The sequence below is a fragment of the Liolophura sinensis genome, chromosome 10 (genome assembly GCF_032854445.1).
Source record: "Liolophura sinensis isolate JHLJ2023 chromosome 10, CUHK_Ljap_v2, whole genome shotgun sequence".
In the NCBI taxonomy this organism is placed as follows: Eukaryota; Metazoa; Mollusca; class Polyplacophora; order Chitonida; family Chitonidae; genus Liolophura; species Liolophura sinensis.
The window spans coordinates 29,036,145-29,108,233 of record NC_088304.1 but is presented as its reverse complement, the minus strand read 5'-3'; the positions used below and the strand labels follow the sequence as shown (position 1 = coordinate 29,108,233).

General features: G+C 39.9%; 5 protein-coding genes across 5 annotated transcripts in view; 2 read left to right on the top strand and 3 right to left on the bottom strand.

Moving 5' to 3' along the window:
• LOC135477079 (transmembrane protease serine 3-like) overlaps positions 1–599 on the bottom strand; it is a 3,811-nt gene extending 3,212 nt beyond the window's left edge. The window contains exon 1 of the mRNA XM_064757233.1: positions 554–599. Within this exon, the coding sequence (XP_064613303.1) occupies positions 554–599 (46 nt within the window). The remainder of the gene's footprint in view (positions 1–553) is intronic.
• Positions 600–28,644: 28,045 nt separating this feature from the next.
• On the top strand, positions 28,645–33,992 carry LOC135476381 (uncharacterized). The gene is made up of 5 exons (XM_064756385.1): positions 28,645–28,846; positions 29,467–29,642; positions 29,983–30,098; positions 31,325–31,541; positions 33,196–33,992. Exons 1-5 carry the CDS (start codon positions 28,693–28,695, stop codon positions 33,535–33,537), a joined length of 1,005 nt encoding a protein of 334 aa, XP_064612455.1. The 5' UTR covers positions 28,645–28,692; the 3' UTR covers positions 33,538–33,992.
• A 145-nt stretch (positions 33,993–34,137) lies between these two features.
• On the bottom strand, positions 34,138–47,170 carry LOC135476382 (peptidyl-tRNA hydrolase 2, mitochondrial-like). The gene is made up of 6 exons (XM_064756386.1): positions 47,113–47,170; positions 44,539–44,711; positions 39,581–39,670; positions 37,489–37,610; positions 35,697–35,809; positions 34,138–34,570 (listed from the first exon to the last, which is right to left on the bottom strand). Exons 2-6 carry the CDS (start codon positions 44,689–44,691, stop codon positions 34,521–34,523), a joined length of 528 nt encoding a protein of 175 aa, XP_064612456.1. The 5' UTR covers positions 44,692–44,711; positions 47,113–47,170; the 3' UTR covers positions 34,138–34,520.
• A 120-nt stretch (positions 47,171–47,290) lies between these two features.
• Positions 47,291–68,191, top strand: LOC135477078 (anaphase-promoting complex subunit 7-like). The gene is made up of 17 exons (XM_064757232.1): positions 47,291–47,451; positions 48,273–48,395; positions 50,737–50,805; positions 51,020–51,103; positions 53,753–53,868; positions 54,805–54,918; positions 55,881–55,968; positions 56,800–56,895; positions 57,934–58,022; positions 58,675–58,789; positions 60,081–60,222; positions 62,813–62,916; positions 63,288–63,332; positions 63,659–63,771; positions 64,766–64,882; positions 65,318–65,432; positions 67,650–68,191. Exons 1-17 carry the CDS (start codon positions 47,383–47,385, stop codon positions 67,713–67,715), a joined length of 1,665 nt encoding a protein of 554 aa, XP_064613302.1. The 5' UTR covers positions 47,291–47,382; the 3' UTR covers positions 67,716–68,191.
• Positions 68,192–71,501: 3,310 nt separating this feature from the next.
• LOC135476310 (flotillin-2-like) overlaps positions 71,502–72,089 on the bottom strand; it is a 10,849-nt gene continuing 10,261 nt past the window's right edge. Inside the window, exon 9 of the mRNA XM_064756300.1 lies at positions 71,502–72,089. This exon is cut by the window's right edge and continues 2,882 nt beyond it. The gene's annotated coding sequence lies outside the window, so the exon portion shown is untranslated.

Here is a 72,089-nt window from a genome sequence, read left to right as displayed (position 1 = left end):
TTACACACTCCCTAACACCCTGTCTATACAGAACAAGTGGAATAAGTGGAACAAGATATGTTTCCGCATTGTAACCAAAACATTGCCTTTTTAAAGTTTTTGGCATAAAATTAACAAACAATAATTAAGTTGTTAAAAAGTGTTCTAAAAAGGATCTCGAAAAACAAATATACAGAAAACAAGCACACATTTGCAACAGTAGCGGTATCTAGGAAGAAAGTCAAAGTCCTCTTGCACTCAGACCCATCGAGCAATAAATGAAACCGTTTTAAAATATAGATTGATCAGAAAAGATACTGTATGGGCTCAGTGTGGAACTTCCAGTACTTGATGAAGGAGGTCCCGGGTTCGAAACTCCAGTCAGCTGGTTTAGTCTATGACTTTTTGTGCACAAGGTTAGTCATACACCTTTCAAGCCACATGGGTTTGCCCTAAACACCATTTGATTTCCTCGACAAAATTCTGGTTACAGACATGATCCCGAATGCCGCCATAAGGTGAAACGTCAACGGAATAGACAAATTACTACAGCCATTTGAAAAGGTAAACTTACCCGCCGTAATGGCTAGAAGGCAACAGAAGAGCAGTCCGGAATCCATCTTGATTCTGTGATGTTCTCTACGAGAATGATTTGTCGGTGGAAATACCTGTGGCATTTATACACCATCGGAATGCACCATATGGTTTTCTGGCCATTGTTGACTAGTGGATATATTGTCTACCCACTTAGTATCACTATTATTCACAAAGTCCGTGCTGTTGTTCGATTTTGGTAAACAACCTAGCATTTCTCCTGTCCGATGTTGCTTCTGATATGTTTCCGCATTGTTCACTAGCACATGGGTTTGTACTGTTACAAGAGATCGAAACTCCAGTATAAGGAATTTTGCCAGAGGGCAGAGAAACGGTATGACATGAAAACAAAACACTTCGTGAACCGCCACTTAACGTAAAAATATCTCAAAGGCAGAAGACAAATGGACATGTGGGGTAAAATGGGTAGGTTTCATATTAATTTATCTACAGGGCTGGAATTTCAGAACTGTAAGAAGACTCACGACTAGATTTTGGTCCGCACGATGCATGAAAACAATTCAGTCCAACATCTCACCACATTTTTTACAAAGTTAATTTGAGTCATCTAAAGATCGATATTTAAATTTTAAAGACGGTTCACTAGATTGTACAGAACCCCAAAATTGGTAACTGTGGCGTTGTGACGCATATAGGTACAAATTCATCAGAATATTCGTTTTTGGAGCCACCTAGAACTCAACTCACCTAAGATATCTTAAAGTTCTTTGGTATTTTTACCAGCTTTAAATTACCGGTACAATTAATTCTAAACACGATTTAATAGTCTCAATTTGGAGTCTTTGGACATGGATGATATTATCATGATGAGGAAGCACCCACAACCACCAATGTCTTCCTGACAGCACTTCACACAACACAAACCCACGCAACCATCATTGTATTCCTGAGAGCACTTCACACAACACAAACCCACACAACCATCATTGTCTTCCTAACAGCAAGTCACACAACACAAGCCCACACAACCATCATTGTCTTCCTAACAGCAAGTCACACAACACACACACACACAACCATCATTGTCTTCTTGACAGCACTTCACACAACACAAACCCACACAACCATCATTGTATTCCTGACAAGCACTTCACACAACACAAAACCCACACAACCATAATTGTCATCTTAACAGCACTTCACACAACACAAACCGACACAACCACCATTGTCTTCCTGACAGCACTTCACACAACACAAACCCATACAACCATCGTTGTCTTCCCGTTAACACTTTACACAAAACAAACAGACACAACCATCATTGTCTTCCTGACAGCACTTCACACAACACAAACCAACACAACCGTCATTGTCTTCTTGACAGCACTTCACACAACACCAAATCCACACAACCATTGTTCTCTTCCCGTCAGCACTTCACACAACTCAAACAGACACAACTATCATTTGTCTTCCTGACAGCACTTCACACAACACAAACCCACACAACCATTGTTGTCTTCCCGTCAGCACTTCACACAACACAAACCCACGCAACCATCATTGTCTTCCTGACTGCACTTCACACAACACAAACCCACACAACCATCATTGTCTTCCTGACAGCACTTCACACAACACAAATCTACACCATCATCATTGTCTTCCTGACAGCATTTCACACAACACAAACCCATGCAACCATCATTGTCTTCCTGACAGCACTTCACGCCACACAAACCAACGCAACCATCATTGTCTTCCTAAAAGTACTTCAGACAATACAAACCCTTGTCTCATTGTCTTTCTCACAGCACTTCACACAACGCAAACCCACGTAACCATCATTGTCTTCTTGTGTGGTGTGTAAAGTATTGTCAGGGAGACAATGGTGGTTTTAAGAGCTTGTAGTGTGTGAAGTGTTCTCAGGGAGACAAAGGTGGTTGTGGAGGCTAGTGTTGTGTAAAGTGTTGTTATGGAGATAATGGTGGTTGTACAGTATTGCGTTGTGTGAAATCAGGAAGATAATGATGGTTCTGTGGGTTTGTGTTGTGTGACGTGCTGTCAGGAAGACAATGATGGTTGCGTGGGTTTGTGTTGTGTGAAGTGAGTGGGGGGGGGGGGGGGGCTTAGGTTGTGAAAAGGGCTGCCATGAAGACAGTGGTGGCTGGGGGAGAGTGTGTTGTGTGAAGTGTTCTCAGGGAGACAATCGTGGTTGTGGGAGGCTTGTAGTGTGTGAAATGTTCTCAGGGAGACAATCGTGGTTGGGGAGCTTGTGTTGTGTGAAGTGTTCTCAGGGAGATAATCGTGGTTGTGGGGGGCTTGTAATGTGTGAAGTGTTCTCAGGGAGACAATGGTGGTTGGTGGGGGGGGGGGGGGGTGGCTTGTGGTGTGTAAAGTGTTCTCAGGGGACAATCGTGGTTGGGGAGCTTGTGTTGTGTGAAGTGTTCTCAGGGAAACAATCGTGGTTGTGGGGGGCTTGTAGTGTGTGAAGTGTTCTTAGGGAGGCAATGGTGGTTGTGGTGGGTTTGTGTTGTGTGAAGTGTTCTCAGGGAGGCAATAGTGGTTGTAAGGAGCTTGTGGTTTGTGAAGTGTTCTCAGGGAGATAATGGTGGTTGTGGAGGGCTTGTGGTGTGTGAAGTGTCGTCATTGAGACATTTGTGGTTGTGGTTGTGGTTGCGTGATAAGTGACTACACTTTCCACACAACACAAGTACCCACAACCACCATTGTCTCGCTGACCGCACTTTACAGAGCAATAGTCCCCACTTTACTCAACAAAAACCTTACAATTACCATTGTCTCCATGACAGCAATTAACACAAAAAACAAGCCCACAGAACTAAGATTGTCTCTCTGACAAACATTTCTCACAACACGAGCATCTAGAACCATTATTGTCTTCCTGACACCACTTCAAAACACAAACCCACACAACCATCATTTTCTTCCTGACATCACTTGACTTTTTACAACACAGCCCTACAACCGTCATTGTCCCACAAAACTTCACACTAATGAAGCCCCCCACAGTGAACACTGTCTCCATGACAACACTTTACACGACACAACCACCATTGTCTTCTTACTAAATTCCACATAACACAAGCACCCACAACCACCATTGTCTTCTTATCAAACTCCACATAACACAAGCACCCACAACCACCATTGTCTTCTTATCAAACTCCACATAACACAAGCGCCCTTAATCACCATTGTCTCGCTGACCGCACTTCACACACCACAAGCCCCTAACAACCACCATTGCCTCGATGACCGCACTTCACACAGCTCAAGTCCCCACAACCACCATTGTCTCGCTGACAGCACTTCACACAGCAAAAGTCCCCACAACCACCATTGTCTCCCTGACAACACTTTACATAACATAAACGCCCATAACTACCATTGTCTTCTTCCCAAACTCCGAACAACTCAGGCACCCACAGCCACCATTATCTTGTTGACCGCACTTTACATAGCACAAGTCCCCACAACCACCATTGTCTCCCTGACAATACCTTACATAACATAAGCGCTCATATCTACCATTGTCTTCTTACCAAACTCCACACAACACAAGCCCCCACAACCACCATTGTCTCAATGGCAACAGTTTACATAACATAAGCGCCCATAACTACCATTGTCTTCTTACCAAACTCCACATAGCACAAGTCCCCACAACCACAATTGTCTCAATGACAATACCTTACATACAACACAAGCACCCACAACCACCTTTGTCTCAATGGCAACAATTTACATAACATAAGCGCCCATAACTACCATTGTCTTCTTACCAAACTCCACACAACACAAGCACCCACAACCACCATTATCTTGCTGACCGCACGTTACATAACATAAGCGCTCATATCTACCATTGTCTTTTTACCAAACTCCACACAACACAAGCACCCACAACCACCTTTGTCTCGCTGACAACACTTCACTCAACACAAACCCTACAATTACCATTGTCTCCATGACAGCACTTAACACAAAAAACAAGCCCACAGAACCAAGATTGTCTCTCTGACAAAAACTTCACAGAACACAAGCACCTAGAACCACCATTATTTTCGTTGCAATACTTTACACAACACCACCATTGTCCTAGCGACTTCACAAAAAAAAAAACTTCACACAATAAAAGCCCCCACAGTCAACACTGTGTCCGTGACAACGCTTTACACAACACAAGCTTCAACAACCACCATTAACTCCGCGACAACACTTAAAACAACACAGTCACCCACAATCACCATTGTCTCCCTTACAAAACTTAACACAACAGAATCCTCCACAACCACTACGTCTCCCTTACAAAACTTAACACAACAGAATCTTCCGAAACCACTACGTCTCCTTTACAAAGCTTAACACAATACAATCCTCCACAACCACCACGTCTCTCTTACAAAACTTAACACCACACAGTCCTCCGAAACCACGATTGACTCCCTTACAAAACTTAACACCACAGAGTCCTACGCAACCACCATTGCTTCCCTTACAAACTTAACACAACACAATCCTCCACAACCACCATTGCCCCATGGAATTACCATGTTTGTGAAGTATTTACTCATCATGAAGTTGTTTAAAAACCTAACATTTTCAAGCCTTATGGTAACGGTAAGTTGATTTACTTTAACGAAAAACATAAACCTGCAGATAATAAAGCTTTTTTGGATACATAAATTATCAGCAGCAAATGGCTTTCACGGTATTCTAGTTCTAACGGATGTCATGAAAATATCTTTTTAATTATAGATTTCAGCAAGATTATGGAACCAGCTTTAATATACATTTGTTTGGATAGAAATATGCTGCAGAAAAGAAGCCACTTGTTCATACCTGAGTATTCTAAAGCTTCTGTTTAAGAAAGTGTTTACCTGGACGGTGAAATAAGACAACAAGGTAATGTATGAATTTGCTTGTGTTTATACTTTTGTGTAGGTATGGTATTACCGACTGCTAGCATTTTTCATTAGTTTGTTTTATGCACTTTTCCTTTGCATAACGTTTCCTTGAATGTACATGTTTGCATTCAGTTGAAAATTTTTGAACACACAAGGTGAAATGAGTTACCACATAAAAAAGGCAATGTTTTCAAGAAGTTATTTTTCTCACAAAACCGGGTGTGGTTGTATTTGGTTATAAATGAGATTAAGAGCTGTTCTGGTTTAACATATGAAAAAAAAAATGTTTGCAAGAAGACACTTGTCTTGGCTCACAGAGCAGGGTGTGGCTACAGTTAGCTATAAATGAGTTTAAATGTTGTTCTGGTTTAACATATGAAAAAACAATGTTTGCTTTTCTTGGTTTACAGAACAGGGTGTGGTTATATTTGGTTATAAATGAGCCTAAATGTTGTTCTCGTTTAACGTATGAAAAAACAGTGTTTAGAAAAACCTCATTTTCCTGGGCGCACAGAATAGGGTGAGGTTATATCACTCGGCACTACAAGTAGAGTAGCAGCAGAGTTACACAGATGAAAAGCATGCATTGTGGATTGTTTATGGGCAACTATTCATCAATATCCTGTCACCATTATTATATTATAGTATAATAGTTGTATTGTTGCATAGCTGTCCTATAAACCTTTCATCAGTTAACATGGGGGCCTCCGTGGCTCAGTCGGTTAGCACGCTAGCGCAGCGTAATGACCCAGGAGTCTCTCACCAAGGCGGTCGCTGTGTGCTCAAGTCCAGCTCATGCTGGCTTCCTCTCGGCCGTACGTGGGAAGATCTGTCAGCAACCTGCGGATCGTTGTGGGTTTCCACCGGTCTGTGCCCGGTTTCCTCACACCTTAATGCTGGCCGCCGTCGTATAAGTGAAATATTCTTGAGTAAGGCGTAAAACACCAATCAAATAAATAAATCAATCAAATGACATGACACGAATATGTTTTATTCTATACACCTTTGCTATTAATGATTGTAATTCCAGCCATCCTCACGCCTGCATCCAACATGTTGAGGAAGATATTATTAGCACTTTGCTTGGTCGGGTTACTGGAAGCGGGCGCCATTGGTAAGTTTGTGGTTTTCATTTCCATTTCTTTACCTGCGTATCAAATATACGACGACAGAAAATGAAAATATGGATAACGTTTTAGCTATATGATTATCAGATATCAACACATTCATGCACATTAACATGAATTTTACTTGATTGGTGCATTGACTGTGTAAGGATTTTTCAATGATTGAAAAAATCATGGTCACATGCACTGGGTATGTTCAAGTTCCGATCACGGTTGGTCAATGTTACCAGTGTTTACATAACTCTAATCGAAGTTATTTGCTTTCCAGATTGGAAAGCGGAACACAGAAAAATGGTACGGAGATTTGAAGAAGGTATCAAAGAGAATAACTTTGAGCAAATGCTCCAGGAAACATACACAGATGACTTCCTCCGAATATCTCCATCTGTGATCATACATGGTGACCATCAAGGTAAGAGAAAAATGGCCGTCTGTATATATAAGGACATAACCGTATCGGTGGCTTAGTGGCTAGAGAGCTCGCCTGCCAGTCGGGAAACCTCGGGATGAAACCCTAGACGGGTCATGCCAAAGACTTTATACATGGCACTTGTTGCTGCATAAGCTTTGAGCGGTTACAGCCAGGAAACAAGACTGGTTGGCCCGATGTCAGTATAATGTAAATGGGTGGGGTGTCATGGCTGGTATCTTCGGTATGATGTTTCCGTGGCGGCAGCACTTTAGCGGCACGGACTCGCCATCTAACAAGAAGACACAGTATATGTACACACACATAATAACTCCACGTCATCATATGACTGAAAAAGTACGACGTAAAACCCAACGCATGCATCCACACGCACGCACACAGACACGCACGAAACAAGCACGCACAAACGCACACACGCACACACATACGCTTAAACACACGCACAAACGCACACACGCACACATATTTGGGGATGTACCAGCTCACATATTTTAAGAGCCAGGCAAAGCATTTCTTCCTCTAGAATAGTTCACTAAAAGGACGGTGGTCAGCTTTATGGAAGCAGGAAACCGGGCAGAGGCAATCGCCGGTTGCTGAGAGAACTTCCCAGGTACGGCCGGAGAGGCAAAGACCTTTGTCTCTTATCCTAATACTTCCACAGAACAACATGTGCATGTACGTGAAGGGGAAAGACGATTTGGTCTTATTGACATTTTCCCGTACCCATTCATGAGAAATTACTAAATGAACGTTTACAGCTGTTGTTGCAGACGACAGGCTGTTAATTTATCCTAAAGATATGACTTTCTAATAACCTCGGGCACTTATGTGCACATGTAGTTGATTATAATCTCAAGTTTTCTTAGCAGCAGCAATACTATTGGAGCCTATGCCAAGGCTTATTTTTTAGTAACGAAATATTGAACAGGAAGATAACAATCTAAGTTTTAATATAAACCTAGTAGTTATCTTTGCATATATTGATTTTCTCAGTCTGAAATTAATGGCTATGATCATTATTATTCATATGAACTCCACCAATAAGAATGACAGAGGTTACAATATGATCATTAATGTAGCATATGACACATTCAAATAATTCAAAAACCCGCCAAGGCGTTCCGTGGTCTTTATACATTTTTGCATCTTTATTCACGTAACTGATTATTAAATGCAATTTACGCACATCGGTTTTATATTAATGCCCTTGTCATCATTCCCTGTCCCCCGTGGTTAGCATCCCAGCGCAGCTGAATGACCCACTGGCCCCTTCCCAATGCGGTCGCAGTGAGTTGCTGACTTGCTCTCCGACCTTACGTGGGAAGGTCTTGCAGCAACCTACGGATAGTCGTAGGTTTTCCCCGGGTTCTGTCATAATGCTGGTCGTCGTCGTAAAGTGAAATATTTATGAGTACGGCGTAAAACACCAATCCAAAAAACAAATTTATCCCGCATCAGAAAAAATATTCAGCTTTACATTGGACAATATCGGTCATGTGGGGTAGAAATGTGTTCTTGAATCCCAGGATAAATTCTCCCTCGTTCAATAGAAGGATTATTGCCAGCATATATATGCGTGTCCTATCACTGATTAACCATGTGATTAATGAAATAAAATCTCGCCATTCCCAAAATGATGTAACTATGGAAAACCAGAACTTAATATTGATGACGCTTACCCAAAATAGCTGTTCGGATTTACCAGGATACAAAGACAACGCCTACGACCGTATATAAAATTGGGCAACAGAGAATAATGTGTTAAAAAAGACGTGCCCTAGCCTTTCCCAGTTTTCTCCACCCTTAAAACTGACCACCATCGTATGAGTGAAAAATCTCTGGGTATGGCGGTACATAACAGTCAAACAAATAAATAAATAGATCATGGTAGTTAAATGGTAAGATTTAAAACGTGTGTCATCAAAGACGAAATACAGCAATTCTATTTCGTACACATATCAACATCATGTATGCAGAGTATTGCGCAAAACACCAATCAAATAAATAAAAAAATCACACAAACATAAGTGGCCCTAATATCGGGCCTTTGCAGCACCCCAGATGTTACAGAAAGGACGCATTGGCCGTATTCAGAAATCGATAAATAACCATTTGTAAAATTTTACGTTCCAGGATCTCTATTTTTTCAGCCAAATGATGACTTTTAGAAATCTGAAAGTGTTATTATGATGTAAACAGGTGTGTCCTACGGGGATCCATTATAGACTTTTGTACTCGCTTTCAGGCTATAGTACTGAACTGAGTCAGGTATAGAATACCTTTGAGGCATGTAACAGCTTTACTGACCATTATACCTGTTATTTTGTCAGCTCTCGAACAATTTCAACGGAACAGAATACTACTTTCACGAGGACACGAATTCAATCTTGTGCAAATTAAAGAAATATCTGAAGACATGGCCATCGCCTGGGAAACTGTGATGTTAAAGTCTTCTGGAGTTCAACTCACTGGAACGTAAGTTATATGTTTAACATTCCGGAGTTTAAAAGTTTGTAGACATTAGATGGCGGTTTTGGCATAACCATGGTAAGACAATTTTATATCTTAGTTTGAAGTAAAATGTTTTTGGACTGAAAAATGTTCTTAATTTAAACATTCTGGGCTAAGTTTAACAAAGTTTTGGCAGAAAAGGGACTTTTAGTGTATTTAGCGGACTCTGCAACGTAACGGTATTCATCGGCAGCGTCACAAATTACATAATTTACACGAACACACAAAAGTCCTGCCGTTACTGCAGGTTTTACTCTGAATCAGCTCTCCTCATTTTAATTATTTCCAATGTTGTTTTTGTACCAGACAAGTGACGGTGTTACACTACCTGGATGGAAAGGCGAAAATAGGATTAGGTCTTTCGACTATTTGAAGTGAGAATGTCCTCAAATATATCGTCATAGAAAAAACGATGTAGTATCAAGCGTGGCGTGCTACTAAATCTGCCGTCTGATGAGGTTCTTTGGAGCGACTTCCTTACAGCAGATCTGCCCTGACAGTTCAAAACACAATGTAAGCTGGTTTCCTGACCTCACAATGTTGACAAACAATAATTCTGATGAACAGATTTATATTTCAAACAATAAAATATGTTTACTCTTATGCAAAAGTGATTTTTTTCAATATTTTTATTTTAAAAGGTAACAACACCAATTAATAACTCATTATACCGTTTTAAATGGGTTCAAAGGTCAAATCCATGACTCTCTATGGATTGTCGACACGGACTTACTAAAACCTCAAAAAAGTAAGATTTAACAGACCTTGTACTGGTTTCATTCTCACTAAAAGCAAGTGGTTCAGTCTCATTAAAGTCATATGTGAGAAGCCTGGTACTGGTTCAGTTCTCACTAATATCAAGGCCTGTGACAGGCCTAGAACTGGTTCAATCTCGCTAAAGTTAGATGTGACAAACCTATTACTGATCCAATCTCACATGTGACAGGCCTAATACTGGTTTAATCTCACTATAGTTAGATGTGATAGGCCTAATACTGGTTCAGTCTCACTATAGTTAGATGTGATAGGCCTAATACTGGTTCAGTCTCACTATAGTCAGATGTGACAAGTCTAGCATTGATCCATTCTCACTGAAAGCAAGTGTTCAATCTCACTAAAGTCAGGTGTAACAGGCGTGGTACTGGTCCATTCTCTCTAAAGCCAGATGTAACACGCCTAGAACAGGTTCAATCTCACTAAAGTCAGACGTGACAGGCCTGATACTGGTTCATTCTCTCTAAAGCCAGATGTAACAGGCCTAGAACAGGTTCAATCTGACAAAAGTGAGACATGACAGGTCTGGTACTTGTTCAGTCTCACTAACGCCAGATTTGACCGGCCTGGTACTGGTTCAGTCTCACTAACGCCAGATGTGACAGGTCTGGTACTTGTTCAGTCTCACTAACGCCAGATGTGACAGGCCTGGTACTGGTTCAATTTCACTAACGCCAGATGTGCCAGGTCTGGAACAGGTTTAATCTGACAAAAGTGAGACGTGACAGGTCTGGTGCTGGTTTTCTTTTGCTAAAGTCAGATATGACAGGGTCTGGAACAGGCTCACTCTTTCTAAAGTCAGATGTGACAGGTCTGGTACTGGTTTAATCTCTCTATAGTCAGTTGTGATAGGCCTAATACTGTTAAATCTGACTAACGTCAGATGTGACAGGCCTGGTACTGGTTCAGTCTCACCAACGTCAGATGTGACAGGCCTGGTACTGGCTCAATCTCATTAACGCCAGACGTGACCGGCCTGGTACTGGTTCAATTTCACTAACGCCAGATGTGACAGGTCTGGAACAGGTTCACTCCCGCTAAAGTCAGATGTGACAGGTCTGGTACTGGTTCAGTCTCACTAACGCCAGATGTGACAGGTCTGGTACTGGCTCAATCTCATTAACGCCAGACGTGACAGGTCTGCTACTTGTTCAGTCTCACTAACGCCAGATGTGACTGGCCTGGAACTGGTTCAATTTCACTAACGCCAGATGTGACTGGCCTGGAACTGGTTCAATTTCACTAAAAGTCAGATGTGACAGGTCTGGTACTGGTTCAGTCTCACCAACGTCAGATGTGACAGGTCTGGTACTGGCTCAATCTCATTACGCCAGACGTGACAGGTCTGCTACTTGTTCAGTCTCACTAACGCCAGATGTGACTGGCCTGGTACTGGTTCAATTTCACTAACGCCAGATGTGACAGGTCTGGAACAGTTCACTCCCGCTAAAGTCAGATGTGACAGGTCTGGTACTGGTTTAATCTCACTAACGTCAGATGTGATAGGCCTAATACTGTTCAATCTGACTAACGTCAGATGTGACAGGTCTGGTACTGGTTCAGCCTCACTAAATCAGTTGTGATGCTGATTCAGTCTCACCATAGTCAGATATGACAGGCCTAATACTGTTTCACTCTCACTAAAGTCAGATGTGACAGGCCTTGTACTGGTTTAATCTCACTGTAGTCAGATGTGATAGGCCCCAATACTGGTTCAGCCTCACTATAGTCAGATGTCACAAGTCTAAAAGTAAGTGATTCAGTCTCACTATACCAGATGTGATGCTGGTTCACTCTAAATCTAAGTTATGACTGGCCTTATGCTGGTTCACCCTCACTGAGGTCAGATGTGACAGGTTTAGTACTGGTTCAGTCTCGCTAAAGTCAGATGTACCAGACGTAGCACTGGTTCAGTCTCACTATAGTCATGTGCGACAGGCGTGGTACTGGTTCAGTGTCTCTATATTTAGATGTGACAGGCCCAATCCTGGCTCAATCTCACTATAGCCAGATGTGACAGGCCTAATACTGCTTCAGTCTCAATGTAGTCAGATGTGGACAGGCCTAATACTGCTTCAGTCTCAATGTAGTCAGATGTGACAGGCCTAATACTGCTTCAGTCTCAATGTAGTCAGATGTGACAGGCCTAATACTGCTTCAGTCTCAATGTAGTCAGATGTGACAGGCCCCAACCCTGGCTCAATCTCACTATAGCCAGATGTGGACAGGCCTAATACTGCTTCAGTCTCATGTAGTCAGATGTGACAGGCCTAATACTGCTTCAGTCTCAATGTAGTCAGATGTGACCCGCTTAATACTGCCTTAATCTCACTATATTCAAATGTGCCAGCCTTTTTACCGATTCAGTGTTGACTGCTTCTCTTTGCATGATTCCGTACTAGTTTCGTACTTTTATATAGTTTCTTAATGGCTTTGCAATTATTGACTTGGAACGTCCATCTTGGTTGACGGCTGGTATTCAAATGATCCCATTGCCGAATAGCGTCCCCTTCACAACATTAAAATACAGTGGGTCATACCTCATGATCGCTAAAAATGTGCTATGTAGTGTCCCCTTAACCACTAAATAATGTGCTGGGTAGTGTCCCTAATATTGGGTAATAATGCCTAAGATACACTATAATAAACTGGGTAATGTTCCATAAGTACATCACAATAGACTTGGTAATGGTCAATAAGTACATCATAATGCATCACAATAATGCCGAAGTACTTCACAATGCACTGGGTAATGAATCAATAGGTACATCAAAATACACTGGGGTAATTATTCATAAGTACATCATAATTCATTGGATAATGATCAATAATTACATCACAATACACTGGGTTAATGACCAATAAGTACATCATAATACATCACAATGCACTTGGTAATGATGTCGAAGTACATCGCAATGCACTGGGTAATGATCAATAAGTACATCGCAATGCACTGGGTAATGATCAATAAGTACATCGCAATGCACTGGGTAATGATCAATAAGTACATCACAATGCACTGAGTAATGATCAATAAGTACATCGCAATGCACTGGGTAATGATCAATAAGTACATCGCAATGCACTGGGTAATGATCAATAAGTACATCGCAATGCACTGAGTAATGATCAATAAGTACATCGCAATGCACTGGGTAATGATCAATAAGTACATCGCAATGCACTGGGTAATGATCAATAAGTACATCGCAATGCACTGGGTAATGATCAATAAGTACATCGCAATGCACTGGGTAATGATCAATAAGTACATCGCAATGCACTGGGTAATGATCAATAAGTACATCACAATGCACTGAGTAATGATCCATAAGTACATCATAATTCACTGGATAATGATCCCCAAGTACATCAGAATGAACTGGGTGATGATTCCTAAGTACGTCATAATGCACTGGGTAAAAACCCCTAACCATATCATACTGAACTGGGTAATGATCCTTAGATACATCACAATGCACTTGGTAGTAATCCCTAATTACATCACAATGCACTGGGTAATGATCCTTAAGTACATCATAATGCACTGGGTAATGATCCCTAGGAACTTTATAATGCATTGGATAATGATCATAAGTACATCATGATGCTCTGGGCAATGATCTCAAAGTACATCACAATGGGAGGAAACCGAGCAGAGCCCGAGGGAAGCCCACGACCATCCGCAGGTTGGTTGGCAGACCTTCCGACGTACGGCGGGCAGCATTATGGTGGGAGGAAAGCAGGCAGTGCCCTGGGGAAACCAACGATCACCCACCGGATTGCTGGCAGACCTTACGACGTACGGCGAGCAGCATTATGATGGGAGGAAACCGGAAAGTGCCCGGGGAAAACCCACGACCACCCACAAGCTGCTGGAAGACCTTCCGACGTACGGCGAGCAGGCATTATGGTGGGAGAACAGCGGGCAGTGCTCAGGGGAAACCCACCACCACTCACAGGTTGCTGAAAGAACTTCCGGCGTACGACAGGGCAGCATTATGGCGGGAGGAAAGCGAGCAGTGCTCAGGGGAAAACCACGACCACCCACAAGCTGCTGGAAGACCTTCCTACCTAAGGCGGGCAGCATTATGATGGTAGGAAAGTGAGCAGTGCGCAGGGGAAACCCACGACCACCCACATGTTACTGGAAGACCTTCCGACGTACGGCGGGCAGGATTATGGTGGGAGGAAAGCGAGCAGTGACCAGGGGGGAACCCACGACCACCCGCAGGCTACTGACAGACCTTTCGACGTACGGTGGGGAAGCAAAATTAAAACAAATAAATATCACAAACGAAAGAAGTCAAACAGTTTATTTGACACGTCAGATCCGTGATTATATAAAAGTGATTATATAAAAATAAAAGGAATATCTCGATATGTGAACATTTACAACATGCATAGAATGCTAGAAATATCAGTGACTTGACACGTCACTATTATGATCACATAAACATGATGTTATATTCGATTTTTTTAAAGTTTTTATGATATGTGTACAATGTTGTGTGTTAATATTACTGCTCCAACTGTGGTGATAAAACAGGTAAAGGTGTGTAGCTTCGATGTCTCCAGTTGTTTGCGGTTTTTTTTTCTGTTTTTACCGGTTGTCTCCGGATCACCGTTATAAACCTTCAGTGATATCCATTTCTTACTTCTTGTAGTATCTGTGATATGGGCCATATCTGCGATAGTAGCCTGGATATCGGCCGTAGTAGTACCTGCGGTATCCATATCTGTAACCGTAACCTGCAAATGAAAAAAAAATAATTTACATGTGTTGTATGACTTACATGCGTTAATGAATTTTATTGATTTTATTTCGTATGCACGCTTATTTCAACCATGCGACGATCATAAAGATCTACCTGTGTACGGGTGAAGCAAATCTGGTATATATAGGTATTAGAGACGTTTACACACTGGAAGGAAGTCATAACCGCGGCGTTTTTCTGGTGGTCTTTCTTTGTGGATTCCGCTTCTCTCCCTGTAAGTAAGGCATTGTAAGGCGATCGGCAAGGATCGTGACAATGCTTGCGCAGTCTAACCTTCATTTAAGACGGCTTATTTCGCACTAAAATGGCGCACAAACGTCACATGTGGGGAACTTCATGAATAACTTGCCAAAGGACAGTGGTTTTGAATACTCTTGAATACTCTGGTTTCCTCCTCCAACTGTCAGGCATTATGAATAAGAGACCTGAGTATAGCCTTAAACATATTTTGAAGAAAATTCCTGTAACAGGCTGTAGCATAATGACTTTGTCAATGTCCTTACCACTTCGCTTGAGCAGCCTATGAAGCGGACTCTCCTTCTTCAGTTCTCGTGTTTCAAGGTTCGGTGAACCGGAAACCAGCTCCAACAGTAAGAGGACAACCAGTCCTGCGGCAAATAAACTCTTCTTCATGATTGGTTCTGAAAGGACCAATCGTTTTAAAGAGGCATGTGAGTCATAGAGCTGTAATAATTTGAAATATAGATATAACAGATATTTAGCAACTGTTGCTGAGATATTTCAAGAGTACACATTATAATGACATTCCTTCTCCCGCACAATTGTGACCCGCGAACAAAGTGAACTAACCTCGCCCCTTTCACGATGCATAAAAAAATACGTCAACAGTTTGTCCATAAAACGTTGCAAAACCACCAGTGAACGATATGGGTGTTACGAGTTCGAACTTATTTGTCATTAAAGGTAAAAACGATCCTACTGTATCATGTGACTTGTGACGAATTTTCTGATCACTTATCCCATGTTCCAGACACACAAACGACACCTTTTTCCTCTGACAACTTGGCAAGTTTAAAGATGTCCAGTCCCTCAATTTTGTCCATCGTTCTGCTACTCTGAATAACTTTTTTTCAAACGCCCATGTTATAGTACCTGCTATATCAATAATAGTTGTTTAACATTTTGGGAAAGTCACATGATACAGTTAGGACTTCGCTTACCTCTCGCGAGAAAAGACCTTTAACTCGAAAGTCCTCTACTGGTAGCTTAACCCCAAATTACTTTACGTGAGGAAGTTTACACATATATCATATATTAACAGTGTGCATCGTCTTCCCGTTAGCAAATTTCATGACCTCAGACAACAGACAACGTAAGTTGGATTCGAACACCCAAGCCGGTGTCATACAGTATGCCCCTCAAGGCATACGTCGCGCATGTATGTGAGAGTTGGCTGTCGCTAGCACGCCGTGTCTCACGATGTAACAGTCACGACTTCACATTTTGTCAACGCGTCTTCCGCCAGAGTCATTTCTTTCATCCGACAACACTAAAGCTTGAGAGTTATGGACCGACAGCTTTTGTCATACTGATGGACATTGCTAACAATTGAAGATACATGTATATAGATATGAAAGATCTAAAAACTTCGTCTACATGTATCTTAGGATTCATTTTTCCTTCATACAACTCTTTGAGATTTTGAAAATGACAACTTTTCTCCATTTAATTGTCGTGGTAAGGCTAAATATATGATTGCTATACACGTGGTTTATGTGACGCAGTACTGTCAAAAGGCTGGATTTAACCAGTTACGAAAGTCGCGGCTTTGATAACTATCTCACACTGTCGTAGCTGTTTTGATATCTATCACACTGTCGTTGCTGCTTTGATAACTATCACACTGTCGTCGCTGCTTTGATAACTATCAAGCTGTCGTCGCCGATTTGATAACTATCACACTGTCGTCGCTGCTTTGATAACTATCACACTGTCGTAGCTGCTTTGATAACTATCACACTGTCGTCGCTGCTTTGATAACTATCAAGCTGTCGTCGCAGCTTTGATAACTATCACACTGTCGTCGCTGCTTTGATAACTATCACACTGTCGTAGCTGCTTTGATAGCTATCACGCTGTCGTTGTTGCTTTGATAACTATCACACTGTCGTAGCTGCTTTGATAACTATCACACTGTCGTCGCTGCTTTGATAACTATCAAGCTGTCGTCGCCGCTTTGATAACTATCACACTGTCGTCGCTGCTTTGATATCTATCACACTGTCGTAGCTGCTTTGATAACTATCACACTGTCGTCGCTGCTTTGATAACTATCAAGCTGTCGTCGCAGCTTTGATAACTATCACACTGTCGTCGCTGCTTTGATAACTATCACACTGTCGTAGCTGCTTTGATAGCTATCACGCTGTCGTTGTTGCTTTGACAACTATCAAACTGTCGTCGCTGCTTTGATAACTATCAAGCTGTCGTCGCTGCTTTGATAACTATCACACTGTCGTCGCTGCTTTGATAACTATCACACTGTCGTAGCTGCTTTGATAAATACCAAACTGTCGTCGCTGCTTTGATCACTATCACACTGTGGTAGCTGCTTTGATAACTATCACACTGTCGTCGCTGCTTTGATAACTATCACGCTGTCGTCGCTGCTTTGATAGCTATCACACTGTCGTCGCTGCTTTGATTTTATGCTCTGTGCAGTAGTCTTTTATATTTCATTATTATATAATGTAACAAAATGCAAGAAAGAAAAAAGACGATAAAAGATTTCCCTACTATTGCCTTTGGTTTGAATTCTCATCATCCCGATCAGTTTATCCATCCCAACAAATTCGAATTTGTCCGTCAAAATTTGTCACGCAAAGTGTGTTTCATCAGAAATTTCTGTCAGACGTAAATCAGCTTTAGCGTTGATATCCACAAGAGAAGATTTCTACCAGAGCATTCTGTCCAAGCCACAATATTTTTAAAACTGATGATATTTGAAATTTACAAATTGTCATTTGAAGTTTATAAAATGTTAAAGACATGCATCAATCGGCACAGTGAGTAACCTAATTTGTTTGTCTTTTACAACTTCCCGTTTAACTTTTCTTCGTGTCTTTGAAAGTCCGTCATGCCAGGAAGATTCGAAATTTCTTTAAACAAAATGAAAGAAAAGCAGCTAAGCCGAGATTTGGTAGAGGTTCAAACAAAGTGAATAAGTTCGACTAACACAACAAAACCACGAAAAGACAAAAAATGCGAATTTTTCCATTCGAATTTAGCTTAACCTGAATTAGTATCTCATTTAATAGTGTATGACTTAATGACATGGGTTTGGCTATAAAACATACACAGGCTGCCTTGAGACAATAGGCCTACATATAGCATCCACAATTAGCCTGAACCCTGAGGACATGACGTAGTAAATACTGACGAAAATCTAGTTACTTACAGAATTACACAGCGAGGTTCTTCACTGCTCCGGCGACTCTGACTTCCTGAGGAGGAATGCTCCTTCGGGGAACGGATTGCAGCGTTTTATCAAGGAACATGTGCTGCGGTTACGCCTTTATTACTCCATTGCTTTTCATTACGGCTGGTTTAAGTCACGAGATTCTGTAGCCGTAGAAGACGCGCTGAAGCATGTAAGTAATACACATTATGGTGGTTCGGGCATTTGTAGAGATTCTTTATAACTGCAAGTTCATCACAAAATATTAAAATATTCTGAGCGCAAAATTCCCATGGCAGTCCTATGCAGATCACGTGGACATGCGTTTTTACTCTTATATAAACGCCTGGCTACATTTTACATAAGGATACCCCCCCCCCCCCCTCCCCCCACCACTAGCGCACCAAACCCCACCTCACCCCATCCTGCGCCCAAAGAAAACTTATAGATCCTCCATCTACACACAGGCACACATATACGCATGTCTGTAAGCCATCAGATTGCGTAAGCTTTAAAAGAGTGTTCGGTTTACTGTGTATTAATTGACTAGTTTCTTCATCAAGGACGTCACTGTAGTATTTATTTTTAACGTTTAATGTCTCATCTTAAACTCCACAGTTGGAGGATGAAGTTATTTTGCGTGTTCCGAGTGTGTGCTCCGTACTGATGTTCAGCTCTGATATTCCCAAATATTTCACAACACTTTCTTTAACTATCCTGTAGTGTGTGAACAAAAATTAATCTGTTAATTTTAACAGAAAGTCAGTTGTCTAAGTGATGCTGGAATGTATTCTGCTGTTGCAGCAGATTGCTCTGTTAAATATAACATACATATTCTATTAATTCAACATTAAGATTCTGTTAGACTTACAGGAAAATATAGTTAACATGACAGAATAATGACAGTTATAATAACGGAATACATTCTAGCATTACACAGACAACAGACTTTCTGTTACAATTAACAGAAACTGAGAACATCGGAAGGTGTGGTGGTGGGGTGGGAGGGGGGGGGGGGGGTGGGAGAGCAGTTGATGATATCCGTGGCCTACTGCTTAGTATGCTAGTGCAGCACAATGACCCAGGGACTGTTTCTCTCACCAAGTCCAATTCAGGCTGACTTCCTTTCTGGTCGTACGTGGAAAGGTCTGCCAACAACCTCGGATGGTGGTGATTTTCCCCCTGGGATCTGTCTGGTTTTCACCCCTCATGATGATGTCCGCCGTCGTATAAATTAAATATTCGCGAGTACAGCGCAAAACATCCATTAAATAAATAAATAAAAATATATGATCAGTGCAATAGCATGTGTTTATTATTTATCATTTACTGCATGTCAACATTATGGCGATATGAAACCGATGAGATATTGGAAGAATTTTATTTATCATTGCTTACTAAATAATTTCACTTATACGGTCATTTTTATGGGTGAAGGATTCCGGAATGCCCGGGATAGACCACCAACCTTTGGCAAGTTACTGACGAACTTTCCCACAGTTGGCGCACAAAGTTGCACAGCGTACTGGTAAAGGGCAAGTTGTCTTCAAAAAGCGCTAACCTGCTCAGACAACCACACCAACATTATCATCATGGTCCCATGTGTGTTGGAATGTACAAATTCCCTGTCCCAGGCCGGGTTTGAAACCGCACCTAGTTCCACTCCTTCTTTTGCACATTATTATAGTTATTTAATATACAGACACACCTTCACGTGCACGACCAGAGAGGATGAAACGAAGAGCTGGACTTGAGCTCACCGACTGCATTTATATGCAAATTATATGGGAAAATACTGTTTCAAAACAAACTATTCAAGGGTATTTAGAATATATAATGTAATTTAGATTTAGATTTATAATATAATAAGTGTGAAGTTTAATTGATTTACGTTTTTATATATCTGAGTATATGATAGCTGATTCAGTCTTGGAATTGTTTCTCATAGCACAATTTAATATTAATGAGAGCGAACAATTTCACAATATGCTCTTTATGAAAACTCGGAACGTGAATTGATTCTCTCATGCAAGCCGACATTGACGAGATAAATAAAACATTCCTGGCATGTATAGTTGATGAGATTCTCGCCCTTCAGCAGTTCAGCAGTACTCTCCAGTCACGCAATTAAAAAACCCTGCAGATATACAGAGTTAATTGATACTCTCGCCACATGTTGCAAACGTTGCCAGTTCATTAAAACCCCATGTTGTCTTTACATACCTATAACTCTTGCAATTTCCGAAATCAGTGATGACTTCTCGTACATGCTCCAGTTTGACGCCTTTGATGTATTTGGCGACACTTGTTGAACAAAAGATACATGTCATAATAAAAACAAATAAAAACAAAAAAGCTATAGCAGAACGATATTTAATATAAAGACATATAGAACAGAGAGTAAAATCAGAGCAGCGACGACTGTGTAAAAGCTGGCAAATGGTCACACATCACCGATGAAATACGGTCTTTTGTCAATTTACCTCAGTCAGGGTTTTAGTCTAATTGTTCATGTAAATGATAAAATACTAATAAAAGTACACGCCCCCTAGCACCATGGTTTAAGCAAAATTATATATATAGCTGAATATATTTTTGTATTAGAACAAACTGACATGCCAGAAACCGCAGGCAACAGGCCTACCTACATCAGAAAACAAATTAGCGTATATGTATATTGATCATTGTTTCACCTGACAGAAGGAAACGCTTGTATGAGTGTGTGTGAGTATGTAGACGTACATGTATATAGGTTAACTCACATCAAGCGCGAAAAACAAAAACCGAAAAAAAAACAGAAAACCACAGACAGGCAACCACAAAGAGAAACCAGACATCACGAAATCTTTCACGGGATGCTAAAGGCATGATGTATGAGTCAGGTGAAAGACCATCCAACAGGGTCCAGAAAAAAGACAGATTAATTTCTTTTGTTTATGATTGTTTCATTTGAAACATTAGATTCTACGGTGGCCTTCTCTGACAATATTGCGATGAGTAACGTCAGTTCGGATTTTTGCCACTTGATGCATGAAGGTTGCTAGGCGTCTGCATTCATAATGCGTATACATATATAGAGCTATGAGTGCTTTTGTTGAATGACATTTAAATGAAATATATATGAAGCACAAAATTTGTGAAAAACCCTCCCCTGTAAAACAAACAGGCGATGGATTCGAACTAGTGACCTCATGGGCGAAAGACCAATCACTTATTCATGAACTAGGCCGTGCCATGGAAGTTCACATATTCCACAACATTCCGCAATGTGGAACGTGTTGGTATATTAAATAGAGACATAGTTCCTAAATTGTGTGAGTTTGTATAGATAAACAATGAAGCATATTAAATGAATATCGACAACCATGCAGAGTTATTCCAGATGAAACAGCGGATATGTACAATCAAGCACAGATAACTCCAAGACTAAATTCAGTATGAACATTGCTGTCTAAGACCACTGTCGTGCCTATTTGAAGAGCTGAAGTTCTACTGTGCAGGCTTCTCTCTGCACACATCCAACCTAGTCTATATATGTACAGGTTTAATCGTCATGATAATGGATTATGTGATACTAGTATGTGTTTAGTTGAGGACACAGTCTCACATTTGTTATTGCACCGTAATAAGTATACAACTGAAAGATTAACTTGTTTGTTTGTGCTCTGTTTTGTGCATTAATGTCTATTGCAAGCCAGGCATCTGTCCTTAGGCCGATAAGAAACCGTTGTATTGTCTTCAAAACTGTTGTTAAGTTAACAAATGAATGTCGCCGGTTTTAATCCTACATGATTGGATGATTGCAAAAACCTGAACCATTTGTTCCTTTTTAGCTGCATGTGTCTACCTGTATTATGTGACATGTAGCATGTGCGTGTATGTATTCCTTATGTCAATTCTTCGTGAACCCTGTTACATTGTATACTTAACAATCTTGCATGTTTTTTGCAGCATGTATGTGGTACCTATCAGAGTTCTTCAGTAAAATCTTCATGTTTAGCAATTTTGGGTGATCTATTTATTGCATATGTACCTAAGCCTTCTGTATATGATTGCTTTTCTGTTTATTTATTGCATGTGAAAGGACCTCCTCATTTATCCCTGCATGTATGTAGTCCTCTTGTGACCGCTTCTTATCTTGCATGCACTGTTCTACCCATGCCCTTGTGTTGTTTGTGGAGCACATCATTCAGCTGAATGGAGACGCCAATAACTTCAAACAATCAACCAACCAACCACTCACTTTCGTGCATCCGTTCATGAAGTTTAATCCTTCGCTGAATGAATGGATAATGTTCATATGGATTTACGTCCTATTTAACAATTGTTCAGTCATATGACGACGAGGAGTTATTAGTGTTTGTACGCATACTGTGTCTTCTCGTGGCAGGGTGAGTCCTTGTCGTCAAAGTGCTGCCGCAACTGAAGTATCATGCCGAAGATACAGGACCACCCAGTCACATTATACTGACACCGGGCCAACAAGTCCTGTTTCCGTGTTGAAACTTCTCAGTGCTGAGGACCAAGCGAGGCAGCAACAAGTAAACTTTCAAAGTATTTGGTATGACCCAACCCGGGTTTGATCCCTGGTCTCCCGAGTTCCAGACTGACACTCTCGCCCGAAGTCTTCATCCTTTCCTCGAAAACCACTCACTGTCAACATTATGGTGTGAATTGTGTAGGGAAGTTCGTCTGAAACTTGCTACATGTTTGTGGTTTACGTAAAGCACTTCGATTTCTTCTACCCATAACGCGGACAGCCTTCGTATAAGTGGAAAATGAAAATATGGCGTTATGCAACAATCAGTTGAATAAATAAACAAAAGTGCATATGGAAACCAAGCAGACAGTACAATGATTATGGACAAAATGCAATATTTCTTATAAATGACGCAATACGTTTGTGGAGAACAAAACGTGGAAAACCAAACCGAACCATTCCATATACGACAAACTGAATAAGGACAACCAAGCATGGAAAACCAAACCGAACCATTCCATATACGACACACTGAATAAGGACAACCAAGCATGGAAAACCAAGCCGAACCATTTCATACACGACAGATTGAATATGGACAACCAAGCAGCGACTTACCAGACTATACAATGAATATTGAACAACCAACCTCGGATTTTCCAGGAGTTGTAAAGAAATTAATCTGTCTAATTATACATTAGGTGACAGTAACTTTTTAAAAAGCAGTTACACGAACAAAAGAAAAATACGATTGAGGACAAAGATATGCTCATGGCGACATACACTAGTACTAAGTGCCAACGTGTTTGGTTTGAGTATCATATTCTTACACGTTTGGAGTGAGTAAGAGAGTGCTTGGAATTTAACGTCGTATTTAACAATTATTCACTCATATGAAGAGGAAGGAGTGCTTAGACTGCTCTTTTATATAGTGGTACTTCACTGAGACGACTTACCAAAGGCAAGTAATTCAGCCCCACCCGAGCCATTATATCGATAGGGGTCAACCAGTCTTTGCACCATCCGCTTCATGCTGAACGCCAAGCGCCATCTAAGGTCCTAGGTGTGACCCGACCTAGGATTGACCCTGGATATACCGCCTTCGAAGCGGGCGCGTTGTTGTAAGCAGAAAATATTCCTTTTAGCTGCCAAGGTAAATTAATTAACATAGTTATGGAGTGGCGGAGCATGAACACGTGTAAAATAAACTTATATACTCGTGTATTTTCTTCCAACCTACATTTCCGTTCAACGTGCACACTGTTGTTAGAATGCTTGGTATTCTAACATTTTTTTATTACTGTTATTAAGCATAAATTACCGCTTGGCTTTTCAAAAACGGTCATATGATTTGAAACTTTGATTTTCATTTGGATAGAATATATATATATATATATATATATATATATATATATATATATATATATATATATATACATGTTACGTCAAGTGTGCAAATACGACTTAATTACTTCAGTGCGCATATACTACAGTGTTCATTGTACATCCATAGAGAAACATACGTATATCTGTATATGGTGAATTCTGTGGAAAAGTCATTAATTCTAAAGAGCAACCTAGTAAAATGCACTTTGAACTTTGGATACTACGGTATCCTTTTCTCATCATGTAAGGACCTTACAGTGAGCGTTTTTGACACACAAAGATACGCCAGATTTCATCATTCAAAATGTATGTACGTACAGAGCTGTATGACTGCATACAGAAAGTATGTATATATAGGGCTATATGATTGCATTCAGAATGTATGTGCATATAAGGCTATATGATTGCATTCAGAATGCATGTGCATTCAGAATGCATATACATATAGAGCTATATGACTGCATTCAGAATGTATGTACGTACATATAGGGTTATATGATTGTATTCAGAATGTATGTACATATAGAGCTACATGAATGCATTCAGAATGTATGTGCATTCAGAATGCATGTACAAATAAAGCAATATGATTGCATTCAGAATACATGTGCATTGAAAATGTATGTACATATAGAAGTATACGATTGCATTCAGAATGCATGAACATATAGAGATGTATGACTGCATTCAGAATGTATGTACATATAGAGCTATATGATTGCATTCAGAATGTATGTGCATTCAAAATGCATGTACAAATAAAGCAATATGATTGAATTCAGAATGCATGGACATATAGAGCTGTATGTCTGCATTCAGAATGTATGAACAAACAAAGCAGTATGATTGCATTCAGAATGTGAGTACATATAGAGCTATATGATTGCATTCAGAATGCATGTACATATAGAGCTGTATGATTGCATTCACCGAATAGACGTTGAAACAATCCATTTCAAAACAAACAAAAATTTAATACGACCTATTTTTCTGTTTGATGGTCATTAATCTGATATGTATTTCATTTTTTTGTTTTCTTTGTCTTTAAACAAGCAAGGAAACTGGATAAAAGCCTGGGGAAAACTCACGACCATCCACGTGCGGCTGGAGAGGAAACCAGCATGAGCTGGACGAACTCAGATCAGCCGCATTGGTGAGAGGCTCTTTGATCATTACACCGTTCTGGCATGCTAACCACCTCGGCCACGGCGGCCCCTTAAACACAACATGTAAGCTATGCCGGTTGCATGGAGCATGAATGAAAACCCGATTAAAGAGTCTGCAGGACTTTATATTTTAGTTACGTATATACATATATAAATTAATTTCCATGACGACTACATTCTGGAATGATTTCTAGCATAAGGTGTATTTCAGGTCCACGGATAACGAAGCAATCTTAGACTAAAGTCATAACTTCAATCACTTTAATATTGTTATATAGAAATTTTGCTTGACGACGTTAATTCTATAACGGAAAGGAACGTTGAGATTTTGAGACTTAAGTCTAAGATCGCTTCTTGACCCAGGGGCAAGGGATTCAGGCTGTTCCAATGGACAACGGTCAATTCACAGATTATATGATTTTATGCAGATTTTTGTCATGTATGTGCGTGTTAGGCAAGTATTACGGTCTACTGGTTAACCGTTCATTCCAATCGTGTATACATGGTTAACCAGTAAATAAACCAACACGAACGCTGTACAGGAAATAAATCCGAATGTCGTGACGTGGTGTTAAGAAAGCTGTTTGTTCTGTTTTGAAAAAAAAAGAAAGAAAAAAAAAAAACAGACAAGGCGATAAAACGGATAGCGAAGTGAGCACGCATGTGTTATAGTTTGCAGTTTTTGTAATGAAAATCGCCTTTGTGATGTTCTGCTTTAGTCTTTTTCATTTTTTTCAGCTAATCATGTAAAGAAATACAAATGTTACGTTCCTGTAATTACAAATAACGGGAAAAAATTCTTGTTTTTACGTCTAGACCAACATGTACAGATTGTATACACATGTATACACCTGCGCATGTTACGGTAGCTTTGTGCACACGGTTTTGTCGTTGGCTCATCCATACAGGCTGTGCTTGTGCCCGTCTTTGTAAGGCATATGGAAAAAAATAAACTGCCCTAGCCCTACACATTTTTCACTTGTGTAAGCGTGTCTTAAATGCATTGTTCGCATGAAAGGAAGTCGACCGTACATGCAAGCTATGAAGCGTCTAATCACAGTCACACACGTGGACACTGAAGCGTCTAGTCACAGAGTCACGCACGTGGACACTGATGCGTCTAGTCACAGAGTCACACACGTGGACACTGAAGCGTCTAGTCACAGAGTCACACACGTGGACACTTTCCGCTTACGCTATATGATTCTAAAACTCCATATATACATTTATATATGCTTGACATAATCGAGTACGTACGTTTTTACCACAAGGATCAGTCAAAACGACACAAAAAATCAATTAAAAAGAATTAAAGACCATGAGTCATTTTTACTGACAAACTTTAAACTTCTCTATATTGCAACTTCATTATGTTAACGACAAAGAAGCTCAAATTGTGATATATCCACATCTATATCTTACTATAACACTTGATATAAGGTGCTCCGAGTGTGAATGCCAGATTAAGCGTTCAGATCATTTTATGCATGTTGGCTGAAGTTTAACATGTCTTACCGGAATCGGTCCCTTGTGAACACAAAATATATAGATAGTAACTTATCGTACATTACTCATATTTCACCCATATATCGTGGAAAAACCATTCAATGACGAAATTTCGAAAATACATTTTTGTATGTATGTATGTATGTATGTATGTATGTATATATGCTGGGAGTTTTACATCATACGATTTTTCAGTCATAATGTGAACTGTTCGGGTGCACGTGTATACAACAAACCTGCTGCTGTCAAGCTAGTTGGGCTTTATAGTCAAGAGCTAGCGTCGTGATATATGGCGGAGCACTGCTGATCGTTCGACTCGTGAAATAAAGCACACACCGACGTGCAAAAACCTAGGCAGAGAGCTCGTGTCTCACTTTCAACCGGCTGCGGTGGCAGAGTGGCTAGAAAGTCTGCTTCTTTAACGGTAGATCACGCGTCCTGTCCTGAATCCAATCAAATCTACGACTTTACCATCGGTAAACCTATTCCTCGGTTGGTACGTCAGCTTACGAGGAATGGACGACCGGTGTCGTGTCTGCTGTTTTCGACATGGCATTCCAGTAAGGCTGTACCATAAATATGTGGGCATCGTATCTGGCCTGCTACAAGAAGACCTCGCCGTGACATCAATCAAACGCGACGATAAACCCTAACCAAACAAACAAAACAAATATGTCTCACCTGGTCACATGATTTCTATCCTCATACACTAAAAAAACAATCTTTTAATTTAGAGCAAGTCTGTTGTCTGAGTGACTCCATGAGTATAACATAATACTGTGTCATATTCATAGTATTCGATTAATCCAATACAATAGTTTTGTTGAATTGATAGAATGTATGTTCTATATTTAACAGAACAATCTGCTATACAATAACAAAATACATTCTAATATCACTCAGACAACCGACTTTCTGTTAAATTTAACAAATTATTTTTGAGAGTACATCCATTTAGCCTATGGACACCATACTAGCGGAATATAAGTGGCCTTAAGCGAAATTACGGCTGTATAAACGACTTTACTCGCCCCGACGACTGCACATTGTCACCCTGGCCCCACAAACGATGACATCGGTAAGTTTACCAATTCTCTGTCCAAGGCCGGGATTGAACCCGCCGCCTGGTGTATTATCCTCGGGGTTAGGACTCGGTTGCACACCTTACTCATCGGTCAACTTGTAACACTACTTTGCTGCTTCTTTATTACTGGGCTAACATAATACTGGCTGTGCAGAAGAAGAAAGTTACCCAATTCTATACATGAATATAATTGTAAATAAGGTTAAAACTGTCGAAATGATTATCTTTAATGTCTAATGATGGTAAATCTTAATTTAGTATGATAATTCGGAAGAAATGAAATCAAACCCCTACCAAAAATCGAAAACACCAAAAACATTCTGCATTCTGAAATCACATATGTTCCATGCAGTTTAAAAAGCTACAATTCACGGGAGATAACTCCCATGTTACTGTCACTCACTAAGGGGACAGTACTCTGTATCAGGTATTGCACAATCTTGCGTTGCTGTCCATTTGGACGTTGGAAGTTGAGCAATAGGAGCCTGCTTTCAGTTTGTGTACATTAGACGAGTAGGTACTTTGTAAGCTGTTCAATCCTTATACTGTTACGAGAAGGCGATGCCTGAAACATGCCAGGTGGAAAGTTTGATGGACAAGAGAGCGGTTTATCGCGGTGTCCAGGTCGGTGCACTAACCAGCAGATTGACCTCACGGCTGTGTTATTTGCTCAGGTACGGAGCGGTCAAGGAGGGTATGCGGGTGTGCGGGGCAGGTAATATATACAGATGACCTTTTGTATGGTTCTTCTGCCCTTGTTTTCATTCATAAATATGAACTGCAGACCTAAGGTTGATTTCAGCTTATGTGAATAGCGTTCTTTTTATTTATTTTTATATTTGTTTTTCTTTTTGCTCCTTTTTTCTTTTTCTTTTTTTATTTATTTATTTGGCGTTATACGCCGTACGCAAGAATATTTCTTATACGACGACGGCCAGCATTGTGGTGAGAGGAAACCAATCAAAGCCAGGAGGAAAACCACTGCCATTCACAGGTTGCTGACAGACGTTCCCACGTACGGCCGGAACTATGAGCTGGACTCGAGCTTACGGGAACTTTATGCTATGCATTTGTTTATCATATATGTCCCATTATCCCTGCTTTCTGAGTGTGTCAGAGACAGTTAACATTATAAAGTGTATTGCATTATTGTTTGATGGCAACAATGTACTGGTTGTGATTATCATCATTTATACATTGTGAAAATTCATTTGCAGCGTAGTCTAACATAATCGAATATTGTTTCCGTTAATGTGCTTCTAAAAAATTGTTTCAGATTTTCATCAAACATAGTGAATAAGCTAACATTTGTTTCTTGTGTCCTAATGTTTACAGGATTTGTCCGTCTCTCCGAGTTACTGCAGAACCGTTTGATGAAGTCACACACTGAACAGGAAGTGTTACAAGAAATAGACTCGTCACATTCAAAACGAGGTCCACTCAGATTCGAGAGGAAAGAAGAAGATGGGGTTGTTTACGTTAGAGCCCGATTCGCGCGCAGGTTTGAACTTGTACGTTGATTTGTCTGTTTACCGATGTTTTCTTTTTCAAAGAGACATATACAATTAATAGTGCTAGAATAGACCAGTATCTCCACATTCGTGCATACGTACAGACACTGATCATGAGATGTCATGGGACCTGACCATTTGCCATTTAGGTTGAAAGCTCTATTCATGGTCAGTGTGTCGTCTAATGTCACGTAGGTCTTCATTACAAATGTATTTGTTGGAAATGTATTTGGGGAAAATCTCTACCCTTCAAGACAGGACCCCAGATGTCAAAATGTTCAGTTTATATAAAGCAAGCAGTCTAATCCGTTTTCGTACCTCGGCTTGGGTATTACTGTAGAATCCATTCCATGACGGAACCAAAGTTCCCACCCTGATGGAATCCGGTCTTCAGTACATCTGCACCAATATCAACCAATTTGACCTGGATGGTTTTCCTGACGAATACCTCATCAAGTAAGGAAAGAAAACAAGTTTTGTCTTCTTTTGCTATATAAAGAATGTCTTGAATTTCCATAAACCAAGGGATAAAAAAAATGGTAAACTTGCCATAAGAGTTTTTTTTTAATTAAAGAATACGTGAAAAGATACAAGAAAATGAAGAGTACCGTTTTAAGGAAATTGAAGACCGATGTGCCAAAAACTGAGGAAATTGTTTTTCATTTTTTATGCATATTTTATATTTCTTAATAACCTCTCTGTGCTATGCATATTGTGCTATGCATAAAGTTGAGAAGCTATGTTAGGCCAGATCCTAAACTCCGTCTTAAGAAATAAAAACAAAGCATTTTTATGCATCCTTTAAAGTATGTGTAGATAGCAGAAAAATTTAATAAGTGTCGGGTGTGATATAAATAAGATGCTTTATGGTTCACTTTTATTGTTACTGTTCCCAGATTCTCAGAGGTGCAATCTATCACTAAATCCATCATGATGTAATACGTCCAGAATGGTATAATTGAAAGAAACAAAAAAGATGTATAGCACCACAACATATGATATACAATATCACACTTACAGCATAGAACATATTTATTTATTTATTTTTTTGATTGGTGTTTTACGCCGTGCTCAAGAATATTTCACTTATACGACAGCGGTCAGCATTATGGTGGGAGGAAAACGGGCAGAGCCCAGGGGAAACCCACAACCATCTGCAGGTTGCTGCAAGACCTTACCATGTACCATAAAACGTATTTATATATGCTTGGGTTTTATGTCATAATTAACAAGTTTTCAGTCATATGACAACGACGACGAGTCATGGGATGGTCTGCCAGCAACCTGTGGACGGTCAAGGCTCTGCCCGGTTTCCACCCCTCATAATGCTGGCTGTCGTCGTATAAGTGAAATATTCTTGAGTACCGCATGAAACACCAATGAAATAAATAAATCAAATATAGGCCCTACTGTGTCTTCGTGTGGCAGGGCAAGTCCATGCTGCCACCACTGAAGTGTCATGCCGAAGACACAAGACATGACACCCCACCCAATCATATTATACCAACACTGAGCCCCTTTCCTTGCTCTAAACTTTCAGTACTTAGTGCCAAGCGAGTTGTTGTGACCCAACCAGGGTTTGATCCTGGGTCTCCCAACTTCGAGGTCAATGCTTAACCATTATTCCATCGAAGCAGTCTTACGACATTGAGGCTTGCTGTCATATTGTGTTTTGCCTCCAGTTCTATTCTGCACCGGCTGAAGCGTGAGAAGCGGCTGAACAGTGAGGTGTTAAGAAGTGTCCTGACCCCAGCACTGGAGCACCTGGATCTCGAGGGTATTTACTTGACCGAAGGGGTCGTTCGGCACATCTGTCATACCTGCTCTCGGCTACGGGTAGTCAGTTTTAAGGACTGTGGGTATGTTCTGAATGACCACCTGTTGGAGCAGATAGCCAGGGTAAGTGAGGCAATTTAATGAATAACTTGTTCCAGTATAACCATGTTAACAGTTCAATATGTACAGCCACACTACATCCCAACAACCTACATGTATGTCTGACCATGGTCTGTTTATGTTTCATTGTACCATCACAGGGAGACATTCTGTGGCAAATGGTCTTACGGACATCAACATAACTGCTACATGAGCATGTTCTTTGGAAATTTTTGCAGGAAATTGTCGAGCAGGAAAATATACTTCTCATCAATACATGAAGACACGACAGATTTGCTGTAAATACTTTCTTAAAACACCGCACGAACACTGGCAAATTCTGATGGCAAAATGATACACTCATGGTGCAAGTACATGTACCAGTGGTGTATCATTACATCAGACTGGTAACAGGGAGTGGACCAGGTTTTGTGTGTGATGGCTGGACCATACTCGGAGGGTCCAGCCACGATGGGCATAGGATATTCAGCTAGGATCTGGCTGTGCTCTACAGGAATATCAGACCCAACACTTAAGTGGGTGGTCAAAGTCCCACAGCCCCTCCCCCACATCAACATCAATGGGTTCCTTAGCGTGTGCAGGAGTGCATGGGGCTTAACGTTGTACTCAACAATTTGACCATGAAGGAGTCTTTAGAGTGCATGTAATGTGCCTCCTTGTTGCAGGACGGATTTCCACGGCTCTTTTATCTAGTGCTGCTTCACTGAGACGCTTTACTGAAGGCAAGTAAGCCGCACCGCACGAGCCATTATACTGATACGTGTCAACCAGTTCTTGCACTATCCCCTTAATGCTGAACGCCAAGCAAGGAAGTTACAACTTCCCCTTTTAAGTTCTTAGGTATGACCCGACCCAGGATTGATCCTAGATCCACCGCTCCCGAAGCCGACGCTCTATCAACTGAGCTACCAGAGCCGGTCGTTGGCCCCTGATGTGTAACTTTTACACGTCTATTAAACCATGCACTAAAGCACCAAACTGGTTGACCCTAACTCAAACTTCTAAATTGGACCATTGTCTCAAGGGTTCTAAATCATATAAGATGTATATGTTTTGAAGGTCGTCTATATATATATATATATATATAAAAATATTAAATCATGGACTGAACCACTGAACTGGTCAATCTTACTTCAACTTCCAATTTGGAACTTTGTCCTGAGGATTCTGGAAACCATACAACCCTACATTTATGCACTTTTTCCAAAAATATATCCAGACCACGATTATAACTGAAATTAAATGATAAACTAATAAAAAGAATAAATAATTTGAAAAAAAAAAGTGGAATTGGTGCATGTATCATGGAACAAGAAACATTTCAGAACAGACCCATAATGCAGCACCAAATAAATTATTAATTAGTGACTTTTTTAATTGTGGCTTAATATAGCCTAATGTTACATTAAAACTTGATGTTATATTAGGCATGATGAAACAAAACAACTGATCATGGTGATAATACACTATGCAATTTTTACGTTTTTGGCATAAACTTCTTGTGTTTTGTGCAAAATTTTGTCAGTGGAACTACCAAATTGTGATGATAGTTACCAGGCAATGCAACACAACAGAAATGGTTTAGCACCATTCCACAGTGAAAATAATTCTATGATAGAGTGTCTTCATGATTTCTACTTTCTGCTGTTGACGACAGAAATTACCCCGACTAGAAAGCCTGAATCTGGCAGCATGTTCTCATCTGACGGAGCGGTCACTGAGGGCCTTGACCAAGCACTGTGCACACCTGACACACCTGAATATCAGCATGATCAAAGGAATCTCCGAGATGGGTGTGGTTCGACTTCTTGAGAACGCCCCCAAACTCCAGCACCTGGACATGTTTGACCACAGAGTCTCCAAAAACGGTCGCAAGAAGATCCACGAGTTAGCAAAAGAGTGTGGGTGCACGGTGGTACTTCGAGGTCTAGAAGACCCTGGTGTAGCCCCACCTGACCCGTGTCTGTTACTGCCAAATTTCGGCAAGGTGTGGTACTAACATGACCCGGATAATAGGACGTTTAAATATTTGTAACCCATGTCTTTCACTGCCCACATTTTTTACAAAGAATGATTTGATTTGATTTGACATTCATGAGTAAATCAGGACAGTAACATACATCTGCTGAGTTCTTACTGGCTAACCTCCTAACAACACAGTTGTCAACGCCTGGTTTCTGTGGACTAAAAGATGCCATTATACTACAGGGGAAATTAACTGGTAAGGGTTTGAAAAAGTTTGGCATACACTTCATAGAGGATATCCTCCCCAGCCGTATATGGGAAGGTCTGTCAGTAACTTGTGGATGGTCATGGGTTTCCGCTCACCATAATGATGGCTATCGTATAAGTGAAATATCCTTGAGCATGGAGCATACACCAATCAAATAAATAAATAAATAAATAATAAGGGACTTAATCCCACTACATACATGTACTACCCCTCTGGTAACTCCACTGGCGAATGTTTGATGCTGACTGCAGATATCAGACTGATTAAACAATTAAAACCTTACAAAACGTCTCGAACAGGAAAGTTCTGAGTTCAAAATCTTTTGTGATCTATTATCAAGGCAACTATTATTGACCATATATAAAATATAATATAATATATATAATTTATTTCGAGTAGACGAAAATTGAGGAGCTGAATGTTTGTGAACTAAAGAAATTTCTAAAGCAAAGAGGTATTATTTGTGCCTCTGGAACACGGTGAGACAAGTGATCCATAAATTATTGTGAACAAAGGTTGCCTAGCACTATTCACATGTCACATGATACAGCAGGACTGCTTTTACCTTTAATGACAGAGTTTGAAACAAAAACTCCTCTACTGCTACATTCAACTGAACATCCATTTAAAAGTTTTCTGTGATACAGTGTATATGTGCATGCACTTGCATAAATTACAATTTATTTACGTATATATTTATTCTTTTGTTTTGTTTTTTTGAGATAAAATGTAGCTATTTACAATGAACGTCAGTATAGCCTCAGAGATCCAGTCACTTCATCCACCAAGTCTGCAGGCCCTGAAACAACAACAACAAGCTGACTTACTGATTGATTGACTGATGTCGAGTTATTTAGGAAAACTCATAGGATTTTCTTCTTTTTTTGGCCTGGAACCTAGAACCATGCTAAAGAGTTTCTCACTGACACGAAAGCAGTCTGGTTTATTGGTTAAGAAAACAAATTGGCTGAAGTAAACTATGGGCCTTAGCCACATACCTCACAAACCACCTGACACCCACAGAACCGTTTTGTTGCCACGTCTTCTGACATGGAGGGAATAATAGTTAACCGAATTCGCATGTACAACTTTGACGTGTATTTTCGAGGCCGGGGGAAGCACTATAGTGTAATCCTGGGTTATTATGATGCAATCATTACGCTGTACAATCACACAAGGAGAGCTCTCTATTGTTGAAAGTAAATTGAAGTCTTACAAATGTAAACAAAAACATTTGTTCGATGTAGATTGTCACAATATTACAGTCGCAGTCAACAATCGAAACAGCGAGAACTGAATTTGACCCTTCAACTTCATTGGTTTGCAGTCGCAGCAAGCCATCTGTGTTAGTAAGACAAGTGCCACCTGATTTGTTCACTCACTGTTTGTATGATGTTCCGTGGTAGTTAAATGCCGTATTGTACTCAGTACAGTAACTTTTGTCACTAATATGACAACAGTCTGGTTTATGAGTGGAAGAAACTGGGAAACTGCAGTCAAAACAGCAAGAGCTGGATCTGAACTTGTGACTTTGTTGGTTTGAGGGTCTGACTGTGGCAGCAAGCCAGCAGACGGTGTCATGAAGCTCACTTAGCTAAGTAGGCCCTTCACTACCATGACAACGTTGTAGAGATATGAAGTGCAATTAGCTAAGGGCTACTTAACGCTAAGTATGCTTCATGAAGTTGAATCCTGCCCTTTAACCATGCAATGCCCCAAAACTCTTTACATTCCTTGGCATGCTGAGCCAGTGCAGATCAAATTGACTGGCTGCCTTAGACCTGATCGAATCTAAGATTTTATACCAGTAAACATGATGGTTTTCACCAAATGTGTAATTTAGATTCAGGATGTGGATAGATCTTTTTAAATGGATAAAATTTGAACATACAAGTATACAGAAGACGTGTTACAGCACCACCTACCTGGTCCTACCCCCAATACTGTTTTTGACCCCGGGGCAATTTGAGTGCGTCCTGCATCTCGTATTATACTCGCAGTCAGACCTTTAGAAACTGCCAGGCTTGCCAACTCCACACTGAGGAAAAATAACAAAACTAATGCTTAACAGTTACAAATGACTACTTATTTCTAAACAGTGTACATGCTGTATTTAAATACTTTAAGTCATTGAGTGAGTGCTTGGGGTTTGACGTCGTACTCAACAATTTTTCAGTCATAGGACGACGAAGGAATCCTTAGAGTGCATGTAACATGGCTACTTGTTGCAGGACGGATTTCCATCACTCTTTTATCTAGTGCTGCTTCACTGAGGTGCCTTACCGAAGGCAAGTAAGCCGCCCCGCCTGTGCCATAATACTGATACGGATCAACCAGTGGCTGCATTATCCCCTTCATGTTGAACGGCAAGCGAGGAAGTTACAACTTCCTCTTTTTAATGACTTGACCCAGGACTGGCCCTGGATCTCGAAGCAGACACTCTACCAACTGTGCTATTGGGGCCGGTTTTTATGTAATTGTTAATGATTTGAAGATGACTTGATTGTTATTTAACACCTTCATACAAACCAGATTGCGCGCAGAGTATGAAAACCAGGGTTGAAAAAACCAGAGTGTGCGCAGAGCATGAAAACCAGGGTGGAACAAACCAGAGTGCATGCAGAGTATGAAAACCAGGGTATGATGGCCCAGCTAGTGGCCGATTCTGTGAACATGACGGAGGAATGGCTACTGCCCAGCTAGTCGCAGATTAATTTATCTGATTGGTGTTTTATGCCACACTTATATGATGGCATCCAGCATTATGGTGGGAGGGAATCGGGCAGAGCTCGAGGGAAACCCACGACCATCCGCTGGTCGCTAGCATGAGCTTGACTTTGAACTAACAGCAACAGTACTGGTGAGAGGCTCCTTGGTCACCACTAGGGCATGGAGGCCTCCACCGGGTGGATGAGATGTTGATCAGTAAATATCTACCATGCAGAAGGTGCTAGTTCTATCCTAGCCTCGGGCAATGAGGATTTCCATGCCTCAAATGTTCTTGGGGTTATGGTGGCAATAGGGTGTCACAAGAGCTGGTAGGACCACCTGACTGTTCCAACATAAACTTCATTGGAGACCACTTGTCATTCAACCATTGTGCCACACACACTGAGCTTGCTCTGTTTCGCAGGAAAATGGCTGATTACAGGAAAGGAATGTTACAAAACAGCTCAAGGCAACTTCTAACTACAGAATTACTTGAGTCTGGTTTACAAAGCAACAAACTTTGCCCTGATGCCCAGAACAATCCACTAAGTAGAGATTCACGTATTGGAAAATACAACACCTGAACAATAATTTCCCAAAATTCCTCAGTTTTGTATTGTCTAATTTGAGTAACACTACACCACTTGCCAGTCAGACGGGAGGAAGTTCATACACCTGCGCTATTGTGTCTATGGACATGCACTTTTGGTACATGTATTTATTTATTTTTTTGATTGGTGTTTTAGGCCGTACTCAAGAATATTTCACTTATACGACGGTGGCCAGCATTATAGTGGGTGGCAACCAGGCAGAGCCCAGGGGAAACCCACGATCATCTGCAGGTTGCTGGCAGACCTTCCCATGTAGGACCGGGAAGGAAGCCAGCATGAGCTGGACTTGAACTCACAGCGACCGCATTGGTGAGAGACTCCTGGGTCATTACGCTGCGCTAGTGCGCTAAAATGGCTTTAGATACGGCTCTGTAGGTATCATCCATATAAACCTTACAGTGATTCTTCAGATTCTGTCTTGACCACGACTTTAGGCTGACCACAGTCCTCCCATTCTGACAGCAGGCGGGGGTCAGTCTTAGACAGGTTCCTCACAGCAGCTACGGCTGCATGAGCACACTGAAAACACATGACAAACAACTACTGTGTTTGACCTTGAAGTTAAACAAAACATACAGGCATTATTTATTTATTTATTTATCTGATTGGTATTTTGCGCCGTACTCCAGAATATTTCACTTATACGATGATGACCAGCATTATGGCGAGAGGAAACCAGGCAGAGCTTGGGAGAAACCGACAACCATCGGCAGGTTGCTGTCAGATCTTCTCACGTACGGCCAGACAGGATGCCAACATGAGCTGGACTTGAACTCACTGTGACCGCATTGGGGAGGATTTTACAGGCATTATTAAAACCAAATAAAGCGCAACTCAGTTAAAACATGATTCTTAAAGTTTTTTTTAATATTAGAAATGCGTTTTCAGGTTTGTTTAGAAGGTAGGTTAATACATTCTTCCCATAGGTTTCAACAATAAAGTAATATTTTATGACCTCTGCCTGTAAAAATGCCCTTCTCGGGGCTAATATATTTACACCAAAAACAATAAATGTCATTAACATGATAAAATCAGTCTTTTTTTGTTTTCGAGCTACATGTAATATCTGTCGGGTTATTTGGAATAAAGAGCTCACCACCAGTATACATGCATGTGTACACACAACCCATTAGCCTGGATTTTTCCATGACTACAGGAGTTTGGAAGTTTTCCATGACTACAATTGTACAGCCTTGAAAACGTTTTTTTACGATTGTAAGAGTTCATACTGTAACTGTCCACAACTGAAATGACCTGTGTTTACACTATTCCAGGATGAACTATGTACTCTTTCCAAGACAGCAGGAGCCTTCAACGCGTTTACTAAATTGTATGAAGTAAAGAGTCTAACTTTTCCAAGATTTAAGAGCCTGGTAACATTTGCAGGTCTGATTAGGACTGTAAGAGTCTGATCATGCTGGAAGCTTCTACGGACTGTAAGAGTCTGATCATGCTGGAAGCTTCTACGGACTGTAAGAGTCTGATCATGCTGGAAGCTTCTACGGACTGTAAGAGTCTGATCATGCTGGCAGCTTCTTCATGACCGTAAGCGTATGATCATGCTGGAAGCATCTACGGACTGTAAGAGTCTGATCCTGCTGGAAGCTTCTACGGACTGTAAGAGTCAGATCATGCTGGAAGCTTCTACGGACTGTAAGAGTCTGATCATGCTGGAAGCTTCTACGGACTGTAAGAGTCAGATCATGCTGGAAGCTTCTACGGACTGTAAGAGTCTGATCATGCTGGAAGCTTCTACGGACTGTAAGAGTCTGATCATGCTGGAAGCTTCCACGGACTGTAAGAGTCTGATCATGCTGGCAGATTCTTCAGGACTGTAAGAGTCTGATCATGCTGGAAGCATCTACGGACTGTAAGAGTCTGATCATGCTGGAAGCTTCTACGGACTGTAAGAGTCAGATCATGCTGGAAGCTTCTACGGACTGTAAGAGTCTGATCATGCTGGAAGCTTCTACGGACTGTAAGAGTCTGATCATGCTGGAAGCTTCCACGGACTGTAAGAGTCTGATCATGCTGGCAGATTCTTCAGGACTGTAAGTGTATGATCATGCTGGAAGCATCTACGGACTGTAAGAGCCTGTAACCATGCCAGGACTGTGGGAGATTGAAGCTTTTGCAGAGGACAAGGACCCTGGACAGTTTTTAAGACTATTGGAAGCCTTTTTTTGATATTTTTGAAGTCTGTAGGCATCTGTTAAAGAGTCTTTACTTTTTCAGGATTGTTAGCACAAAGAACCTGGTAACTTCTGTAGGGCAACAAGAGTCAGAACTGTAAGGCCTTTCTACTGGTTGCTTAAGAAGGTAGGCATCCGGAGGTCTTTGAGGTCTGTAAGAGTCTGTAACTATTCCAGGACCCCACTGACCTGTCCAGAGCTGAATGAGCCTCTAATGTCTGCAGAACAATACTAAAGAACCTGGGATTTTCCACGTCAACTTGGAACAGCCTTCTCACAGACGTGTATATACTGTACCTGAGCAGCAGCCTTGCCCTTCCCCATTTTCAGGTCATTCCTCACAACAATCACCAGTTTGATTTCACCAGAATCTGCTGCAAAGCTTTTCTGAACGGCACACAGAGAATGCAATGTTTGGAAATTAGAAGATTTCTTTTGAAATATGTACTTTAGCAAAACATCAATCAGTGCAAATCCAATCAAATTTTGCAAATATTAATACTGTTATTTATCTATCTATTTATTTATTTGATTGGTGTTTTATGCCGTACTCAATAATATTTCACTTATATGACTGGTGCAAGCATTATGGTGAGACGAAACCGGGCAGAACTTGGAGGAAACCATCCATATTATTATTATACACATATACACAGCACAAATAATTACCTTCCATAAAATATCAGCCTTGTCTGTACACATGTTATGTCAAGACTGAATTGATCCTGTAGCCTGGTAACTGTATGTAGGTGAGTATTTACATATGTATAATCTATCTTTGTACATATATGTATATATGATGTGTGTGTGTATACAGGTGGGCGTGGGCGTGTGTCTGGGTGTGGGTGTGTACATATAAGTGAGCAGGTGTGTATACTCATATACATATACACACTCCAATAGGGGAGTTATGACTTTGTACTCTTTTATCTCTGAAGGTGAAAAACGTCCTATTGTACCACGTGACTTGTCAGAAATGTTAGGCAACTATTTCGGATTACATTTACTATAATATGGGTGCATGGAAAAAGGTTTCCGAAAACGTTATTTAGAATAAACAAACAATGGAGAAAACAGAAGAATTCAGTCTCTGTGAAGTTCCTGAAGCTATACGATGTCAGTGGTCTGTCCAGAAAATGGTGAGACAGATGATGGGTAAATTATAAATGTCAAGAAATGTTGTCTAACATTTTTGAAGTCACATGATAAAGAAGAACTATTTTTACCTTAAATGACAAACTACTTGAAACTCCCCTATTGCATTACCTAACCATCAACATTAATAAAAACAAAGTGTGTACACACTATTTACATATACACACATGTGGCTGTAGTTTTCTTATGTCGCTCTTACTGACCAAAGCTGGCCAAAGGACATGCCGAGGCCTATAACATTACGGGACAAGCGGGACACCCCTTGAAATCGTTCGGATTATTATTAGGGGTCCACGCTAATATCTTAGCGTTTAAAAACTTATTTTTATTTATAGTCAGCTTGCAAAATTGCAATATCTCCAGAAAAGGTAGAAAAAACAAACTTGGTACTTCTGATAGCCAACATATGAAGCAGCTTTTGACATTTTGAGCTATTTGCCCAGTCAAATGATTTAGCAGCCATTTTGAATTTTAATGATAAGGTAAAACCATGTTTTTCCGTAAATCGACTAAAGATCTTTGGATGAAATTTCACTTTCAAGTTTTAGGTGAATGGCCATATCTATATTGTACAAAAACTTTTTGTTTGGTATGCAAGCTGTGCTGTAACAGACCAATGAAATTAGCTTAAATATGACTAAAAAATTGTTAAGTACGACCTTAAACCCCAAACACTCACTCACTCATTCTTTGGTTTTTTCCTTTCTTTTCACTGTCTTTCACAATAGCCCAAATAAACATCACCCCTAGCCATCACCGGTTCAAATTCAGTTGATTCCTGACAATCTTTTTCTCCTTTTTTTTCTTCAATTACCATGAAATTATTAGGCACTAGACTACTAGTCCTAGCAGCCAGGGGTTCAAATCCAGTCTAATTACCGTTCTTACCAAATTCATTTCAGATTTAAATATTTACACTATGGTTCATTTGTGGGAGATCGTGATTCCGGGTATTGCTGAAATAGTTTTGTTTTTGTGGAAAATATGAGATTGTAAAATTGCAATATCTGAAAAACTAGTAATTGTAGAAAAAAACATTTGTCGTCTTAATAAGGATCACATGAAGCAAATTCTGAAGTTTTCTGCTGTTTCACCAGTAACGTGATTTAGCAGCCATTTTGAATTTTATTGATAAGCTAAAAAAATCTCCAAATCGGCTAAACCTGTCAAGATAAACTGTTCATTTTACAGATTTTAGGTGGATCACCCTATCCATAGGTACAAAACTTTTAGTCTGGTATGCAAATAAGGTCAATACTGAACAATGAACCTAGTTCAAAAGTAGGTAAATTTATAACACTGCTTAAAATCTTAAATCAAACACACTACTTAGAGCCCATTGATGTCACGATTACAAATCTGCAAGAATTATTTTTGTACTTTGTGTTTTTTCATGTTTTGACCAAAAAATCAACAAAAATGTTACAAACCCATCCTATGTAAATAACACGAGAGCTTCATGCTACATTGCGTGAAACCATTGACTGCAGTTTAGGATGGGAACCGGCATCAGCTTTGCAACATATATTCCTTCTGTCTTTTGTCCTCGGCTATCAGCCTCCTCTACGCCAGTCTTCAGTACTTGGGGAATTGTAAATGATGCCTAAGGTTCAAATCCAGTACATGACACTTTTCAATTTCCTTTTTTATTTTCGTGCTTTTTCTTCTTTGTGCACACTTATTTCTACTATTCAGAATACAATTTATTCAGACTGTACAGAGCTGATCCTCAGATTTGTTGTCCTCAAGCCCCGCTGGACATTTTATCTACCTGCCTGAGGTTCAAATGCAGTTAATTCCTGCCAATCATTTTTCTAGTTTTTTTTCCTGTCTTCTGCTCTCACAACAATGTATTGTTTCTGTCTATTGTCCTCTGGGATCATCAGAAGATCAAAGCTACCTAACCTCTATTCTAGTCTTCAGTAATTGGCCAATTGTAACTGATGCTTGGCAGTGTAGGGTTCAAATCCAGTATATTCTTTTACATGGTTTTCATATTTTTTTTTACCATTATCATGAACTTTATCAGAATGGTAAAAGTCTAGTCTTGTGGACCCCGGCAACGCTATTGGTTAACAGCTTTAATTGTTATTATTATTCTTGGTAAAGTCGTAATATTGCAATATCTCGAAAACTGATAAAGTTAGAAAAAACAAACTTTTGAATCTTAATAAGGAACATATGAAGCAACTTTTCACGTTTTTCATGTTTGGCCAAAAATCAACAAAAATTTGACAAAACTGTCCTATGTAAATAACACAGGAGCTTCATGCTAGACTGCATGAAATCATTGACAGCTGTTTACCATGTGAAGGCTTATCAGCTCTGGGACAAAATATTCTTTCTGTGTTCTGTTCTTGGGCACACCAACTTTACAACAATGTATTCTTTCTGTCTTTGGTCATTCTAGTCATGAATACTTGGCACAACTGTAAATGATGCTTGGTAAAGTGGGGTTCAAATCCAGTACATTCCTTTACATTTTTTTTCATGTTTTTTTACCATTATCATGAACTTTATAGGCATGAGGCTACCAGAAGTGGCAAAAGTCTAGTCGCATGGACCATGGACGCATATTTATTTGTTTACCACTATTTACTTATTTAACTGGTGTTTAGCAGCCTGCTCAAGAATTTTTCAATTTTTCACTTATTTAGTCAGTGGAGGAGAGCAGAGTGCCTGGAGTTAACCACAAACTTTTTCCACGTACCTGACAAACATCCTTACTTAGAGGCAAAGGGAACACTAAAATGGAAGTGAAGTATATATGAGATGAAAGACTGATTAAACTCTATCCAGGGAAATAGCTGAATTTATTTTTTTAGAATTTTTCCAACAAGGTAAAATGCTTTTAAAACTTCAGATTCTCTTAAAGTCTGTAATGGCGCAGTAGGTAGCAACATAACAAAACCCTATCGTTTACCTTAAATTGTTCATTTCAAGGTCCCACTGACAAATGCATTCATATATCTATATATACATCCAATTAGATTGATGAAATCTTCCAGCCTATGTGTGTTAGTGGCAAAAATCAAACATGTGGCGTAAATGGTCCGATTTCCAATATGGTCAGAAAAGGCCACCATAGAATCAAAAGTTTCAAATACACTTTAATAGGTTGACAAAACCCTGCAAAAATAAATCTCATATTCTTATGGACAGTGTTTTAGTGTCTGTCTGTTGAAATGTACTCCATGGTGTGTTGCCAGTGCCTTTACGATTATGGGCACATCAGCGACAGCTAAATTTTAAGGATACATGAAACACTTGGGCTTTTTTTTCTTCCCTAAATAAGGAATATACGATGTGGGTAACATATAACCATGCACAAAGGCTTCTCAGCTTTCGTGTGTAATAATGACTTTAAACTACAGTTCTCCTAAAGGCCAAACGGTCAGTATGAAAATTAAGAAGCTTGCTGTGCTGACATCAATGGTCATAGCTGTCAAAACAACTTTGTTGAGGGGGGACCCCGAATAAGGCGTGCTAAGCTGGTCTTGGGTTTCCTGTCTGTTCATTGATAACATCATTTCCGAATATTTCCGACCACTGAAGGAAAATATGCATTCAAATGAAAAATTTTTTCTCATTTGTTTTGCATATCTTTTTTCATGTATCCTTTAAGCGAATGTATGGCCTCATTGGTCAAGGGCCTAACTGTTACAGTGTCAGCACCTCATTGGTCAAGGGCCTAACCCTCACAATGTCAGCACCTCATTGGTCAAGGGCCTAACCATCACAGTGTCAGCACCTCATCAGTCAAGGGCCTAACCATCACAGTGTCAGCACTTCATTGGTCAAGGGCCTAACCCTCACAGTGTCAGCACTAAATTGGTCAAGGGCCTAACCATCACAGTGTCAGCACCTCATAGGCCAAGGGCCTAACCCTCACAGTGTCAGCACCTCATTGGTCAAGGGCCAAACCGTCACAGTGTCAGCACCTCATTGGTCATGGGCCAGACCCTCACAGTGTCAGCACTTCATTGGTCAAGGGACTTACCATCACAGTGTTAGCACTTAAATAAGCAGTCTGAGCGAGTGAGTTAATGTTTACAGATGTCATGGTTACATATTTGCATATAAAGTGCATGTGCTCCTACTTCCATGCTGCCCCCTCCTGCTCCTGAGGGGCTCCTTATCCTTAAACGTCCTCTGAGAAGCCACCCTAGTGTCAGACCACAGCCCAGGCCTACTGCAGCAGCGAGCAGAGTTGAGTGACCCTCCATCTTCAAGCTACTGGACCCCTTCACCATGCACTGGTACTAAAATCGCTCTGGAATGAAATTATATGTGTGTTTTCACTGCTTTGGAATATATCACTCAAAGACGTTTAAAAACTTTAATAAATATGATAAAGTTAAAATGAAAACATTCATATTTGTTGTGGATAGTGATTGCAAAAACGGCAACATCTTGTGGCATATGATAAAATAAAAGCTTGATCAATATACAAATGACACATTTTTTCATCATACCTTCACCTACCTACATGTTTGTTTTTACCACAGGGGGGACCAATACTCCCACATCAAACACTCCAGTTATGGTTCATGTTTTATTTGTAGTTTACAAATTCTGATTGTTCATGAAGAAGTGTCAAAGCCAAATCAGCCAACACATAAGGGCAAAAATCAGCAAACACATAAGGCCCAAATCAGCTCATCAACTTGATGAGCCACTACTGTCAAAGTAAGTTAAACAAACAAGGCATTCAGAGAACACCAGTAGCATGCCTGATTGAGCAGTTCGTAAAACTGCATAATGTTCAAGTCATATGTGATGCTTCAAATATTGAGCTTGAAACCAAAATAAAGTACATTGAAAGTAATGCTAAGATCTTGACATTAAATCAACAAAGGCGAAAGTTATTATACATATCGATTGCAGGACAGTGACTGTATGTTATGGAGTTGAAAATCAGTGCAGAGGTAAAAGACACTGTGGGGCCTTTGAGTACAAATTCCCCACAGATGTCTTTGATATTCAAATCGCAAACTGCATTTGTCTGTCCATGTACTATGGCTAGCAACTGCAATCCTGTAAATGGCTGAGGAAATGTTGAATTATGAGGTAAAACTTCCTTGGTTTCTGATACGCAAGATGCTACCAACAATTTGCTATCTGTGTACTATGGGTGGCTAATGCAACCCTATGAATGGCCAAAAACTTTAACCTGACTGGACACGGACACCCACATTAACAGCATCCAATCCCCTCTCACAATACCTCTCATTACTTCATACAGGTAACCTAAAAAGGCACCTTCTAAAGTGCTATTACACTAACATTCATGTCTTTATTAGTCAGGTCAGACACAATAACCATCAATGCCAGGACTTCTCATGGCAGTTCCCTGATAACATGAGTTCACATTAATATGCAATTATTATTAAATTGTGTTAAAAATTCATCTGCACAAGGGGGGACGCTTTTTAGATTTTAAACTTGTCTTGAATCAGTACCTTAACATTACCATAATTCTTTTAATTTTTGGGACAGATACTAGTAGAGTTGAAAGTACAATATTACATTTCTTTACCAGCCTTTTAGAAAAGAAAAGATATCAGTATGTTGTTCACTGGATGGTCTAATCAGGTGAGAAAAAAGAAACTCAATATTCCTGCTACAATTATAATATTGGTTGAAATGAGCAGACCAGGTGTCCCAAAAATTATAAGAAATAGGGTAAGTCATGCGATGTTTTGTCATGATGGAAGAAAAGGCTGACTGGGATCTATGCCTTGGCTACTTCGCTTTAATATCCCAACACAATATTAAACCATTGACTCGCTCGATGAGAGTTACCCCAGCTGTTACCCCACTCTGCAACTATTCAATAGCTTAAATGGATTACTGTAGAAGGATGGTTTGCCGACGGTGGCTTTGACATATGTGCACAGCAGATGACATAGGGAATCAGTGCACACCAATTATAATGACAAGTTCAGCTATGTCTACCCATGGTTTGTACTTGGGTGACTTACATGCAGTTCATTTCAACACTATTCAATGAAAATACATGATGATGACAAGTTCATCTAGATGGAGTATGCTATTTTGATATTCTGACATTCATGTCAAGACCGAGGCCATTGCCACCTCTCAAACAAATCGCTGGACTCCAATGCAATGGGGCCAATTTCAATGTAGTCTGCGCTAACAGCACCCAAACTTAGCTGCACTAAAATACATATTCTTTTTTATGCGCTTTTGGTTTGAAATACGAAGATTGAAGTATTTGCAAATAGCAATGGAAGTATAATAGTTTTCTCGAGGATTTCAATGCCGAAACTCAGTTGCATTTTAAATCCAAAACTAGGTCAAATGTCACTTTAAAATGTGTTCGGCAAAGCACTCGATACCGCCGAAGTTCCAGCAGTCCATGTGACCGCATGGCAATTAGCTACAATGGTGTGGATAGTAAATTAAGAGGATGGTATTCGAGATTCCACCAGAAAATAACATCTAAATGCCCCAGAGGAAGGAATTTGGACTGCCATAAGTTGGAAGGAGATGGGAGTTTCGAATCGACGCTTTGTTGTTAATAGGCGATGATGGACTCAGTGTTACAATGAATGTCAGAATTGTAAAATGGCACACTTGAGTCCATCTTGATGGACTAGAAGATGAACAGAAAGCTGCTAACTTAAGATTTCTGTTTTTTTTTTTTTTACCTTCAGTGTATATGAATTGATTCTGACAAAGGCATCGCGCAATTTTCTGTCTTACCAGCTTTACAAAATGACAACAGGCATTACTTTTATGCTCGGTTCACGTGGTGGAGTTGTTGTTGTAGTACGCGCGCCAACAAACGTTTGTGGCGAGTACATCCGGTCAAAGCTGGAGTGAAAACGGAAAACGGCGCCAGGCGAAACTGTTCAGTTTTTAAAAAATTACATAGTTAAAATCAGTGCATTTGTTTTGTCACCTGCTGTCTTCGAAAGATGGCAAATCTATTTGATCACGTGAGGCTTCTTCACGAGCAGGAGCTTTACCATGACCTCAAAACCATGGTAAGAAAATCAACGCCAGCGAATTTCTGCGACAGCCTCTCAGTCTATCTCACTAAAGTCTGCGCTCAGTTGCACAACAACAACAAAAGTGACACTAAGCTAATGGCGCTTACGATTTTACGGAGTCGCCACCCTAGCCTTGGTAAAATGAGTTTTCCTTGGTAAAATGAGTTAATCTTTAGTTCAAGTAAATTAAGATGCGACTGTTGGAATATTTGACAATCTGATAATTGGCGGCAACATCAGTGGAAAACTTACACCATAGAGTGATGCTGTGTCGGGCTTCTGTTTTTTTTTTCTAAAATTGTACAAATTCCAGGTTAACAGTTGGTTTACAGAGCAGCCAAGCCATCTTTCGAAATACCTTGTATCATATTATTTGTTGTCTTTTCATTGAATGAATAGTTTAAAAGCAAAAGACAGATCTGGCTTTGTCATCCCCAGTCTTCATGCAACAAACTCTTTAATATTTATTCATTTATTTGAGTGGTGCTTTACACTGTACAAAAGAATATTTCACTTATTTAAAGGCGGCCAGCATTATGGTTTGAGCAAATCGGGCATAACATGTGGGGGAACCAACGACAATGAGGATCATCCTCAGAACTCTTTAATAAGCCAGTAGTCACATTGGCAGTGAATGGACAAGAAGACTTGATACCTTCTAATCTTCCTGAAAAAGGCAACTAACATGACTAAAGGAAACATGTATTGTGAGGGTGTTAAGAGTTATTGTAAGGGTCTATTCAATTTCTGGCCCCAGTAAACACCTTAATACATTAAATATCACGATTATACTGCTGTTGTTGGATTTCCCTCAGTGTTCTATGGTGCTGTCCCTGTCAGAACAGAATGCGGATGTTTTTAGCATGACACAGAAGTACCAGATGATGGTGTTCTATGGAGATTCACTCTACCAGACTGAGGAGTTCAAGAAAGCAGAGGTGGGTACAGGGCGTTTGCATATGTGGTTTTCATCTTTCCCCAACAATAGTGTTTAGCAGTATTAGAGGACAATGAACAGGAAGTATGAATTCTAGTGATGAACAAAATGACAAAAAACACTTTGTACATAATGACTTATTCACAAGCTTTTACAGAAGAGATTTCTCCCATCGTCAGATGTAGTGGCAAACCGTACAGTGACAGTAATATGACATGGTAATGTATACAGCTTGGAAATGACAAAGAAAAACACATAAAAGCATGTAACTGAGCTATTGTTACCTGAGTGAAACAATAACACAGGGCTTACAATTCAGAATACATAAGAAAAACAAGGGTGTGTACAGAAAAAGAATAAAAATTCACATTGGTCAGCTTCATGTATATTGTATGGAAAGAAAAAAAAAAAACAGAAACTTGAAGCCATATTAGGTGCATACAATTATTTCTAAGCATTGAATAAAAATAATGTCACTGAGGAGAACATGTTGTTCAGAGAAGGCTTGTGTTTGGCTTGTGTTTAGCTATATACATTGACTCTTTTACTCTCTGGTTGAAATCATTTCTACTCGCACATGTATCTCCTCTAGAATTCTTAATTCAGATTATGGTTTTAAGGGAATTGTACATACTTATGCCATTTTTTTTATGGGTATATTGGTAGCAATCCCCAGTGCCCATGATAGAGGCATGAAAAATTGTGACGAAATTGCCGGAAGTACTTTCACCCAAGTACAGCGTATCAGTGCGTTTAACAAAGTAGACCATGTGTTATGATCAAATATAAGCTTCCTTTCATGATGTTTTCTTCATTGGCAGTTATATGTTATGATTATGCATTGAATGAAAATTTTAATTATGTTTGGCTTTCATTTATTATTCATTTAGTTTTGTGTCAAAAAAGGTTATCGAATGCACTTGCGCTATTTTGAGGATTGCTATTATAGTCACATACCAGTCGGTACCTTGATTGCCTGTGATAGCGCATGCAGCAAAAAGACTTACAACATGTAAGGTAGCCTGTGTTTATGCATTTAACAGCTCCTAATAATATTTAGGCCTACCTTAAAGAAATCGAACACTTTGTTCGTCACCAAAATGGTGAAGATAAAAAGTAAAATAACTTAGACCGGAGTTCCCTGGATACGTTCAGCGGTTAGCTATTCTACGGGGACATGGCATTATTTCTATAAATTATATATTGTATATCATACTTGGTACATTAATGACACTTATCGCGTGATACCAGTTATTCCTGGTTCTGACACCAGAGGGCGCACATGGCAGTGGTACAAATAATGAAGAATTTCATGCTCACACTAGCCGAACAAATAGAAAACGACTTTAGTTGCAAATGAAATTTTAGGAAAATATCTACAATCTTACAGTATATTATAATATGATGTTCTAGTGCAATGCATTCTCTTCAGAGTCAAGTCATGAGGTGGGGCCGGGTTCTCTGTTACAAACAGAATAACTGATAGGCCCTTGGTGGATAGAGAAGACCAATGAATTGTACTAGAAGACAATGGGTCATTAGTTACAAGAAAAATAATTCTAGAGGAAGCGTAATAGACCTATTTCCCAGCTCTTGGGCTCTAGTTTCCTTTTTTTTTTTTTTTTTTTTTTCGTATTTGAGGCATATTTTATATCTCTTAATACATAACTTCTCTAATTTGTGCTCAGTTGTCCTCTGTGGTCAGAAATTTTCAGCAATAGTGTCAGGTATGAACTAGCAGGAATAAGAAGTTTCCGGTTTCTGTAGTATGACATATGTAATGGCTGTGTAAGAATTCAGGATTAAAAGTTTATTTACAGTGTTACAGTTACATAAGCATGTTTCATTATGGTTACTTTATTTCTTGTCTTATCGTTTTAATTTAATATACATGTATATGATTTTTGCAATTTACCCCACTTGTACATCTTCATGTTTTGACGATGTACAACATTGAATATTTATGTGCTCCGTTCATCTTCAGTACTCTGTGTTCATCTTCTGTACTCTGTGTTCATCTTCTGTACTCTGTGTTCATCTTCTGTACTCTGTGTTCATCTTTTTTACTCTTGGTTTCATATTATGTATCTTAAATGACCATAAATTTTGTCCATGACTGACTGATCATTTGTCCTGTTTCTTAGAGTTCTGTTGAGTTTAGAAAGATGTTTTGAAGTTTGCTTGGAACATGGGATGATATTCTGCTGAAACATTGTTTTAGCACCAGATATAATTTTTTGTGACATTTGTTTGCTTCTAAAATTGCACTTTTGTTGGTGAAATCTCAAGCCATTTACTGTACTCTGTGTTCATTCGTATCTCTTTTGTTCTTCTTCAACCAGGACATCTACAGAAAGGCACTCTCACTTAAAAAAGCCATCAACAAGACTAAGGGAAAGTCATCCCATCTTGTAAGTAAGGCTATGCCTGGCTGCATGATCTTCAAGCACCAAACAAGTGAAGAAAAATAAATAGAGATTTGGATTTCTTTATACAAACATATTTACTGATGAACATTTCATTTCCTTGTTGAATTTTAAGGCTTTACTTTTTCCGTGGCTGTATGATATGTAGCCATTTCGGTTCCACCATGATCAAGGTGATTGTCATCATTGTGTGTTTCAGGACTTGGTTTCAGATGTGGACGTGAAGTATAAAATCCATCAGTGTCACTATTCACTTGGTCAGTTACAAGAAGCATTAAATGTGGTAAGTTTCCCCTAAATACAAGTACCCTAAAAAGTTTTCCCCTAAATACAAGTACCCTAAAAATGTTTCCCCTAAATATGAGCTCCCTAAAACATTCTCCCCTAAATACAAGTACCCTAAAAATGTTTCCCCTAAATACAAGTACCCTAAAAATGTTTCCCCCTAAATACAAGTACCCTAAATGACCTAAAACTTTGTCTATGATACATGTAAGCTGCTCACATTTCCTGATTCTGAGAGTTTCATTTATTTAGAAACATGTTCTTAGATTTATTCGGAAGGTAAGATGTTATCCTGCGTGGAATATGTAAGTTTCAGCTCCAAAAGTAATATCTGATGAGGTGTATTTCTCTCCAAATGTGCACTTTGTTGGGCGAAATTTTATGTCATTTAGTGGTGATGCCCACTGCTTTGGTTTGTATGGGATGGTAGTTCAGTTGACATATGAGGGTGTGCACATTACACAGGGATGCTATGATTGGCACTATTCAAGGTCACCTGTAACTTATTATGTTAATCATTTATGTAATAAATAATATCAATCTTGAATTGGTCTGAAGAGTCAGTCAAAAAGTACACTTACCATAAATGACCTAAAAGTCTGAGTACAAAACAGCATTTTTTCGAGGTAAATAAATGTCATGAGATATTACTTCTGGTACTAAAATTTACATTTTTTAAGCAGGATATCATCCTACCTTACAAACACATTTCAAAGCACCTTTCTAAAAGTAATAGAACTCCCAGAATCTGGAAAAATGAACAACAGTCATGGGCAAAATTTTTAGGGTAGATATTTGAGCTAAATTTGGGACCATGCCTGCTAAAGTGAAAGGCAGCAGCTGACTAATGTTTACGTCCACTGAAAGAATACCCTTCAAAGTATCTTAAATGGGCATTAAATATTTTTTCAGATTTTTTTCAACCCAGTAAAAGTTAAGTAAGACTTCATCTTGACACAACTTCAACACGTCCCCATTATTGGGAGAATGGTGATGTCAAGTTTACTGTCTCAAACTTCGAAGATATTTCCCGTATAATAGTTTAAGCAGTAGCCTACGACATGTAAAAGTTGTGGACTTGGTGATGAAGGCCCAGGTGATAAATATAATTGTCTCAGAAATTGGACACACTGAAAGAATATTTCTTCCACTGCTTGAACTGTTGATACAGTAGGCCTATTATATCATTTACCACAAACTCCAGCGACCCTGTTTGAATAACCTAGCTGCAGATGCCCGGCCGGGGTATTCCTGGTTTAGGTCGTAGTCTCCAGAGAGTTCTTGTGATTTTGCTTGTGATTTTGACCCCTGTTAAATGTTTACAAAATGACAATAGAACTGTTGTACTAGATTAATGCTCAATTCTGAAACAAATGGAAATAAATCTAAGCACCACTGAGGCTGATCTAAGCATCGACTGTTGCTGGATTTTATGCTTCAGTTTTGTAGCAGTGGCTTCTAAGATGAGAGCAGTGCTGACCTAGTTATCGTTGACATCAGGGAAAGCACCTCGGCTTGCACAAGGCATTTCAATAATTTTACTGTATTTTATAAACGAAAACAGAAAAATCATCTCTTGTATGCAAGAAAGACGGAGCAAAATTTAAATTCTTCAGCTGTAATAAATTCATTGAAAAATATGTATGCCATGAGATTTAATTAATTTTAAGCGTTGTGTGATGAGATGCGGTCTTCTCATTCCTATAAGCCTTTGGATCCCCTAATGGATTTTGCACTGACTTATAATTTAGAAACTGCTGTCTAAACGTTAAAATGAATGACAAAAAATGTATTTGGGGAGATGAATGCAGTTTGGCCCGATGGTATGCTGCTGGCTGACATCAGTTGTGATACTGTCGTTGAATATTACAGGCCGTGCAAATCAGCTGATTTACAGTCAACTGATTTACAAGCCATGGTGGTCCGTAAATGATACAAATCTGCCCCAAACACTTTGTGAAATGGCCCTTCGGCTACACATAACTAAATCATCGTTTACGATCTCAAAAGGATGTCTTATGCAGTAGCTCTGTGTTATCGTGCCACTTCATTGAGTGAGTGGGTAAATGCTACATCACAGCTTAGGCCACACAATCTAATAGCAACATGTTTGATTGGATAAAATTCTCAAGATGGCTGCCTTGACTCACAACAGCCATTTGTGCAGTATTGTCTTTTTTGTTTTACATGTTATTCGGTGAAATCTCAATAAAACAATGAAGTGTGATACTGTTTAGAAAGTTTGAGTATCCTGCTTTCCATTGAAAATGTTTTAGCAAGATGCTGTCTTGTTCATTTAGCCAGAAGCTGTCTTGTCCTTAAAGTCCATTTGCCTGATTCTGAAAGTTCTATTCTTAGAAAAGTGTTTTAAGGCTTGTTGGGATGAATAAAATTAAACCACCAAAATTAAAATTTATGCCTTTTGTTTGTCGTGGAAAGTACAATTATTTTTTCAGACAAATTTGCATTGCTTGACCTGTAATTATAAATATTAAGGAATGTACAAGTACTGTTTATATACGTCTTGTCTCTTGTGTTGTTGTTGTTGTTTTTTTTTGTTTGTTTGTTTGTTTTTTTTTTTACTTTTTTTGTCCATGATTTTGATAGTGTGTTTTAGCAATAACTCAGTGTTTGTCTGCTCATACAGTTGGAGAGTGTGACGACCAAACAGAGGAGTGCTAAGATCAACATGTCGCTGGCACGTTTATATCACAGGACAGGTATGGATAGGTCTGCCATCACCTGCTACAAGGAGGTGCTCAGGTGAGTGGAAAATCTGTGCAAGCAGTTAGAATCTCAGTAAATAATATAGTTTAAATCATCACAATATGAAATTGGATATATTTACATGATTATGATGTGATGTGAAATGTCACCAGGCGTTTTGTTATCTCTGTCTTGTCTAAGACTGTCCATGCCATCCTAGTTAATAGTGCATGGATGCCATTGTCCTAGTGTTTAGCGTTTCGGTGCAGCAAAATGACCCAGAAACCTCTCACCAATGTGATTGATGTGAGTTCAAGTCCAGTTCATGCTGGCTTCCTCTCCAGACATGCGTGGAAGGTCTACCAGTATCCTGCGGATGGTTGTGGGTAGAGCCAGGTTTCCTCCCACCATTATGCTTGCCACTGTCCGTATAAGTGAAATATTCTTGAATATGGCGTAAAACCTTAATCAAATATGCAAATATCCTAAATGACCCAAAAATTCAACCACAAAAGAGCATTAGTGGAGGCAAATAAATGCCTCCGGTGCTAAAACATACATTTTCCCTGCAGGATATGATCTTACCTTCCAAACACCACTCAAAGCACCTTTCTAAAGGCAATAGAGCTCCCAGAATCAGGAAAAATGAGGACTTATTCTCGGGTGAAATTTTAGGTCATTTTGGGTAAATAATTGTCATTGTCAAGTGGCAGTCTCTGTTCCCATCTGTCAGTTTTGTTGAACTTTTTTTTTCCAGTCATTGTCACAGGTGAGACAGTCGTGAAGTTGAGAATTTTGACAGGAATGTATAAATAAGATAAACAACTAGAGTTTACTCCAGGGTCCTCATGTTGACAGCCAAACAATCTGTGTATTAAACACATATTTAAATGAAGTGATGATACCTATGTTTTTATGTGTTAATTGTCTCTACTTGGTATAAAGCTCTGTCCAGTTTGTCAGGTTGTACAAACCATGTTTTCCTTGTTTCAGGGAATGCCCATTGGCCCTGGAGGCCATTACTGGCCTGATCTGTCTCGGGGTGAAAGGTCCAGAGGTCGTTGCCTTGGTGATGCCTGGTATTGGACATGGAGTCCAAACAGAGTGGTTAGTGTATTTATTTATTTATTTATTTATTTATTTAATTGTTTGGTGTGTGACTTACACGTGTACCGTTGTTCACTTACGGATCAGCCGTGAGGTTAATGGATTTTCCAATCCACTGCACTTGACTCAGAAGTTGAAATATCTCCTGACTGAACAGTAGAGACAATGGCAGTTTAGTTTGTTGTCAGAAAATATGTCACTAAAATACAGACGATAAGTTATGTATGTTAGATCAATCTGTTAGAACTATACTGTGACATTTATAGTTAATGCCTAACCTGACGATCATCATGCTAGCACAGAGCACAGTGGGGTCATAACAGTGGAGTTAAAGTCCAGCTCATGCAGGTTTTCTCCCTGTGGGAAGGCCACAGGGTTTCTCCCTGTGGGAAGGCCACAGGGTTTCTCTGAATGCAGTTTCCTCTGACCGTGATGCTGGTCGCTGTCGTCTGAGTTAAATATTGTTGAGTACAAAATTTGATAAAATTCTAATCAAATAAGAAAGTAAATAAATCCAGGTTAATGCTGTCCTTTACAAGGCTGGGGCTGAATATTTAGGGATAAGAATATGTGTTCCAAGTAGAAGTGCTCTCACATTTTAAGGTCTTTACCATTTAAATGTTCATGTTCTCAGATTATATTAAAAAGAACTCACCAAAGTCAGTCAGTCCATGAAATGTTCAGTGCCATTGTGATAGTGAGGTTAGACCATCCATCTTGTATAAAGCTTGATAGTTTGTTTCATTTCCTACATGTGCCATGTCTTAGGGTTTTGAAAGTGCCAGACAGTCTCTCCCGGTTTGACACTCATCATAAGGAAACAGACATTTGTCGTCTCAGCATAAGTCAGTGTCAGTGGGTTGGAGTGTCATGGATGATGTAGCAGTGAAGCAGCACATATCAGCATTGGGATCCACTGAAATAATGAAGTGCTACTGCGAATTCTTTCTTTGTTCTCACAGGCTGTCACTATGGATTAAGGGTCACTCATTTCTCGCAGCACAAGATTTCCCCTTAGCTATCACATCTTTTAAATCCCTTGATGCCAAGGTAAGTTTTGTTTGTGGATTTCTGACTCACTCAGTGAGTGTGATACCGCACTGACCATGTTGAGCTGCTGTAGTGTATTTACCTACAGCCTTGACTTTAGTGTCCTTGTGTGCCAATGAAAGCCATGCATATGTATCATGCAGAAGGTAGTTAGAATTTTGATTACATGTTCAGGCTTTTTCTCAATAATTGTGTTGTTAAACAGTTTCAGCATTGGCAAATTATTACTTACAAGTAAATGGTGTGTATTACAATTTGATGAAGTGTCTTCAGGTCCTGGGATCATGAAGCGATTTTAAATTTCAGTCAAAATTTCAAATCACTTCAGACTTTGTTATTTGACAAGATCAAAATATAAGTTGTTGTAAAACAAATTTCAGCAAAAATAATAGGACAAAACATACCAAGTTTACGGCCTGAAACTTTGATTTAAGTCTAAAATCGCTTTGTGATTCCCGAGGGCAGTCATTTCAGAATTTGTGATATTGTAGTGATTTGTAAATCTGTCACTTCCAAATAATTACCTTGTTTTGCAATTACGTGTATTATATAGGTAGTTTATACATGTAGATATTACACTTACGCTGAGTCTTGAAAGTGTAAGTAAGTGAAAAGATAGGATAGTGGTAGAATCTTTCATGCTATTCATAGAAGTGCTAGTACATATTTATGAATCTGTCGCTAATAATAATTATTTAAATGAGTTAATGATTATATCTTAAAACCACTTTGGCAATATAGAGCATGTTTAAACCAGGGTACAGTGGATGGCTTTAGATACACATGTGCATGTATTTACCAGTATTGATGAACTGCTTCTATTTGGTGCAGCCTTACATGAAGGACAATGTGAATCTACTCTGTAGCCTTGGTGAAGCTCACTTTAAACAAGGTGATTACCCAAATGCCTTGCTAGTCTTTCAGAGGGTAAGTAGATGCAGTTTCTTTTCTGCTCCTCTCGGTATACCGTGACTTATAGACAAGGTCAGCTTCTGTTTTAGTTTTAATGCAATATGCATGCTGGCTTCCTCTCCAATCATATATTGGAAGGTCTTCCAGCAACCTTTGGATAGTCGTGGGTTTCTCTCAGACTCCAATTACCTCACATCATAATGCTGGCCATAGTCATGTAAGTGAAATAGTCTTGAGTACACCAATCAAAAAAGATCAATCTAATAAATAAGTACTACAATATGTCATTTATAGTAATAGTTAACAAAGGTCAAATTTTATTTTATTGTCAAATTTTCAAAACCAAAATTGGAAAGAAAGTTGCATGTACTTTGTAATATAACAGTGATGTTATTCAAGGTTGCCATTCATCTTTAGAGATCCTTAGAGTGCTTGAATTTTGTGGAAATGTTTTATTTTGGGACATTGGAACTACCTAATGACTGAATAATGGCGAAAAATGAAAAATACATAGGCACATATGTACTTAAAAGTTTGTGGAAAACATTTTCTTTGACAGTTTGGAACCCTGATTATTGCTTGTCAGTAGTGCCATGTACCCTAAATGACCAAAAAATTTGACTGCAAAAGAGCATCACTTCTGGTGCTAAACTTTACATTTTCCCAGTAGGATATCATTCTACCTTCCAAACACCTCTCATATCACCATCCTAAAATCAACTCCCAAAATCTGGAAAAATGAGATGTTTAGTCAGGGACGAAATTTTATGTCATTTAGGATATTTGTTTATTTATATTATACATGTTTTACGATAAAATATTTCACTTATACAATGGCGGACGGCAATTTGGTGGGAGGAAACGGGGCAGAGCTTGGGGGAAACCTACGACCATCTGCAGAACTGGTTAACGTACATGTATTACGTTTACATTTATCTGTAATCACTGTTTCTATTTATTTCTAATTCAAGAAGTGACAGTATTATATATGCTGCATTGCAAGCTGGCGAGACATCAACAATATATACCTGAAATCTTCATTTGTGTTCTTAGGCCCACACCTTGGATCCATACAATTTGAGAAACATGGATATTTACGCTTACATGTTAGCCAGAGAGAAGAGGGTAAAAGAACTGGAAAGGTGAGACCAGTATGCAACTGGCATCCCTTCTGTCTGGGTAGTGTTGGATACCAGTGTTGTACACATGCTGGTGATTTCCAAGCGATGGTACAAATGTACAAGTGAACACCTTTGCTTATCATTTGTTTCTTCTGCAGAAGTGCTTTGCTGGTACACTGTGATAATGTAACAAAGTGGGTGTACATCATATGGTTTTGTTACAAAGTAATATCATTGTGTTCTTACAAATTACATATTTCTGGTTTAGAATTTTGAAGAACATGGTGTTACTTTGTCATCATGTTCTTAAAAATTTACACCATATAGTTTAATACAAAGTAATACCTTTGTGTATTAATTACAAATTACATATTTCTGGCTATAAACATGTAGATATCTGATTGGAAATTCATGTTTCCAAATTGCGTCAGTTACTACCATGGTATTTCATGATTGTTTTTCTGAATACCTAAACTTGTCACTTAGGGCTGAACGTTTAATAGAACTCAATGTTTAATTTAATTGAACTACTAACTTGGGAGGTCATCTTTAAAAATTGTAGGTCTTTTGCTATTGTGCCTACTAAAATTTTATGACTGGAAGAAAGTTGCAGACCAAAGGAGATTTTCTAATTCGAGGCTGGTAGTATTTCTGATTGGTTGTCTGATTTCAGTTTATCCAATAAGATGATGTCTGTGACAGAACTTGCACCAGAGCCCTGGATAGTGGTTGGTTATTTCTGCATGGTCACCAAGAAGGCCACCAGAGCCGTCTACTTCGCTCAAAGAGTATGTACCACACTGTCAGATTTCAAAAAAAATTCATGGCCTTTTTGTGATATATTCATGACATTTTTAGCTTGCTTGTAGGAAGAACATGCATGGGCTGATGTCATACCTAGATTGTTGGTGATGGCATCCAAAGCAGCTCATGTCTGAGTGTACAGCACTGTTAAGGTAAATGTTAATGGTGCTATCTTATGAAGAAAATTTGCCATATGGTAAACACAGTAACATGAGAGGAATTTCATCATTGTCTCGTGCATTGGGTGACGTGTTATCAAACCTGGGTCGGGTCATACCAGAGACTTCAAAAATGGTACTTGATGCTGCCTCGTTTGTCACTCGGCACTGAGGGGTTAGAGCAAGGAAACATGACTGGTTGGACCGGTGTCAGTATAATGTGACTGGGTGGGGTGTAATGACTGGTGTCTTCTGCGTCAGTGGCGGCAGCACTTTGGGTGCATAGACTCGGCCCGCCACAAGAAGACACATTATATGAACACGCACCTAATGACTCTTCGTCATCATATGACTGAAAAATTGTTAAGTACGACATAAAATCCCTAAGCATTCATTCATTCATTCATGAATATTAATTACCATAAACTAAAAATTTACATGAATTAGCCTCTTGTGTATTGAAATCAGTGTTAAAGTACGTTATGTTTATGTACGTTATGTATTGAACTTTTGTCTCCTGGGGGCAGGCTCTTTGGATACAATACTACCAAGTGTAGTTTTAACGTAACGTGCAGGTACAATGACACTTAAGGCAAGAATCCCAGCTTCAGCCAGATGATGATGGCACTGCTGGCACGACGCGTGATGAAAGCGAAATCATATCTGTCTTTCTTCACCCTACTCAAGAATATTTCACTGGCAATCAGTGAATTGTGAATGGCCCATATTAAAAGATAAGATGTCAGAAAATTGACTTGGCATCTTATAGAACTTCTTGTCTCTGCTAACATTAGCATTCTATTTTTTTGGACATTGAGGTTGTGATTATCTAGATTGGTGTGAAGAGGATCGATTGTCTATTTTTTAACATAGCTTGGTTTATTTTGATCTTTTGTGTATCCTTCTAGCAGATCCATCCAAATGCTGACATATTTACAGTGCTGCTGTAGTGGAGTGTTATGTCAGGAACAACACTGCCTCTGGACTGTCTCTTCAGCACTTTACCTATCCATTTATGCTAAGCGAGGACATACCAAAGTTCTTCTGACATATGAACCCACTCCGGCATGATTATGTTTAAACTTAAGAAGCTAAGTAAACTTTGATTTTGTTACAGGCTTACGCAAAAGACAGTCGGAATATAGAGGCATTGTTACTGAAAGGGTCAGCTCTTGTAGAGCTTAAGAAAATCCCAGAAGCTCTCCTTCATTTTCGTGAGGCATTACGATTGGCTCCTCATAGATATGAAGCTCATGCTGGTAAGAAAAGTATCTGTGTACACGAACCATTACACCAACCTAAATCATGACACCAGTCTGAATCATGACACCAGCCTGAATCATGACACCAGCCTGAATCATGACACCAGTCTGAATCATGCCCCTAGTCTGAATCATGACACCAGTCTGAATCATGGCACCAACCTATATCATGCCACCTGTCTGAATCATGACACCAGTCTGAATCATGACACCAGTCTGAATCACGACACCTGTCTGAATCATGCCACTAGTCTGAATCATGCCACCAACCTAAATCATGAAACCATTTTGAATCATGCCACCAACCTAAATTATGACACCAGTCTGAATCATGCCACCAGCCTGAATCATGCCACCAACCTATATCATGCCACTTGTCTGAATCATGACACCAATGTATATCATGTCACCAGTCTAAATCACGACACCATTCTGAATCATGACACCAGTCTGAATCATGACACCAGCATGAATCATGACACCAGCATGAATCATGACACTAGTCTGAATCATGACACCAGTCTGAATCATGACACTAGTCTGAATCATGCCACCAACCTATATCACGACACCTGTCTGAATCATGACACCAGTCTGAATCATGACACTAGTCTGAATCATGCCACCAACCTATATCATGCCACTTGTCTGAATCATGACACCAATGTATATCATGTCACCAGTCTAAATCATGCCACTAGTCTGAATCAAGCCACAAACCTAAATCATGACACCATTCTGAATCATGACACCTGTCTGAATCATGCCACCAGTCTAAATCATGCCACCAATCTGTACCATGCCACTAGTCTGAATTATGCCACCAGTCTATATCATGCCACTAGTCTGAATCATGACACCAATGTATATCATGTCACCAGTCTCAATCATGCCACTAGTCTGAATCAAGCCACAAACCTAAATCATGAAACCATTCTGAATCATGCCACCAACCTAAATCATGACACCAGTCTGAATCATACCACCAGTCTGAATCATGACACCAACTTAAATCATGACACCAATCTGGACCATTCCGTCTGGATGAATTTCGGCACCAACCTGAATTGCGAGACCATTCTGAATCATGACACCAGTCTGAATCATGACACCAGCCTGAAAAGGACACCAATCTGAATCATGTCACCAACCTGAATAGGAGGCCAATCTGAATCATGACACCAGCCTGAATAGGACACCAACGTAAATAGGACATCAATCTGAATAGGACACCAACCTGAATCATGACCAACCTGAATAGGACTCCATTCTGAATCATGACACCAGTCTGGATCATGACACCAACTTGAATAGGACACTAACCTAAACGTTGACCCTAATCTGAATCATGACACAGTGGTCTGGAAATAATCTATACATTTCCCCTTATGCTGAGAATACTTTCACCACTATATGTCGTCTATTAGTGCGGTTGGGTTCCCCTGATGTTAAGTACATCTGACATCCTGTCCCATGACCCCATGTTATGACCTCATGTCCAGTCATTAAAATGTTACTTCAGCTCCATGACAAACCAGGTGTTAATAGTACTGTTATATTAAATAAACCACGGTTCACAAAGATTTATTATGAATACCACCATTTAACCTCTATAAGTGAAGAATCCTCAAAAACAAAATCTTCTGCAGTTTTCCTAAAATGTGATAATATTCTTTATGTGACTGTGAATCAGGCAGATGTAGCATCTAGTCAGTTAGTTATGCTGGAATGACGTCATACACATTTAGGGGCCTCCGTGGCTCAGTCGGTTAGCACGCTAGCGCAGCGTAATGACCCAGGAGCCTCTCACCAATGCGGTCGCTGTGAGTTCAAGTCCAGCTCATGCTGGCTTCCTCTCCGGCCGTAAGTGGGAAGGTCTGGCAGCAACCTGCGAATGGTCATGGGTTTCCCTCGGGCTGTGCCCGGTTTCCACCCACCATAATGCTGGCCGCCGTCGTATAAGTGAAATATTCTTGAGTACGGCGTAAAACACCAATCAAAAAAAAAAAAAAAAAATCATACACATTTGAAATCACAACATCATTTGTGGCTGTATGTCAGCATTGGGTGATATCGAGTGGGCAAGTATTGTTTCCGTATTGTCCACGAAAACTAGCTACAGTGGTTGTAATACAGTGTATTTTTTGTACAATTTAGGATAGCATATCAGAATCTTAACCCTGATCAATTTATTTCAATTTTGCTTGGAAGACATACAGGTCTTGACACTGGAGTAGCTCTTTTATGTTGCACTGGAGAATATTTCACTTACTTGAATACGGCAGCTGCCAGCATTATGGTCAGAGGAAACCAGGCAACCCCAAGACCATCTGCAGGTTGCTGGTTGAACTTCCTGTGTACTAGCGGAGAAGAAATATGAGCTGGACTTGAACTCACAGCGACCACATGGTGGGAGGATCCTGTGTCGTGGCACCAAGATCTTTAAGTAACAAGCATGATTATAAATGTTGACCGCTTGACCTCTTGTCCAGGAGTGTCATTAAGTACTGTTATTACCTTACACAGTATTGTTGAGTAGTTGTCCTGTACTGCCATTAAGCCACTGATACGCTTTGTCTGTCCACAGGCCTGATAGATTGCTACACTTCCAGTCGCCGCACACTAAAGGAAGCTATCACAGTCGCCAGTAAAGCTATTAGAACCCTGGCACGTAGCGCACGCTCTCTCACAGTAAGTGACTGACAAGTGGTGGCCCATACATGAATGGTTGCTCTCCGCAAGCTATGACAAGCGTTTGCTGTTGAGTCTTGGGACAAAGTGAATGATGGCTCACAGCAACATAACGATAAGCCATGCTTGTTAAGCCTGGTACAGTAACTCTCTGTAGACAAGCAGTGGTTGTTATGACTAAGCCTGGTACAGTTAGTTGTAACTCTTGGTAGACAAGCAGTGGTCATTATGACTAAGCCTGGTACAGTTAATTGTAACTCTTGGTAGACTAGTAGTGTTTGTTACGAAGGTAACTCACTGTAAGTTAATGCTTAGTGGTAGTCAACACGGAAACAGTTGGTCAAACAGTTGTGTGTTTTTTTCTTTTGCAGCTGTATGCATCAGTATTGGCCAGAGTTCCCACGATGGAAGCCAGGGTAAGCTGATTGTTTGGCTTTTATTTTATACTGAAACATTTGAAATAGAGATTTTCACTTTATTGTATATTACAGCAATTTTCTGAACTTTAATTTTGATTTAATATGTTAGATATTCACATGTGACGAAATATACATGTATCAAGTAAGAATTATGGTCAGCTCTGAAAATGCATCTGTTTTTTATTTGTTCATTCATCAAATATAATTTAATTGCAAATTCTTTCCTAATTGTTCTCATCCTGACTATACATGTATTTAGTGAATGTCAGTGTAATCGCTCTTCAGCTCACTAACATTGAAAGTGAAAGTGTATTTGTGAACAGGCCAAGCCATACCTGGAAAAGGCAATGAAACTGGACGCAAACTACCTAGAACCTGTGTACATCATGGCAGAGATTCTCGGCAAAGAGCATAATTTCTGGGAGGGCATTAACCTGTAAGTGGTAGCAGCTATCGTAAGAGTGAAAAGTGTTCAACACACATCTAATGCTGGACATGTCAGAGAGTTATCCCCCCTTGCCAAACAATACATGCAGCTGAAGGGTTTTACTCGGCTCTCCCTGACAGCTCTGTGGCACTCGGCTGTCCCTGACAGCTCTGTGGCACTCGGCTCTCCCTGACAGTCCTATGGCACTCGGCTGTCCCTGACAGCTCTGTGGCACTCGGCTCTCCCTGACAGTCCTGTGGCACTCGGCTGTCCCTGACAGCTCTGTGGCACTCGGCTCTCCCTGACAGTCCTGTGGCACGCGGCTCTCCCTGACAGCTTTGTGGCACTCCCTGACAGTCCTGTGGCACGCGGCTCTCCCTGACAGCTTTGTGGCACTCGGCTCTCCCTGACAGCTCTGTGGCATAATGTTGAAAGGTTTTTCGCATGTAGATGGGGAGTACAGTGTGAGCCGTGAGCAGTTCAGTTTACAACCCAGAGCAGCAGTGTAGGTGAAATTGTGCCTTCATCTTACTGTCATTTATTTGATATGTGTTTTATGCAATACTACAGAATTTTTTTAACTTTAATGACAAAAGTCTTGTTTTGATGTGTAGACGGAACCGAAGCCAAAGATCTTTTGGCAGGCAACAGACAACTTTCCTCAGTGTGATGCGTAGTGTTTTTCTTTTTAACTACAATGTGAGCTTATAATCATGTGTATCTTGTGGGTGAAGGCAAGCGATAAATTTGAAGCAACCTAGCCAGTGCTGTAAAGTTAGTTGCAATTCCAACAATGTAAAACACCACCTAGAAGGAGCTTAGATTCTAATTCTCGACCAAAATTTTGTGGACTGATCTGTACAACAATGACGAAATTCCATTCCAATCCATGCATAACCTTTTATATAAACTTGCTGATAGACAGACAAATAAATGCAGGTAGAAACATATTCTCCTTGGCAAGGGTAATGAAATAATACCCACCTGTTCTCCTGTGTTTCAGACTGCGTGGTAAGTTGTACCATCACAGCACTTGCCGACTTCATCAGATGCTTGGTGACTTCCTCACCTGGACTAACGAACACCAGGAGGCGCTCGATCACTATAGTATCGCACTTGGGTATGTCACTTCACCAAAACACCCAGTAGAGATGAGTTAGTGTATATATAGACCTATGTTATTAACCTTTTCTCACATCAAATGGCAAATTTAACTGCAATCTATCTAACTTTATTATAGGTTATGCCAAAAATATATGGTTGGTGGTTTCAAAACATAGGTGCTTCTCCGTGAGATTGAACATTGAGGCAATGTGATTGGTGAAATGTACATTACAAGTTATTTAATTACAGAGTGAATACAAACTTTGGATATTGATGTATATATAATCATGTACTTTATGAGAACTACATTTTCTGGATGAAGCACTGGCTGAAATAACCCATGGTTTTGCATCGGCCACCTCAGAGTGTTCACGAGCTGTATTGGAATCCGTAGTTCAACTACATGTACATCAGTGGTTAATTTGTGTTTGTTACCTGTATTAACTGCCAGGATTGACCCTACAAATACCCAGGCACGGGAAGGGATGGAGCGTGTGGAGAAGCAGAGCGAGTCAGGACCAGAGCCCGGGATAGACATGGAGTTGGTGGATGGCAGTGAAAACGAGGTGAGTTTGGTAGACTCTGTATTATGTGTGAGTCAGGACCAGAGTCAGGATAGACATGGAGGTGGTGGATGGTAGTGAAAACGAGGTGAGTTTGGTAAACTCTGTATTATGTGTGAGTCAGGACCAGAGTCAGGATAGACATGGAGTTGGTGGATGGCAGTGAAAAGGAGATGAGTTTGGTAGACTGTATTATGTGCGAGTCAGGACCAGAGTCAGGATAGACATGGAGTTGGTGGATGGCAGTGAAAAGATGAGTTTGGTAGACTCTGTATTATGTGTGAGTCAGGACGAGAGTCAGGATAGACATGGAGTTGGTGGATGGCAGTGAAAACGAGGTGAGTTTGGTAAACTCTGTATTATGTGTGAGTCAGAACCAGAGTCAGGATAGACATGGAGTTGGTGGATGGTAGTGAAAACGAGGTGAGTTTGGTAAACTCTGTATTATGTGTGAGTCAGGACCAGAGTCAGGATAGACATGGAGTTGGTGGATGGCAGTGAAAAGGAGATGAGTTTGGTAGACTGTATTATGTGCGAGTCAGGACCAGAGTCAGGATAGACATGGAGTTGGTGGATGGAAGTGAAAAGATGAGTTTGGTAGACTCTGTATTATGTGCGAGTCAGGGCCAGGGTCAGGATAGACATGGAGTTGGTGCATGGCAGTGAAAAGGAGATGAGTTTGGTAGACTGTATTATGTGCGAGTAAGAACCAGAGTCAGAATAGACATGGAGTTGGTGCATGGCAGTGAAAAGGAGATGAGTTTGGTAGACTCTGTATTATGTGTGAGTCAGGACGAGAGTCAGGATAGACATGGAGTTGGTGGATGGCAGTGAAAACGAGGTGAGTTTGGTAAACTCTGTATTATGTGTGAGTCAGAACCAGAGTCAGGATAGACATGGAGTTGGTGGATGGCAGTGAAAACGAGGTGAGTTTGGTAAACTATGTGTTATGTGTGAGTCAGGGCCAATGCCTGGGATAGACGTGGAGTTGGAGGATGGTAAACAAAGTGAGTTTGGTGGACTGTACTATTCAGCCCATATTGAGAGAAGAAATTGTACAACTTTGTGACACAGTAGGTCCTATATACTCCTTACAGCACATGCGCCACTTGGTGATAGTAAATATTTACCATTGGGTAGACTGTACTGTAATTTTTGACTGTCGGTTATGACTATCTTACTTACAATCCCTTCATGCAAGATGTTGCAGATTGTAAGTTAAGGCTACAATGGTGAAGTTAGTGATTTACAATCAACGTAGGCTACTGATACTTTTGTGCAGGCGGCGGGTATAGTTACGTAAACATGTAGGAGCCTGGCCTGAACATGTAGGAGCCTGGCTAGAACATGTAGGAACGTGGCGTGACCACGTAGGAGCATAGTGTGAACATGAAGGAGGGTGGCCTGAACATGTAGGAGCATGGCATGAACTTGTAGGAGCATGGCATGAACATGTAGGAGCATGGCATGAACATGTAGGAGCATGGCATGAACATATAGGAGCATGTCATGAACATGTAGGAGCATGGCATGAACACGTAAGAGCATGGCATGAACATGTAGGAGCATGGCGTGAACACATAGGAGCATGGTGTGAATATGAAGGAGGGTGGCCTGAACATGTAGGAGCATGGCATGAACTTGTAGGAGCATGGCATGAACATGTAGGAGCATGGCATGAACATGTAGGAGCAAGGCATGAACATATAGGAGCATGGCATGAACATGTAGGAGCATGGCATGAACACGTAAGAGCATGGCAAGAACATGTAGGAGCGTGGCGTGAACACATAGGAGCAAGGCCTGAACACATAGGAGCATGGCCTGAACATGTAGCAGCCTGGCTGGAACATGTAGCAGCATGGCCTGAACATGTAGCAGTATGGCCTGAACATGTAGGAGCCTGGCCTGGACATGTAGGAGTGTGGCCTGAACATGTAGCAGCATGCCATGAACAAGCAGATTTTCATGGGCTCTCCCTCATTTCGTTTGTCCTATACATTTGTCATAAAAAAAACTAGCAACCACCATCACACGAGCAAGATATCCTTTCATGCAGTGATATATTTTAAACTTTTTAGATTTAAAAACATATTTTTAATAAATGCTGTTTGCTTTTCTAACACTTAATTTCTTACATAAGAAGTTTAGTTCTTCTAAATGTATCGTGTCCAAAAGGCTAAACGGCATGCTGTATCTGGTCTTGTGTTTGTGTTTTAGGCAGAGCCTGATTTTGAGGAGAGTGATGTAGACAGCAGTGCTTTGTCAGAGACTGACTTCATGTGATAACAGCCAAGTTTTGATTGGACACCATGCTTGGAATACTCCAGCGGGCCCCAGAACAACAACAACATGCCAGTGTTTATACCTGGACACATCAGTATGTCCCATAAACTGTGATGATGGATCCGTGGGACTGCTGCTATTGCTGTTGTTGTTCAGTCATGTTTTATTGTGGCGAATTTCAAAGTGACGGATGCCCTAAAGTAAAACATTTAAGAATTCTTGTTGCCATGGATACCCTTGTGTTCAACCAGTTGACAAGTCGTACTTGTTTTTGATGAGGTGCAACAGTCCATTATTTGATGAGGTGCAACAGTCCATTATTTGATGAGGTGCAGCGTTTGGTTCATCACCCTGGCTCATTTTCATCCTGTTCCAAATTCATCCAGACCCAGTCACCATGATATGACTGTAATATTGCCAAAGTGGCTGTAAGCCATTATCATTCAGTCATCCAGACCCTTCACCATTTTCATCCAGAACCTGTTCCAAATTCATCCAGAACCTGTTCCAAATTCATCCAGACCCAGTCACCATGATACGACTGTAATATTGCCAAAGTGGCTGTAAGCCATTATCATTCAGTCATCCAGACCCTTCACCATTTTCATCCAGAACCTTTACCATTTTCATCCAGAACCTGTTCCAAATTCATCCAGTCACCATATGACTGTATCTCGTATCTTTCGTGATAGAGACTCTATCAGTTGCAAATGCACAACTGCGATAAAAATTTACGTCTTATACCCTGTAACATTTTTTTGTTGGCCCTGTTCTGTTTTCTTCATTCTTTGAATACAGTGTAAAACACGGAATGAAAAAAAACAAAAAAACAAGACTTTAAATATATATCAAAGAAAATGGAAGACAAGAAAAAAATCAGCAACGCAGCGAATTAAATAATAAATAAAAATTGAAAGCAAGAAGACTTTCATGAATGAGGTGACTTGTATGAATTCACCATCAGCCAGTGGCTGCCCTGATGCCTCGCATCAGGAAGGTTGTCATGTAACAGGACAAGGCAGACGCATGGTAGTTTCTCGTAGGCTAAGAAAGGTTTACTCTAGCCATGAACTTGGCCACCACTATTGTGTAAAGTGAAATATTGTGGAGCATAACATGAAACGCCTATCAAGTGAAAAGTAAAATGAACATTAATATGTTGATGTAAATAAGTTATTGTAAACAAACTTCGTTTCAGTTTGATCTTTTGTGTGAACCTTCAATGTAAACTCGGATTTCCTGTGTTAAAGCAAGTAAGATACAGGTTTTTTTCTGTACGTAAGATTTAGTCATAAAAATGTAAATACCCTAATTGACATAAAACTTCGTCCATGACTAACTTGCCAATTTTTCCTGATTCTAAGAGTTGTATTGATTTTGGAAGGCTTTGTTTGAGTGAGTGAGTGCTTGGGGTTTAACATCGTACTCAACAATTTTTCAGTCATATGACGACGAAGGAATCCTTAGGGTGTATTTAATGTGCCTCCTTGTCGCAGGACGGATTTCCGCTGCTCTTTTTTCTAGTGCTGCTTCACTGAGACGACTTGTTTGAGTGAGTGATGCGGGTGCTTTGTTTGAGGTTTGCTTGAAATATGGGATGATATTCTGCTGGAAAATTGTAAATTTCAGCACCAAAAATAGTATTTTGTGACATTTATTTGCCTCCAAAAATGCAATGAAATTTTAGGCCATTTAAGGTAAATGTTGTGTAATCCCAGTAACCGTAATATGCTGATCAGAGTCTGAAAATGAAAATAGTTTTCAGCACACGTATTAAATGTTGACCAATGAGTTGGTTGCGTGTTTCACATCCAGCTGAGAGCTCTTGCTGCTTTGACCAGGGCTTCTGAGTCCAGAGGTTTGTGGTTTTACTCTGATTTCTTTGACCTAAAATACAAACTAGGTGACTGTTGTTGTACAAGTGAAAAATTCCTGAGTACAGTGTTAAACACCAACCCAATACATTAATGAATACAAAACTGGAACATCATTGTACATAAAGATATTTACAGAAAAATTGAAGGTATATAAGGTTAATGGAGACATAAATGTGTGCAATTTTTTTTTTCACGTATAATTAAACAATTTTTTGTTCTCACCAGTGTGCCAGTGAAAAAATGTCTTGCATCCAATTTTATGTACAAGGTCACTCGTGAATAAATGTCTCATTTGATTCAAAAATGTTGTTCATGTAAAGACTTCAACGGTAAGAATTTATAGGTATGGTTATGAGGTAGAAGGTTATGTTCTTGGAAGCCATTCGTCGAGAAAAAAACTCATTATTGTGTTTTAATAGAACATTGAGTGATCAAGGAAGCGGAGTATTGTTAGGCCTGTAGCTGGGATACAATTTTGGCATCCTGACCACATTTGTCAGATTCTCAAAATGATTACAGTGACCTGACAATTACTATAGTGCACTTCCTGGTGCAACCGACGGGCCCGGATAGCACAGTTGGTAGAGCGTCCGCTTCGGGACCGGTAGATCCAGGATCAATCCTTGATCGAGTCACACGTAAGACTTTAAAAGAGGAAGTGAACTTCCTCACTTGGCGTTCAGCATGATGGGGATAGTGCAACGACTGGTTGATCCGTATCAGTATAATGGCTCGGGCGGTGCGGCTTACTTGCCTTCGGTAAGTCGTCTCAGTGAAGCAGCACGAAATAAAAGAGCGGTGGAAATCCGTCCTGCAACAAGGAGGCACATTACACGTGCGTGCACCCTAAGGATTCCTTTGTCGTCATATGACTGAAAAATTGTTGAGTACGACGTTAAACCCCAAGCACTCACTCACTCCTGGTGCAACCAAACTGCTGTGTGGCTTTTCTCTGCAGCATCAGTGAGAGCTCTGGTCATCCAGAAACCAGTTTAATTCTACATGTATTTGTGGTAAGAACCTATCCACACTCGGGCCAGGTTCAGGACATGGAAGAAATTAATACACCATTAGCTAAACATTCACTGATTTTTTTATTTCATGTTAAACGTCATACTCAAGAATATTTCACTGCCACAATGACAGCAAGCATTATGGTGACAGGAAACCTTTGACTGCCATCATGAACGCTTTGCCATAGACCTACTTCCCTGTAAAACTAATCTTGTCTAACTGGACACTTGTCAACTCGAGAACTGAAAGAAATTTGTACATGTAAACAGCAGAGTGTTTTATTGAGACCTCTATAGAAAATCATAGTACATGTATATAATGTATTACACATACATAACGAGAATAGTTTTGATGGTTGATTACATGCATGTATTTAGCTGACCAGAAATCCATCTTTTCCACTGACAGTTCTTTCAGAAATTAAGAGCAGATGGACGATTTAATTAAAAGTTAATCAGGCATGAACGAAGATAAAAAGAAGTCAAAAGTCAATCGTGTGGACTCAGTACAAAATTCATACGTAATAAAATGGTACAGTGAAAACGAAAAAAAAAAGTTTTTGTCTTAACAATGTTGATCTTTACCAACAGGGTAATAATTAAAAATAACAAGCTAATACAAAACTAACAAATACTGAGTTATTCAAGGAATGGTCAATAAAACAAAACCACACCTGCAAAGCCCCATAACGCTCGTTAATAGTCTTAAAAAAAATTCTCATCCACCCATTCCGAACCACTGTATAGTGAGCTTCACTAGAGAGAAATTTCTTGTCGTGTTGTGAGCATCTAAGTTCACAAAAGCCAAATCACAGGGCATAAAAATGTACAAGTACAGACCTCAAAAAATGTAGGACTTGTAACTTCATCCAATTTGCTGCAAACCACAAAGTTAATTTGTTTTTTTTTCAAAATACCAGTAAGTTCATTATGTTCACCGTCATTTTTAGCCAGACCCTGTCATTTTAAATGATAGTGTAAGTTTAACATTCTGGCCCTGTAATATTCATCAAATGATAGGAAAAGTGTAACATTCTGGCTCTGTAATGTTCATCAAATGATAGGAAAAGTTTAACATTCTGGCCCTGCAATGTTCAAAAGTGTATTACCAGTTATAAATAACTGGTATCAACTTCAGTCTGGATTGAAAGTGTCATTAGTTTTGTATCAGATTAACACTGGTATTAAGGCTTTAGTCTGGTTTAACTTTTACCACATATGAACAACCAGTCTTTGTACTGCAGAACAACCAATCCTCGTCCTGCAGAACAACCAGTCCTCGTACTGCAGAACAAGCATTCATTGCACTGCAGAACCAGTCCTCATACTGCAGAACAACCAGTCATTGCACTGCAGAACCAGTCCTCGTACTGCAGAACAACCAGTCATTGCACTGCAGAACCAGTCCTCATACTGCAGAACAACTATGACTTCAGGACTGCATTTACATTCTGTGGTTCTAATTTTTCTAAACACTTGGAGTC

Bases quoted from the DNA above. Each gene is read 5' to 3' on its own strand.
- LOC135476381 (XM_064756385.1), top strand. From the start codon at position 28,693: ATGCCTGAAACATGCCAGGTGGAAAGTTTGATGGACAAGAGAGCGGTT. The intron at 29,643-29,982 runs GTACGTTGATTT...GTATTACTGTAG, and splicing joins TCGCGCGCAGGTTTGAACTT to AATCCATTCCATGACGGAAC. The intron at 30,099-31,324 runs GTAAGGAAAGAA...TTTTGCCTCCAG, and splicing joins CCTGACGAATACCTCATCAA to TTCTATTCTGCACCGGCTGA.
- LOC135476382 (XM_064756386.1), bottom strand. From the start codon at position 44,691: ATGGTGAAGGGGTCCAGTAGCTTGAAGATGGAGGGTCACTCAACTCTG. The intron at 39,671-44,538 runs GTAGGAGCACAT...TGTGCCGTTCAG, and splicing joins CAGGAGGGGGCAGCATGGAA to AAAAGCTTTGCAGCAGATTC. The intron at 35,810-37,488 runs GTAAGGTTTATA...ATTTTTCCTCAG, and splicing joins ACAGAATCTGAAGAATCACT to TGTGGAGTTGGCAAGCCTGG.
- LOC135477078 (XM_064757232.1), top strand. From the start codon at position 47,383: ATGGCAAATCTATTTGATCACGTGAGGCTTCTTCACGAGCAGGAGCTT. The intron at 48,396-50,736 runs GTGGGTACAGGG...TTCTTCAACCAG, and splicing joins AGGAGTTCAAGAAAGCAGAG to GACATCTACAGAAAGGCACT. The intron at 62,917-63,287 runs GTAAGTGACTGA...TTTCTTTTGCAG, and splicing joins GTAGCGCACGCTCTCTCACA to CTGTATGCATCAGTATTGGC.